The sequence below is a fragment of the Lissotriton vulgaris genome, chromosome 7 (assembly GCF_964263255.1).
Source record: "Lissotriton vulgaris chromosome 7, aLisVul1.2, whole genome shotgun sequence".
In the NCBI taxonomy this organism is placed as follows: Eukaryota; Metazoa; Chordata; class Amphibia; order Caudata; family Salamandridae; genus Lissotriton; species Lissotriton vulgaris.
In genome coordinates, this window is record NC_141695.1 from 144,320,141 (window position 1) to 144,392,229 (window position 72,089).

The following is a 72,089-nucleotide window of genomic DNA, read 5'->3' on the forward strand; positions in this document are numbered from 1 at the left end:
TGCCGTGGGACGTCAGGAATCCCCTCTCCCTCCACAGGAGTCCAAAATGGTGGACCACCCCGAAGGCATACTGGCTGTCTGTGTATATGTTCGCGGTGGTCCCCGTGGCTATGATGCATGCTCGTGTGAGGGCTATCAGCTCTGCTGCCTGGGCAGATCGTTGTGTGATGCGGGCTGTCTCAACTACTGTTCGGGCTGTCGTTACTGCATAGGCAGCTGAAGTGGTGCCATCTGGGAGTTTGATGCATGAGCCGTCTACCCATAGCTCTCCATCGGGGTCAGTAAAAGCAGTGTCTCGGAGGTCAACCCTACTCCTAGTTTGTTCGTCCGTGAGGGTCACACAGTCGTGGATGGGAGTAACGTCGGGGTCATTTTCAGGCAGGGGCAACAATGTGGCAGGATTCAAAGTCGTGCATCTCTTTAGTGTGATGTGGGGTGCAAGTAGCGTCAGTTCGTACCCCGTCAGTCATGCGCTAGTCAGGTGTTGAGTCTTGGTTTGGTTCAGGAGGGTGTCGACAGCATGGGGTACTAGCACGGTGAGGGAGTTGGAAAGTACGATTCCCTCGCTCTGACGGATAGAGACAGCAGCGGCAGCTACTGCTCGAAGGCAGGCAGGTAAAGCTCTGGCTACAGGATCAAGAGTGGCGGAGAAGTAGGCACAAGGGCGCTGCTTAGGACCAATTGATTGAGTTAGGACAGACAATGCACACCCCTCCCTTTCGTGGGTGAAGAGGGAGAAGGGTTTGGAGTAATCCGGGGTTCCGAGGACGGGTGCTGAGCAGAGTGCATCCCGTAATTCCTTAAAGGATGCTTGACACTCAGGGGTCCAAGGGAGCGGGAAGGAGGCATCTTTGGTTAATAGGGCAAGTAGGGGTTTTATAATGAGACTGAAGTTAGGTAACCACTGTCTACAGAAAGAGGTTAGGCCAACCAAAGAGAGGACTTGCTTTTGTGTTTTTGGGATGGGGGTGTCTAGGATGGTTTGGATTCGGTCGGGTGTAAGTTTCCTCCCTTCTTTGGACAGGAGATGGCCTAGGTAAGTCACTTGTGGCTGGCAGAATTGTAACTTCTTTTTGGAGACTTTATGGCCATTTTCCGCAAGAAAGTGTAGGAGTTGGACGGTGGCTGTCGTTGCAAGCGGGGTGGTGTCGGCCGCCAAAAGGATATCATCGACATATTGGATCAACACCACTCCATCTGGTAGCTGGAAGGCATCCAGCTGCCTTTTGAGGGCCTGGCTGTAAATGCTGGGACTTTCAGTGTACCCCTGGGGAGCTCTACAAAATCGGTACGAGCGGGATTTTAAAGTGAAGCCGAAGAGATAACGGCTGTCTGGATGGATGGGGATAGAGAAAAACGCGTTCTTAAGGTCGATAACAGTGAAGGTGGTGGCAGTGGACGGGATGAGGGTCAGAATGGTGGTGATATCGGAGACTACAGGATATTGGGGTACAACCACTTTGTTAATCTCTCGCAAGTCGATGATGAAGCGGTACGCTTTCTCATCTCCTTCACCTTGCTTCTTAACAATAGGTAGGATTGGGCTGTTGCAGACGTTGCTAACCACCTCTTCAACCACTCCTGCATCTACCAGAGACTGAATGATCGCTACCAGTGCCTTCTCACCCTCTGGCGATATCCGATATTGCGGGAGTTTCGGGAGCATAGCGTCCTGTCGTACAGTTATGTGAATAGGATCAATCATCATTCGCCCCACATCAGAGTCATTTTTGGCCCACAGGTACGGAGGCAGGGTGTCAAGCAGGGACAGGTCAGCGTCAGTTATGGAGCACATGTGTCGTGGGGGACGGGATCTGGGCATGTCTGGGTTGTCGTACAGGATGACTCGTATTCCATCTGGGGAACACCTAATGGTAGCTCGAAAATGTTTCAGTAAGTCAATGCCCATAATGGCGTCAGGGGAGTTGGAGGAAAGCAGAAATGTTGCGTCAGTGGTGTTGTTTTCCAGGTCAAAGGTGATAGGTACGGACAGGGGGTTAGTGGAGGGCGTTCCATCGAAACCTATCGACGTTATGTGTGAGCCAGACAAGGGTGCCCTTGGAATCAGTCGTTTTGATAACACACTACGTGTCGCCCCAGTGTCTACCAAGAATGGAGACTCTGTACCCAGGACCTTAGCGGTGACATAAGGACCTTGCTGGTCAACACAGAGCTCGACTGGATCCCTCCCTTGCCCCTGGCAGTCCTATGCAAAGTCGGGGGTATTTTCACCTTCGGACAGCTGATATTGGTTCTGTCGGGGACGGTCAAATGTGTTCAATCTCCCTGATCTGTCATTGTTGGTGTCGTTTGTGTGCCCTCGTCCTATTTCTCGGCCCTCCTGCCACATCCCTGGAGTCCCTATTTCTATTCATCTCTAGCAGAACCGGACACTGGGATTTCCAATGGCCGAACCCTTTGCAGAAGGCGCATTGGTCATTGCTAATGTCTCTACGTCCAGTGTGGGGTGTTGGGGTGTGATCTTTAGAAGGTAGATCTCTGGGGGTGGTTGATTGGTAGTTCCCCCTTTGGTGTTCTCGTCCTACCGTTATACTTTGTATCTGGGCTATCATTACCCTTTCCTTTAAATCTTTCTTCTTTTTCTCGGACGCCCTATCATTCTCATTCTTTTGGTGCTCGTAATACTGAGCCATCTGAAGGATAGCTGCGGGTTTGGAGGCCCCCCAACTACTCTCGCTCGTCTGCAGCTTTTGGGAGACTTCTTGTGTTAGGCCTTTTACGTAATTTTGTACAAACAGGTGCTGTCCAGTTGCGGTGGTCATGTCTTGGCCACTGTAGTCGGAGAACACTGTCTCGAATCGGGAGAAGTATTCTGACACATCTTCCTGCGGTTTCTGTCGACAGGCCGTGACTATCGACCAATCTACCTTTCTTTCTGGGATCAGTGTCTTTAATTTCTGGACTAGTTTGTCTGGGAGTTCCAGTATGTCTTTTACTGGTTTCCTTCCAGGCTCTCGTTGTCTATCTAGTTTACCGAGTTGGTCCCAGGTATGTCCAAACAGATCCGTGTGGTCAGCCTTCCGGATTTGCTTCCACACGTCAGCTGGCAGGCATAACCCAAAGAACAAGTCAATGTCCGCTAAAGTCATTATTGTCGAACCCAAGGCTGTGCCTAATTCGGTATAAAATGCTGTCGGGTTCTTTCTTAAATCGGGCAGGGTTTGTTTGAAGGTTAGGATATCTTGTCGGTCCCATGGTTGGTAAACCCAATTGTACACAACCCTCCCTTTTGCATCTGCATCATTAATATCATCGCTCGTTCCCTTGCCACGTGGCGGGATCCAGTAAGGGGCCGCTTCTCTGATAGGCATCATAGTATTGGCTACTTCTACCGAGGTCGTTTCAGGGACTGTAACCTTGGCTTCTGGTTTTTGTTCCGTGAGGTGGCGGAAGACCTCAAGCATCTGCATGAAGAGCTCCGTCGCCTCACGTTCAGTCCCATCTCCAACATCAATCTTCCTATACAGCGTTGTTAGTTTAGCGGGACCCTTACTTTGATACCTATCTTCATATGCGTTCAGGGTGTAGTAGCTGAATCGCAAGATGAAATGCCGTCTGTGGCTGTCGGCATGTGAATTATATACGCTCATTGTATAATCTTCGCTCTCCCTTCGTTCTACTAATGTCTTTGCTATTTTGTCGATCCCATCCCGCTCATCTTTGCTCAACCTATTTGGTCTGGCTGGTGGTTGTTTGCTAGCCTCGGGATCGTCTGACGAAGTTGTTAATGTGGTTGGTGCGGAGGCCGTGAGGGCCGGTGCACTAGCGCCAAGGTCGTTCTCGTTTGCACTTAGGGCCTGCGGGTGTGGTTGGCAGGGGGCATACGGCGGGGGCATGTAGATGATTGGGGGACCTAGTAGTAACTCATCATTCGCCCGCTGTTTGGAGGGCAATTCAGGGTAGAGCGCAGAGGGGGTCCTAACAGGACATTGGCCTGTCGACCCTGATTCTTGGTTTTGTGCAGCTTCCTTTCTTTCTTTTATTTTCTCTTCTAGTTGCTTTGCGGCCAGGTGGGCTGCCTTTCGTAATTCTTTCCCTATTTTTGCTTCTTCTCTTTTCTTTCGTTGTTCCGTTTCTTTGCGCCACATGCCGATACTGTCGAGCATAGTGGGCGTAGTCTTATTTTTCTGGAGCGCTATTTCTAATGCTTTTATTTTATGATCATCAAAGGAACCTATCAGTGGCCACTGACTTTCAGGGTTCTTCTTTGTATATTTATGCCATAGCTTGGTATAAGCTATAGCGACTAGTCCATGCTTAGTGAACATGTCCTTATTAGGGGTGCCCTCCAGTGGAGCTGGATGGTTCATCTCTAATAAGCGGTCCGGGCTAAACAGGCTATCAACCAGTGGGGAGAAGATAGGCATGACAGATTACAACGGGGACAAAAGTCTGCACTACCTATCTTATCACGGCGGGCAAAGACTAGACAGAATATTTCTATTCTCCGTTGTTTGCCGGCGGTGAATACCTCAAACGAACCAATACCGAACAATCGGTCAATCAAACAATCAGTGGGGAGAATAAGTGGGCACGAAAAGTTATCGTTACCCACTCTTTCTCTACCTGCAAAGAGAGACCTTGTTCTTCCCTGTTTGCAGACAAAGAATCTCCAGACAATAATCCACGAACGACAGTTCGGGAAACAGTGGGGGAGGAAGATAGGCACGACGGATTACAACGGGGACAAAAGTCTGCGTTACCTATCCTTCACTGTTTGCAAAGAGAGAGCCTGTTGTTTTCTCCGTTTGCAGACAGCGAATCTCCAGAGGTTTCAACAAAGCGTAATACTAGTATTATCCAAACAAAACAATCTTTTCTCAATTCGTCGTGTTTACACGACCTTACAATCGATTGTTGCTCTTTGAGATCTTCCCTGTCTACAAACAGAGACGAATAGAAATATTCTGTCTTCCTTTCTGGATAGTGAAGGGCAGGTAATGCAGACGTTTGTCCCCGTTGTAATCCGTCATGCCTGTTTTTCTCCCCACTGATTGATTGGTTGCCTGGACATTGTTGTTCCAGGAATTGTTTCGTTTGAGGTATTTTCTATTTGCAAACAACGTGGAATAGAAATATTCTGTCTAGTCTTTGCAGGTAGTAAAGGGTAGGTTATGCCCCTTTGTGAATTCGTCAGTCCTACCCACTCCCCACTGATTGGTTATTTGGGGGGTAGCTCGCATGGTCCGCCCAGGAGACTACCCTTATGGAGGACATATGCTCCCCGCTCATGGGCCATTTAGTGGAAGTAGACCATATGGTCCGTCCAGGAGGCTACCCTAGTAAGTGGAAGTACATCTGTAGGAGAGTAGGGTCTGCTATCCTATGGTCACCCCAAATTTTTGCTTTTTGCTTCACTGGTTTCTGACTTAATGTGGCTGTGGGCCTGCTAATCAGACCCACAGCCTGCTGTTCTCTCTCTAAATTACTGCCAATGCACTCTAGGTGCATTACGAATTGGAACTGGTTCACCTTATGAGCCCCTGTAATAGTGCACCCTAGGTGCCCAGGGCATAGGTGTATCCAAGGCCTACCAGGGGCTGCAGCACGTATTGTGCCACCCCTGGCCTGGCCTCCATATTTGACACAACTGGCTGATCACTCAGCTGGGGTAAGTCGGTGTAACCACCTCTTACTTAGGTGCAGTATGTCTGTGCCTAACCCTAAACTGGACACATATGTTCCTATCAGCCACTCCTATGGAAGGCCTCATCAATCCTGGAGGCAGAGTGCGTGGAAATATGTGAGATGGTGCTCTAGCATGAGCTGAGCCTGTCTGCAGCTGTCGGGAACAACTCCCTAAGCTGTTCCGGGATATTGCCATACCATATACTCTTAAGTGCATTATAATCCTCGCGGTTAAATGCTATCTTTGGTTTGGCTTTATCAAAACATGTCGAGTAAGGTGTCATACGAATTGGAATACTATCCCCTCGCCAATTCTGGCGACGGGGATAGCATTCCACCCTTCTAGAGGGACACGACATGTGTGTAGCCTTAACCCCGGTTAAAGTTAAACAGAGCCTCAGCTTCACAAAATGGACGCTGCCACCACAGACACAAGTCTGGCCTCCTGCTGCTGACCGAAACTCGGCAGATGGTGGCCTGGACAAAGGGTTTCCTGCCTTGGGAGGTGCGAGCACCACCCCAGACAGGATTTTGTGTATTGGGTAGGACAGGGCTGAATAGAATCAGACATGCCCGGGGCACACAAGGTGTCCCCGTGCATAGGCCAGTCCAAACCGGTTCTGGGGCCTTCCAGCCCCAGTCCTGGCGCGGAGCTGGACAAAGGAAAGGGGGTGTAACCGCCCCCCTTCCTGGTTCCTCCCAGAGGAGGGACCTAGTAGGTGATCCACCCCCAGTTTGGGAATAAGAGGGGGAGCAGTGCCATTGCACAGCAGATCATCCTGAAATCAACTTTAAACAAGAAGAAGACTGGACTTCGACATTCTGCTGCACAGAAGACTGAAGAGAATCTCCCTTGTGGCCTAGGAGTGGCCACCCTGTGAACACAGGTACCAACCAGCAACTCGACGTCTGCTTTGCCGCCGCCTCCCGCCGGAGACCGAGCCCAGAGCCCAACAAGAACCAGACTCCCAGACCTCTCAGAGCCCGATCCACAGTCCCTGCAAAGAAGGGACCCGTGGAGGCACCGAGTGACGTGGGACCGGACCTCTTGAAAGACACCCGAAAAGCTGACTGCGCAGCTTCTGAGGCATTCTCGACGTTGTGCTTTGGGGATTGAGAACCTCCACCACGGAGCAGCACTTGCACCGAAGATCAGCCCTCCAGCATCTCCACGATCTGCGTGGGGCCCTTTTGCATTGTGCCACTCGACGCGCCATCCCGGCCACTAGCCACGTGGTCAGCGGCCATCTTGGCGACGAACCCGAAGATTTAAACAGCAGGTCTGGTTGCTCCAGACCTACCCAAGCTCCTGTGAAAAGGAGCACCCGCTCTGACCTTGCTGGTCCGAGTGAACAGCATCTTTCAACTTCTGCGTGGCTTGCATTTGCCAAGGCCTGTTTGCTCCGATCAGGTCACCGACACCGCCAACAGCGAGAAGCCTACGTGGGACAGCTCGTGACCGACTCCTAGACGTCCTCGACCCCGGGTATCCACGTGGCTGCAGAAAGAAGCTACCCGACAACGCCTGTTTGCACCCGACATCGCCTGGTTCCGATCTGGTTCCACGGTAGTCACTGGCTAGTGACTTTGAACATTGTCCCCTCTGCTTTCAGGTCTTCAACTCTTCAGATCCACCCTTGGATCCACCGGAACTCTTCTCATCGAGCCGCTTGCAGCATCTTCAGCTCCAAGCACAATCGACCAGCGTGACGAAACCCGACACAACTTCGACCCTGTGCACCCGCTTCCTGTGGGTGAGGTAACTCAGCTCCGCCGGTGCTCCTGCACTGGTACACATCCCAAGGGCCTGTGTTTTAAGTTTCAGCTCCGTAGGTCACTCGGAAGGTTCCTAACTTTCTAACTTTGTGCTTTTTACGCACCATAGACTTTGTATTGAGAAGTGCGTGCACTTTGAACACTGCACCCGAGTCCCGTGGGCCTTTCCCGACTTAGTTAACTCCAGTCTCGAATAGCTCCAGCGATTCCCAAGGCCATAGGCCTCTTCACTTTCCTCCTGGTATCTCTTATACCACTTTCTTAGTATATGGTTTAGGTGGCCCCTAGGGCTCATCCATATTGTGCAACTTTTGTGTATTTTAAACTGTCTTGTGATTTAACGCTTGTGCTTCTGTGCTCATAAAGAGTCCAGGGGATTTTATAGTTAATAAATCAATATATATTTTCAATATATATCTGTGTGGTGTCCCTTTCATTTGGTATTCAAGGGGGTTGTGTATGGTATAACAGCTGGCTTCACATGCCTTTCAGAGTTTAGCCTAAGACTGCTTTGTCCACGTTACCACTAGGATAACTGGTCTACAAGGTTGAATTACAACCATCATCATAAGGGTTGCTTGGCATGATACAAAGTGATCACTAAGAATTAGTGAGCATTATATATCAGGCCAACTTCTCACATTGGTGAGCAGCGGATTGGGATCTGAGCTTGCTGTTGTTTTACCATTACAATCTTTGAGATTATCATTTGAAAGATCATACAGGTACCTGCTAGGTACATATAAAACAAGACTAGTATACTTAAGTTCTACTGAACTTAGTTGTTGTAGAGCAAAGGGAGTAGCACACCCTAGCTACAACTACTAGATAGGTTTAGTAGGTAAACACCAGTGTAGGTAGATTGCAACACATCCACCCACACTAGAGCAATGTCTGGAACAGAGGGGTCCAGTGGACTTACTCCTGTTGAGAGTGACCCTCCAAGGGCACCATCCCAGTTTGCTATTTTTCCCTTTAAGGAATTAAGACAGCTTTGTGTCTTAAGGGGTCTGAAGACAGGGCCTTCCCCTACTACAGACCACCTAAGAGAGCTCTTGGATCAGTCTGAGGCTCTAAAGACCTCTAAAGCAAACCCCACAGGGAATGCTGAAGGAGGCCATCCTTCAGAGGATGACACTGTAGACCCCCCTGCCCCTATCATCCTAGTAGATGAGGAAGCCTCCACCACTGGAGCTCCTCAAGTAGATGTAGAGGAAGAGGAAGAAGAAGAGGAGGAGGAGGTGGAAAGCAGTGAGTCAGATGATGACAGAAATAGTCAGGTGCTGGTCAGTAGGCTGAACCAGGCTAACTTAAGTCAACTTGGGAATGAATCAGGTAACAACCCATTCAGACCCCCAGGTGGACTTAACCAGGAGCCTAGGAGGAGAAGGATTCACTCAGGTGACTCTGACAACTCCTATGCTTCTAGAGGTTCTCATGGTCACTCCAGAAAAAGGATGACTAGCCCTCAGAGAAGGGAACATGAGGCCAAATTGAGAGAATCTCAAATTAGAGAGGCTGAATTGAGAGTCCAGAGACAAGAGTTAGAGATTGCCCTGGCCCAAGAGAAACTTGCTAGAGCAAGACAGCCTAGAGAGAGTGGGGTAATAGAACCCACTGGTGGCAGCAATATCCACAAGGATAAAGACAGGTCTTTTGATAATAGAAACCTGAGTAAGATTGTGCCCCCCTACAAAGCTGGGGATGATATCCATAAATGGATTACTGCAATGGAGAGAGCCTGCAGAGTACAGCAGATCCCTCAGGAGCAGTGGGCAGCAATCTTGTGGCTCTCCTTTGAAGGTAGAGGCCGAGACAGACTCCTCACAGTTAGTGATGGGGATTCTAGAAACTACCTGGTCCTGAAGAGTGCTCTGATTGATGGGTTAGGCTTAACCACTGAACAGTACAGGTTAATGTTCAGAGATACCCAGAAGACACAGACTCAGGACTGGTCTGAATTTGTTGAGTGTGCCACTAAGGCTCTGGAGGGATGGTTGCTGGGAAGCAAGGTTACAGACTATGAAGGATTGTATAATTTGCTGATGAGAGAACAAATTTTAAATAATTGTCAGAACCAGCAGTTGCATCAACATTTGGTTGACTCAGATTTGACCTCTCCCCAAGAATTGGGAAAGAGGGCAGATAAATGGGTAAGAACCAGAGTTAAGCAAAAGAACCAGAACCAGAACCAGGGTGGTGACCAGAAGAAAACAGACCAGAAGGGTGGGGAGCAGAAAGCTAAAGACCAGAAGTCTTCAACAGGGCCCCAAACTGAGACAGAGGGTGGGTCCCAAACTTCCAAGAAGAAGAAGAAAGAAGGTCAGAAGAAACCCTGGTGTAAAACTTGTAAGAACACCTCTCACTGGACAAGTGAGTGTAAAAAGGGTGGAGCCCCCAGCACTGTAGCCCCTAAGGCACCTGCACCCACTAGTACAGTTAGCAGTGCTGGTCCTCAAGCCAAGGGATTAGTGGGAATCACTTTGGGAACTGAAGGAGATTCTGACCTAGTCAGAACTCTTACACAGGCTGTTCTGGTTTGTGAAGGGGACATAGATTTGACCCCTGACATAAGTCCCAGTAACCTGGGCAAATACAGACAGACACCTTTGATCAACAATAAAGTGGCTCAAGCTTACAGGGACACATGTGCCAGTGTCACTATGGTGACACCTAACTTTGTGGACCCTGGACAATACATGCCAGGCGATGATTACCTGGTGACCAATGCCAGCAATGTCACTACTACACATAGTGTGGCACTTGTTAACTTTTCCTGGGGAGGGGTAACTGGCCTAAAGAAAGTTGTGGTTAGTGCTGATCTCCCAGTAGAATGTTTGTTGGGCAATGACCTGGAGAACTCTCTATGGTCAGAAGTTGAGTACAGGACTCATGCAGAGATGTTAGGGATATCATCACATGTCCTTGCTGTGACCAGGTCACAGGCCAAAAAGTGCCTCTCTACCCCTAGTGGGCATTATCAGTTTGTGGTGATGCCCTTTGGTTTGAAAAATGCACCTGCCACCTTCCAAAGGTTGGTGAACCAAGTCCTCACTGGGTTGGATGACTTTTGTGCAGCTTATCTGGACGATATTGCTGTCTTTAGCTCCACCTGGGAGGATCACCTGATCCACCTGAAGGAAGTGCTTGAGGCTCTGCAGAAGGCAGGCCTCACTATCAAGGCAACAAAGTGCCAGATAGGGCAGAGCAAGGTTGTGTACCTGGGCCACCTTGTAGGTGGAGGCCAAGTTCAACCACTGGAGAGTAAGATCCAGACCATCAAGGACTGGTCCCCTCCAACTACCCAGACTCAGGTCAGAGCTTTCTTGGGCCTGACTGGGTACTACAGGAAGTTTGTTAAGAACTATGGGTCCATTGTGACTCCTCTTAATGATCTGACATCCAAGAAGATGCCCAAAAAGGTTCAGTGGACAGAAATCTGTCAAAAGGCATTTGATGACCTGAAGAAGGCCATGTGCTCTGCACCTATCCTGAAGAGTCCTGACTACTCAAGAGAGTTCATTGTCCAAACAGATGCTTCTGAGTTGGGAGTGGGAGCAGTGCTTTCACAGCTTAATGTAGATGGCCAGGACCAGCCCATTGCTTTCATTAGCAGAAGGCTGACCCCCAGAGAGAAACGTTGGTCAGCTATAGAGAGGGAGGCCTTTGCTGTGGTGTGGGCCCTGAAGAAGTTGAGACCATACTTATTTGGCACTCACTTCAAGATTCAGACCGACCATAAGCCCCTCCTATGGCTTAATCAGATGAAGGGTGAAAACCCCAAACTACTCAGGTGGTCCATTTCCCTACAGGGGATGGACTTTACAGTGGAGCACCGCCCAGGGACTGACCATGGCAACGCAGATGGTCTCTCCAGGTACTTCCACTTAGAACATGAAGACACAACTGGTCAAGGTTAGTCTAATGTCCCTGCGTTTGGGGGGGGGTTATGTAGGAGAGTAGGGTCTGCTATCCTATGGTCACCCCAAATTTTTGCTTTTTGCTTCACTGGTTTCTGACTTAATGTGGCTGTGGGCCTGCTAATCAGACCCACAGCCTGCTGTTCTCTCTCTAAATTACTGCCAATGCACTCTAGGTGCATTACGAATTGGAACTGGTTCACCTTATGAGCCCCTGTAATAGTGCACCCTAGGTGCCCAGGGCATAGGTGTATCCAAGGCCTACCAGGGGCTGCAGCACGTATTGTGCCACCCCTGGCCTGGCCTCCATATTTGACACAACTGGCTGATCACTCAGCTGGGGTAAGTCGGTGTAACCACCTCTTACTTAGGTGCAGTATGTCTGTGCCTAACCCTAAACTGGACACATATGTTCCTATCAGCCACTCCTATGGAAGGCCTCATCAATCCTGGAGGCAGAGTGCGTGGAAATATGTGAGATGGTGCTCTAGCATGAGCTGAGCCTGTCTGCAGCTGTCGGGAACAACTCCCTAAGCTGTTCCGGGATATTGCCATACCATATACTCTTAAGTGCATTATAATCCTCGCGGTTAAATGCTATCTTTGGTTTGGCTTTATCAAAACATGTCGAGTAAGGTGTCATACGAATTGGAATACTATCCCCTCGCCAATTCTGGCGACGGGGATAGCATTCCACCCTTCTAGAGGGACACGACATGTGTGTAGCCTTAACCCCGGTTAAAGTTAAACAGAGCCTCAGCTTCACAAAATGGACGCTGCCACCACAGACACAAGTCTGGCCTCCTGCTGCTGACCGAAACTCGGCAGATGGTGGCCTGGACAAAGGGTTTCCTGCCTTGGGAGGTGCGAGCACCACCCCAGACAGGATTTTGTGTATTGGGTAGGACAGGGCTGAATAGAATCAGACATGCCCGGGGCACACAAGGTGTCCCCGTGCATAGGCCAGTCCAAACCGGTTCTGGGGCCTTCCAGCCCCAGTCCTGGCGCGGAGCTGGACAAAGGAAAGGGGGTGTAACCGCCCCCCTTCCTGGTTCCTCCCAGAGGAGGGACCTAGTAGGTGATCCACCCCCAGTTTGGGAATAAGAGGGGGAGCAGTGCCATTGCACAGCAGATCATCCTGAAATCAACTTTAAACAAGAAGAAGACTGGACTTCGACATTCTGCTGCACAGAAGACTGAAGAGAATCTCCCTTGTGGCCTAGGAGTGGCCACCCTGTGAACACAGGTACCAACCAGCAACTCGACGTCTGCTTTGCCGCCACCTCCCGCCGGAGACCGAGCCCAGAGCCCGACAAGAACCAGACTCCCAGACCTCTCAGAGTCCGATCCACAGTCCCTGCAAAGAAGGGACCCGTGGAGGCACCGAGTGACGTGGGACCGGACCTCTTGAAAGACACCCGAAAAGCTGACTGCGCAGCTTCTGAGGCATCCTCGACGTTGTGCTTTGGGGATTGAGAATCCCCACCACCGAGCAGCACTTGCACCGAAGATCAGCCCTCCAGCATCTCCACGATCTGCGTGGGGCCCTTTTGCATTGTGCCACTTGACGCGCCATCCCGGCCACTAGCCACGTGGTCAGCGGCCATCTTGGCGACGAACCCGAAGATTTAAACAGCAGGTCTGGTTGCTCCAGACCTACCCAAGCTCCTGTGAAAAGGAGCACCCGCTCTGACCTTGCTGGTCCGAGTGAACAGCATCTTTCAACTTCTGCGTGGCTTGCATTTGCCAAGGCCTGTTTGCTCCGATCAGGTCGCCGACACCGCCAACAGCGAGAAGCCTACGTGGGACAGCTCGTGACCGACTCCTGGACGTCCTCGACCCCGGGTATCCACGTGGCTGCAGAAAGAAGCTACCCGACAACGCCTGTTTGCACCCGACATCGCCTGGTTCCGATCTGGTTCCACGGTAGTCACTGGCTAGTGACTTTGAACATTGTCCCCTCTGCTTTCAGGTCTTCAACTCTTCAGATCCACCCTTGGATCCACCGGAACTCTTCTCATCGAGCCGCCTGCAGCATCTTCAGCTCCAAGCACCATCGACCAGCGTGACGAAACCCGACACAACTTCGACCCTGTGCACCCGCTTCCTGTGGGTGAGGTAACTCAGCTCCGCTGGTGCTCCTGCACTGGTACACATCCCAAGGGCCTGTGTTTTAAGTTTCAGCTCCGTAGGTCACTCGGAAGGTTCCTAACTTTCTAACTTTGTGCTTTTTACGCACCATAGACTTTGTATTGAGAAGTGCGTGCACTTTGAACACTGCACCCGAGTCCCGTGGGCCTTTCCCGACTTAGTTAACTCCAGTCTCGAATAGCTCCAGCGATTCCCAAGGCCCTAGGCCTCTTCACTTTCCTCCTGGTATCTCTTATACCACTTTCTTAGTATATGGTTTAGGTGGCCCCTAGGGCTCATCCATATTGTGCAACTTTTGTGTATTTTAAACTGTCTTGTGATTTAACGCTTGTGCTTCTGTGCTCATAAAGAGTCCAGGGGATTTTATAGTTAATAAATCAATATATATTTTCAATATATATCTGTGTGGTGTCCCTTTCATTTGGTATTCAAGGGGGTTGTGTATGGTATAACAGCTGGCTTCACATGCCTTTCAGAGTTTAGCCAAAGACTGCTTTGTCCACGTTACCACTAGGATAACTGGTCTACAAGGTTGAATTACAACCATCATCATAAGGGTTGCTTGGCATGATACAAAGTGATCACTAAGAATTAGTGAGCATTATATATCAGGCCAACTTCTCACAACATTGTTTGGTCCGTCCAGGATGATACCCTAATGAAGGAATATATGTTCCCCTTTGATCGATAATCTAGTTCCAACCCGGACCATTTATTGGAGGGAACCCGTCTGGTCCGCCCAGAAGTACCCCCTAGTGAAAAGGACACATAAAAATATGAAGTGATCACCGTTCCCTACTAACAGAAACTTTAGCTCGAAACACGCTAAGGAAAAGAAGGAAAAATAAAAAGAAATCAGGCTAAGTCAGTAACCCCCTGATGAGCTTTTGACTTCACTAAAAATAAGTAACATAAGAAACAGTTCGTAGTAAGAAATATAAAATGGCGAAAAATTTGACAGCAAGACAACCACGAGGTAGCTAGGTTCCATTGCCTACTCCTGCTCCAAACATGTCTGCCTCGTTGCCCACCACGCCCAAATAACGGTCACATGAAATAGATACAAATCAATAGGTACCTACCCCTATTCCGGAAACTCCCGAAGTGCCACAGGTCCGCGGTTACGCCCATCCGGAAGGCGAGGCCTCGAGGCATGCGGGGCTCGCCTGGCCGTAGTCGGAAGGGGAGGCTGTGGGGCGGACGGCCCAGAAAACCGTGATGGCCTCTCCTTCTCTCCTCTTCTGCTGCCCTGCAGGCAACGGGGTGGGGGGGGCTGTCTTGCCTCAGCCACCGACCACCCCCCCCCCTCTCTCTTTCTCTCGCCTGACACGCCCCGCAAAGAAGGCCGAAGCCGAAGCAAGGACAGCGGCGCTTACAGGTAGTCCCGCCACATTTCAAATGCCTGGACAATTACAGGTAGTCCCACCACATGTCGACGCCTGGACAATTGCAGGTAGTCCCGCCACATGTCAAAAAGGGGGGAGGGGGCTGTCTTGCCTCAGCCACCGACCACCCCCCCCATCTTCAATAGCCAGCACGGCCAATATCGAAGCGGCGGAGCCGAGGAACGGCGCGGGGTCGCTGGAAGGGGGAGGTGACGCGAACGAGCCTCCCCCACCTCCCTCCAGGTGGAGGCTTCCAGCGACACCCCAACGCTCTTGCTTAAAGAGGGTCCACATCGAAAAGCGGTCTTTTGCCCGGGACGAGCACACGCCCCATGCCTTCTCTCCTCAACTTTGAAGATTCTATGAGAGCCGGGGGGCGCCCCGACCCCTCCGCATGGGTGCCCCCGTCCCCCTCACTGGAACCGCGACATCAGCGCACTCCTGCCGGCGCCAGCCTCAGTTTGAAAATGGCTAAAACACCGCCAAGGTACAGACTTGTTCAGTTCCGGTGGAACACCAGAGTGACCCGGTGGGAAAATTGTTGCCGCCCTCCCCACTCTTTGACTGATGGTCCATATTGTTAGACTGTTACCACATTACGCAAAACTTTTTGAACTACCAATGGAAGGTTCTGGTCCAACCACGAGTCATTGGAGACATTCTGACTATGCTGGAACCTGCCTGACCTCGCCCAAAATGGCGCCGATACACGAAACAAAACTTTCAAACTCCCTGTTCACCCGGATTGCTCGAAATATTGATGCTCTGAGATATGTATGCATTTTTGGGACCATGAAAGTGGATAAGATGGACAGTGATTATGTGCTTGGAGAAGAAAGAAATATAGATATTGATCATATGTTTGGACAATGAACTGACTTAGGGTGGGTACTAATTGTGAAATGGAAAATGAATTTTTGTAATTTGAGAACTGAGTGAGCATTTGGATAATGAATTAATGAATTAATTGAAAAAATGAATTATTGACATGCATCATGCCTGCTCTGTAGGGAAGTTTGATACGATTTTATTACACTGCTGCACTTTTTGCAATGAACTGCCACCAACCTTGTTCTTCTTATGTACAGTTCCAATCTACTCCGTGGCCGGTCCACTGGGTTGTAGGCCTGTATTTATACATCAACACTTTTTATTAAAGGTATTTTGAAAAAGAAAGCATAGTTGTAGCGGTTGCATTCATGAATTTTGGATGTTTTGCTACTGTGAGCGAAGAATAAGTATGATGAAAGCTGAAGGTTAAAAAGGACCAGATATTTAGCAACTGCATTATGTGTCACAGGCAGCTGGAAAAATGTTTTAGACGCACTTAAATCGACACCACAGAAATGCCACCTGACCGCCACCCTTACACCCAGCAAAAGGGGTTGCGACCAAGTAACTCATGTAGATACACAGATCGTCAATGATTATCTATCTGACCTCACTGGTCCTTCTGGGCTTAAACGCCGAGGTGGTAAAGAAATGCAGTACGTGGAGGTAGGTCGAGTATGTGGTAGGTAAAAACATTTTCGGATTACTGCATGCTAATGTGGTTTGAATTCTGCCCCCCCCACCCCTTCTTTCTCCTCCCTTCTGTAGGTCACGTCAGAACGTCGGCTGAAGTATGGGAGAGCGATGATCGAACCACCGACGAAAAAGGAAGGAGGGAATATGCGCATAGTCCTTATGACGATAAGTTTTTCTAAAGACGTAGACTTAAACATGACTGTTCCTCCTTAGAACATAGAGACTGGGAGGATGGACTGACATCGAAATTTGACGGGTACTGTATGACGAAAATTGACTCGAAATGACACGTTAGATAATGTAACTAGACGTTTGACTAGGTAGGGAAAGGAGAAAGGAAAGTGCGTAGGTAAGGGTTACCACGGCACCACCCGTCTGGGAAGTTAGAAATGTTGCTGATGTTCAAAATGCACTGCCCCTTTTTCATACTGTTATAGATATAGCCAAGCTGTCCGACTGCTCTCCCGATCAATACTTGCCGTTGCCTCAGCCTGGAGAACTTCCCACCAAAGGAAGAAACTGAAAAATGGTTTAAGATCCAACCATGGGTAAATAGCGCGACCAGGTTAATTTCTGATCGACTAACTGAGGTGTAAGTATTGGCAATTGAGAACACTCGCAGAGATAACAAGCGAGAAGGAAAAGGAAGGAAGGGTAAAAAGAGCTAAGCACGTAGATAAATAGGAGAGTAAAGATGCGTAGGATATAAAATAGACCTTGTTGGCCAACTATTGTTTTCTGTTTTGTCGTGAATGTCTTATATATATGTAATACATGTACTGTCTTCCTCTGTCTGAGTTCGTGTGTGTGTGTGCTGTAGGGGTTTATGTTCTCCCTTTGTTTGCGTCTCTCCGTTACCTGACCCCCTGCTGTTCTGTGTTGTGAACGCACTAAATGACCTATTTTTGTACACATCTCTCTGTCTTTCTCTATCTCTATCCCACCATTTTCCTCTCTATATCTCTCTCCCTTTCTCTCACTCTCTCTATCTCTCTCACTCTCTCTATCTCCCTAACTCTCTCTATCTCTCTCTCTCTCTCTCTCTCTCTCTCTCTCTCTCTCTCTCTCTCTACATGTCATACGTGTACCAAATGGCTCGTTTAGATTGCGGACGACTCTCACTCTCTGAGAATCTCCCTATTTCCTCTTCCTTTTTATGGTAAAATCGTGCCTCACTGGCACCAGTCTGATTGGATACTTATTGAACACGAAGGTGTTCAGCGAAATTGACCGAAACCAAAATGATTGTATCTCGCCATATTACTACCTCTCCTTTCTGCAAAATGAATGAACTCGAATTGGCTGAGAAGGAAAGGACAGGTAAGACGACTAAGGTCCCCCAATTTGGCCTTTTAGGGGAACAGTATGTCAATGGCACCTTATTTTTCTGTTCACCAGAGACGAACACCAACGTCTAGATTGACCCCCAATGCCCAGATTGCCCCACCCTCTTTTGCACCCAAGCGCGAGCGCCCGAAGAATTCCCGCCCCATTTGATAGACCCCAGCTGCTGTCCCGGATATAAACATGATGACCATGAGTAACTGTCGTCCCTCGAGAAAAAACTGTTCTACCTGACTCTTGATGATAGCGCCCCTGCCCTGTTTGGAAAGGTTAGCCAGCCTTGAAGGGAAATGTTCCGAAATATTGAATTTGATGAAATGCACAGTTGATGGGAATCTTATTTTTCCACCATTTGAGTTATAAATGGGACGATGAATAAACTTGGCATGAACCCAATAAGAATGCCGACATATGCACTGCTTGGTAATAGACCTCTGACTGTGACCAATGAGCGTATCTCCCAAGTACGGGAGGAATTCACATGCATAGATGTCTTCATCTGCCAGTTCTCTAAAAACTTGTTTTATACCTATTCAAAGATTCACGATCACCGGAGGAGAAGGGTCGGACGTGACGTACAGCCTGGCTGCAGATCTTGAGACACGTGTGACCTCGACCAAAGGTGGAGCTGCAGAGCAACAAGATACGGGACGAGACAGCAATTTCAACGTGGAAAATGAGAAATGACGGGCCGCCCTGAAGCCCTCTGTCTGCTAACCCACGTGTGCCTGGAGTCTCCGTCCCCCTTCTTTGGGCCCGATTGATGGGCCTGCCTGCTTGTTATCCTTTGCTCCCTTGGTCCCTTTTGTGTGTCCCAGGAACTCTGACCCAACTCCGCCCTCCCTCCTATCGACTATTTGAACAACACACACCCTCTTTCCCATGTGACTTATTGCCAAAAGGAAGAACTGCATTCAGGTGGGAATAGGGTGTTGCCACGAAAATATAGGTGCCGAGCATAAGGCGCCGCTAAACGGATTGTTTGGGGAACAGGACTGTGGTCTAACAGCAGAGGACTGACCGCACCCTGCAACGCGTAAGGATAGACCCGAGCTGGACCTATAGCTCCACCGCCGGTGCTCAACAGCGCCAACGAAAGGACACGGACTAAAGCCTACCAGTGATGGCTCACTGCTAAAAGACACTGCGACGAAGAGATCTTGTGTATTGAACCGAATTCCGCCCTCAACTACTTGGTCAAAATGTTCATTGGTCACATTTTTAAGTCAGAAAAATTTATGCTATGTAGTGATTTGAAATGATAGGAACTCGACAAATGCAATCTCCTATGTGCTGCATTCTGCCAAACACATCAACTGTCCGTGATTATATGCCATATGTTAGTATTGACAAATGCAAATTCTTCGACCGCACCTGTTTATATGTACCCTCATCGATTACGAAAATGAACTTTGCTATGTAAAAAGGGGCGACTGTAGAAAATTAGAAATATTGATGTACATAAGCAACGTTCATTTCCCTTTTCCCACTCCTCTCCCTGCACGCACCATGAATACCGTAAAGCATTGACTGCATCCCTCTGCCAGCAAAGGCCTGCACCCATATGTACATGACAGCCATTTTAGGCACCCTGGCCTTTTTCCTGTTCATTTGAATCACCGGCTTCCCTTCTGCGCGTATCTGAACCCCCCTCCCTCTCTCACATGCATAGGCTATGAAACCCTCTCCCTCTGCGCGACCCTGCCCTGAAAAGGCAACCCTCCTGCTTGACCCACGCAAACCCTCCCCATTCCCTCTTGAAGAGGCATCCTTCGCCTTAGCTGACATAGCCCTCCCCAGCTGCACCTGACTGCCCCCGCTCTCTCATGTACGGGTCATAAGATCTCTCTCCCTCTATGCGACTCTGTCCTTGTGTCCACCCTGGCTCCCCCTCCCTTCTCCTCACACGGGCAAGTCATAAACCTTCTCCTTCTGCAAGACCCTGTCCTTGGGAGTCACGGCCGCGCCTGACCAGCACCCCCTCTCCTTTCCTGAATAACCCCTCTGTTAGTAAACCCTCCCTCCGCGATTGACTGTCCACACATGTCTGAGGTCATCGCCTAAGCCAGGAGATACTGTTTACTGCTTATTGTATGGAATCACTCCTCTTCAAAAGACCCACTATTGATCCTGGGCACCCCACCCCCTGGGCTATGATCAGGCGCACGCATCCTAAAAGTTGGCGGAACACTCAGCTGCGTGATTACCCTCCCCTCTTATCAGCAGGTCAAAGGGCCCCTATTGTGAACATATGTGGGGTAGGATTGACACGAGGATTATAGGGATGTCTTTTCTTTGTGTCACGATGTCCTGATTGTATTGCCAAGTGTTTTGTAAGGTATAAAAGACTGAGTCTCAGCTCACTTGTTACATTAAGTCAGAAACCAGTGAAGCAAAAAGCAAAAATTTGGGGAGACCATAGGATAGCAGACCCTACTCTCCTACAATCCACAAATGGATAACTGCAATAGAGAGAGCCTGCAGAGTACAGCAGATCCCTCAGGAGCAGTGGGCAGCAATCTTGTGGCTCTCCTTTGAAGGTAGAGGCCGAGACAGACTCCTCACAGTTAGTGATGGGGATTCTAGAAACTACCTGGTCCTGAAGAGTGCTCTGATTGATGGGTTAGGCTTAACCACTGAACAGTACAGGTTAATGTTCAGAGATACCCAGAAGACACAGACTCAGGACTGGTCTGAATTTGTTGAGTGTGCCACTAAGGCTCTGGAGGGATGGTTGCTGGGAAGCAAGGTTACAGACTATGAAGGATTGTATAATTTGCTGATTAGAAAACAAATTTTAAATAATTGTCAGAACCAGCAGTTGCATCAACATTTGGTTGACTCAGATTTGACCTCTCCCCAAGAATTGGGAAAGAGGGCAGATAAATGGGTAAGAACCAGAGTTAAGCAAAAGAACCAGAACCAGAACCAGGGTGGTGACCAGAAGAAAACAGACCAGAAGGGTGGGGAGCAGAAAGCTAAAGACCAGAAGTCTTCAACAGGGCACCAAACTGATACAGAGGGTGGGTCCCAAACTTCCAAGAAAAAGAAGAACGAAGGTCAGAAGAAACCCTGGTGTAAAACTTGTAAAAATACCTCTAACTGGACAAGTGAGTGTAAAAAGGGTGGAGCCCCCAGCACTGCAGCCCCTAAGACAACTGCACCCACTAGTACTGCTAGCAGTGCTGGTCCACAAACCAAGGGGGTAGTGGGTATCACCTTGGGAACTGAAGGAGATTCTGACCTAGTCAGAACCCTTACACAGGCTGTTCTGATTTGTGAAGGGGACATAGATTTGACCCCTGACATCAGTCCCAGTAACCTGGGCAAATACAGACAGACGCCTTTGATTAATAACAAAGTAGCTCAAGCTTACAGGGACACATGTGCCAGTGTCACAATGGTGACACCTAACTTTGTGGACCCTGGACAATACATGCCAGGTGATAATTACCTGGTGACCAATGCCAGCAATGTCACTACTACACATAGTGTGGCACTTGTTAACTTTTCCTGGGGAGGGGTAACTGGCCTAAAAAGAGTTGTGGTTAGTGCTGATCTCCAAGTTGAATGTTTGTTGGGCAATGACCTGGAGAACTCTCTATGGTCAGAAGTTGAGTACAGGACTCATGCAGAGATGTTAGGGATATCATCACATGTCCTTGCTGTGACCAGGTCAAAGGCCAAAAAGTGCCTCTTTGAACCTCAGGTCTTGGATCCTGGAACAATGGACCAAGCACCTTCCAAGAAGAAGAACAGTAGGGTTAAGGCTGTGCCTTCCCAACTGCCTGCAAGTGAGGATCAAGCTTCACAGGAAGTTGGTCTTGAGACCCCTGAAAGAACTGTCTCTGAAGAACTTGAGCCTGATCAGGTTGAGTTTCTGGGGACAGGGGGAACTTCTAGGTCAGACTTGGGGCAGGCTCAGTTAACCTGTCCTTCTCTTGACCCCTCAGACAGCAGGCTGCTGCTGAGGCTGCTGGGAATGCTCAAGGTGCCCATAAAGTTTATTGGGATGAAGGACTCCTTTACACAGAGGGTAGAGACCCCAAGCCTGGTGCAACCAGGAGGTTGGTTATACCTCTGGGGCCTTATTTATGAAGGCCTTGCGCCGCCGGTGCGTCACTTTTAACATGGGAAAAAGTGACGCACCAGTGGCGCAAGGCTTTCATAACTGAGGCCCCTGCAATTTAGGGGTTTCCTTCTCACCTTAGCCCATGATATTCCTTTAGCAGGACACTTAGGCCAGAATAAGACCTGGGACAGGCTTGTCCCTCACTTTCACTGGCCCCACATGTCTGAAGACACCAAGGAGTTTTGTCGCTCCTGTGAAACCTGCCAAGCCAGTGGTAAAGCAGCTGAAACCACACAGGCCTCCCTAATACCACTACCTGTGGTGGGGGTTCCCTTTGAAAGAGTGGGGATTGATATTGTAGGTCCAATGGATCCCCCTACAGCATCTGGGCACAGATTCATACTGGTGGTGGTGGATCATGCCACCAGGTACCCAGAGGCAATTCCACTTAGGACCACAACAGCTCCTGTTGTGGCCAGGGCCTTACTTGGAGTTTTCTCCAGAGTGGGGTTTCCTAAGGAGGTAATATCTGACAGAGGTGCCAACTTCATGTCAGGATATTTGACAGCTATGTGGAAGGAATGTGGTGTCAACTACAAGTTCACCACTCCTTATCATCCACAATGTAATGGGCTTGTTAAGAGATTCAACAAGACCCTAAAGGGCATGATCAAAGGATTACCTGAAAAGCTCAGGCGAAGATGGGACATCCTACTGCCCTGCCTTTTGTTTGCTTACAGAGAGGTCCCTCAAAAGGGGGTTGGCTTCAGCCCCTTTGAATTGTTGTTTGGGCACCCTGTAAGAGGACTCCTGTGTCTGGTAAAGGAAGGATGGGAGTTACCTCTCAAAAAGCCTAAGCAAGACATAGTGGACTATGTACTTGGTCTCCGCTCCAGGATGGCAGAGTACATGGAAAAGGCATCCAAAAACCTTGAGGCTAGCCAAGAATTACAGAAAGCTCGGCATGACCAAAAGGCTGTCCTGGTTGAGTTTCAGCCTGGACAGAAGGTATGGGTGTTGGAGCCAGTGGCCCCAGCAGCACTCCAAGACAAATGGTCTGGACCCCATACAATTCTGGAGAAGAAGGGAGAGGTTACCTACTTGGTGGACCTAGGAACTCCCAGGAGCCCCCACAGGGTGCTCCATGTCAACAGACTAAAGGCATATGTCAGCAGGGAAGACATGGGCTTGCTCATGGCTACAGATGAGGGACAGGAGGAAGAGAGTGACCCTCTCCCAGACCTGCTCACTCAGAACCCTGAGGATGTCTCAGTTAATGGTGTGGCCTTAGATGGCAGCCTCACTGAACATCAGCAAAATGACTGTAGACAAGTTCTACAGGCATACAGGCATATGTTCTCATTGACACCCAGTCAGACTAACTGGTGTACCCATGTGGTGGACACTGGTGACAGTCTTCCCGTAAAGAGCAAGATTTACAGGCAACCTGACCACGTCAGGGACTGTATAAAGACTGAGGTGCAAAAGATGCTGGAATTAGGTGTCATTGAGCCTTCAGAGAGCCCCTGGGCTAGCCCAGTGGTTCTGGTCCCCAAACCTCACACCAAGGATGGCAAGAGAGAGATGAGGTTCTGTGTGGATTACAGAGGACTCAATGCTGTCACCAGGACAGATGCACACCCTATTCCAAGGGCAGATGAGCTCATTGACAAGTTGGCTTCTGCCAAATATTTGAGCATATTTGACTTGACAGCTGGCTACTGGCAAATCAGGTTAGCTGAGAAGTCTAAAGCCAAGACAGCATTTTCTACCCCTCGTGGGCATTATCAATTTGTGGTAATGCCCTTTGGTTTGAAAAATGCACCTGCCACCTTCCAAAGGTTGGTGAATCAAGTCCTTACTGGGTTGGATGACGTTTGCGCAGCATATCTGGATGATATTGCTGTCTTTAGCTCCACCTGGGAGGATCACCTGGTCCACCTGAAGGAAGTGCTTGAGGCTCTGCAAAAGGCAGGCCTCACTATCAAGGCAACAAAGTGCCAGATAGGGCAGAGAAAGGTTGTATACCTGGGCCACCTTGTAGGTGGAGGCCAAGTTCAACCACTGGAGAGTAAGATCCAGACCATAAAAGACTGGTCCCCTCCAACTACCCAGACTCAGGTCAGAGCTTTCTTGGGCCTGACTGGGTACTACAGGAAGTTTGTTAAGAACTATGGGTCCATTGTGACTACTCTTAATGATCTGACATCTAAGAAGATGCCCAAAAAGGTTCAGTGGACAGAAATCTGTCAAAAGGCATTTGATGACCTGAAGAAGGCCATGTGCTCTGCACCTATCCTGAAGAGTCCTGACTACTCAAGAGAGTTCATTGTCCAAACAGATGCTTCTGAGTTGGGAGTGGGAGCAGTGCTTTCACAGCTTAATGTAGATGGCCAGGACCAGCCCATTGCTTTTATTAGCAGAAGGCTGACCCCCAGAGAGAAACGTTGGTCAGCTATTTAGAGGGAGGCCTTTGCTGTGGTGTGGGCCCTGAAGAAGTTGAGACCATACTTATTTGGCACTCACTTCAAGATTCAGACCGACCATAAGCCCCTCTTATGGCTTAATCAGATGAAGGGTGAAAACCCCAAACTACTCAGGTGGTCCATTTCCCTACAGGAGATGGACTTTACAGTGGAGCACCGCCCAGGGACTGACCATGGCAACGCAGATGGTCTCTCCAGGTACTTCCACTTAGAACATGAAGACACAACTGGTCAAGGTTAGTCTAATGTCCCTGTGTTTGGGGGGGGGGTTGTGTAGGAGAGTAGGGTCTGCTATCCTATGGTCACCCAACATTTTTGCTTTTTGCTTCACTGGTTTCTGACTTAATGTGGCTGTGGGCCTGCTAATCAGACCCACAGCCTGCTGTTCTCTCTCTAAATTACTGCCAATGCACTTTAGGTGCATTACGAATTGGAACTGGTTCACCTTATTGGCCCCTGTAACAGTGTACCCTAGGTACCCAGGGCATAGGTGTTTCCAAGGCCTACCAGGGGCTGCAGCATGTATTGTGCCACCCCTGGCCTGGCCTCCATATTTGACACAACTGGCTGATCACTCAGTTGGGGTAAGTTGGTGTAATCACCTCTTGCTTAGATATAGTATCCCTATATCTAACCCTAAACTGGACACATATGTTCCTATCAGTCACTCCTATGGAAGGCCTCATCAATCCTGGGGGCAGAGTGCTTGGAAATATGTGAGATGGTGATCTAGCATGAGCTGAGCCCGTCTGCAGCTGTCGGGAACCACTCCCTAAGCTGTTCCGGGATATTGCCATACCATATACTCTTAAGTGCATTATAATCCTCGCGGTTAAATGCTATCTTTGGTTTGGCTTTATCAAAACATGTCGAGTAAGGTGTCATACGAATTGGAACGCACTCACTCACCAATGTAAAGTCTATGGTGCGTAAAAAGTACAAATTTAGTTAGTTCGGAACCTTCCGAGTGACCTAGAACGCTGAAACCTAAGACACAGGCCCTTGAGATGTGTACCAGTGTAGGAACACCGGCGGAGCTGAGTTACCTCACCCACAGGAAGCGGGTGCACAGGGTCGAAGTAGTGTCGGGTTTCGTCACGCTGGATGATGGTGCTTGGAGTTGAAGATGCTGCAGGCGGCTCGAGGTGAAGAGTTCCAGTGGATCCAAGGTTGGATCTGAAGTTGTGAAGACCTGAAAGCAGAGGGGACAATGTTCAAAGTCACAAGCCAGTGACTACCGTGGAACCAGATTGGAACCAGGCGATGTCGGGTGCAAACAGGCGTTGAGGTGTAGCTTCTCTCTGCAGCCACGTGGACACCGGGGGTCGAGGACGTCCAGGAGTCAGTCACGAGCTGTCCCACGTAGGCTTCTCACTGTTGGCGGTCTCGGCAACTTGATTGGAGCAAACAGACATTGGCTAATGCAAGCCACGCAGGAGTCAAAAAAGGCATATCACTTGGACCAGCAAGGTCAGAGCGGGTGCTCCTTTTTACAGGAGCTAGGGCAAGTCTGGAGCAACCAGACCCGCAGTGTAGTTCTCCACTTTCGTCGCCAAGATGGCCGCTGACCACGTGGCTAGTGGCCGGGATGGCGCGTCGAGTGGCACAATGCAAAAGGGCCCCACGCAGATCGTGGAGATGCTGGGGGGCTGATCTTCGGTGCAAGGGCTGCTCGGTGGTGGGGGTTCTCAGTCCCCAAAGCATAACATTGAGGAAGCCTCTGATGCTGCGCAGTCAGCTCTTCAGGTGTATTCCAAGATGTCCGGTCCCACGTCTCTCGGTGCCTCCACGGGTCCCTTCAATGCAGGGCCTGTGGATTGGGCTGTGAGAAGTCTGGGAGTCTGGGTCTTGTCAGGCTCTGGGCTCGGGCTCCGGCGGGATGCGGCGGCAAAGCAGACGTCGATTCGCTGGTTGGTACCTGTGTTCACAGGGTGGCCACTCCTAGACCACAAGGGAGATTCTCTTCAGTCTTCTGTGCAGCAGAATGTCGAAGTCCAGTCTTCTTCTTTGTTTAAAGTTGATTTCAGGATGATCTGCTGTGCAATAGCACTGCTCCCACTCTTATTCCCAATCTGAGGGGTGGATCACCTACTAAGTCCCTCCTCTGGGTGGGACCAGGAAGGGGGGCGGTTACACCCTGTAGGAGAGTAGGGTCTGCTATCCTATGGTCACCCCAAATTTTTGCTTTTTGCTTCACTGGTTTATGACTTAATGTGGCTGTGGGCCTGCTAATCAGACCCACAGCCTGCTGTTCTCTCTATAAATTACTGCCAATACACTCTAGGTGCATTACGAATTGGATACTGGTTCACCTTATAGGCCCCTGTAACAATGTACCATAGGTACCCAGGGCATAGGTGCATCCAAGGCCTACCAGGGGCTGCAGCATGTATTGTGCCACCCCTGGCCTGGCCTCCATATTTGATACAACTGGCTGATCACTCAGCTGGGGTAAGTTGGTGTAATCACTTCTTACTTAGGTATAGTATCCCTATATCTAACCTTAAACTGGACACATATGTTCCTATCAGCCACTCCTATGAAAGGCCTCATCAATCCTGGAGGCAGAGTGCTTGGAAATATGTGAGATGGTGCTCTAGCATGAGCTGAGCCCGTCTGCAGCTGTCCAGAACCACTCCCTAAGCTGTTCCGGGATATTGCCATACCATATACTCTTAAGTGCATTATAATCCTCGCGGTTATATGCTATCTTTGGTTTGGCTTTATCAAAACATGCCGAGTAAGGTGTCATACGAATTGGAATACTATCCCCTCGACAGTTCTGTCGACGGGGATAGCATTCCACCCTTCTAGAGGGACACGACATGTGTGTAGCCTTAACCCCGGTTAAAAATAACCAGAGCCTCAGCATCACAAAATGGATGCTGCCACCACAGACACGAGTCTGACCTCCTGCTGCTGGGAGTCCTTCCAGCGAGGGAGGCTTGGACAAAGAGTTTCCTGCCTTGGGAGGTGCGAGCACCACCCCAGACAGGGTTTGTGTATTGGGTAGGACAGGGCTGAATAGAAACAGACATGCCCAGGGCACACAAGGTGTCCCCGTGCATAAGCCAGTCCAAACCGGTCCTGGGACTTTCCAGACCCAGGCCTGGCAAGGAGCTGGACAAAGGAAAGGGGGTGTAACCGCCCCCCTTCCTGGTTCCTCCCAGAGGAGGCACCTAGTAGGTGATCCACCCCTCAGATTGGGAATAAGAGTGGGAGCAGTGCCATTGCAATGCAGATCATCCTGAATCAACTTTAAACAAAGAAGAAGACTGGACTTCGACATTCTGCTGCTCAGAAGACTGAAGAGAATCTCCCTTGTGGCCTAGGAGTGGCCACCCTGTGAACACAGGCACCAACCAGCAACTCGACGTCTGCTTTGCCGCCGCCTCCCGCCGGAGCCCGAGCCCAGAGCCTGACAAGACCCAGACTCCCAGACTTCTCAGAGCCCGATCCACAGTCCCTGCAAAGAAGGGACCCGTGGAGGCACCGAGAGACGTGGGACCGGACTCCTTGGAAGACACTCAAAAAGCTGACTGCGCAGCAACCGAGGCATCCTCGACGTTGTGCTTTGGGGACTGAGAACCCCCACCACCGAGCAGCCCTTGCACCGAAGATCAGCCCCCCAGCATCTCCACGATCTGCGTGGGGCCCTTTTGCACTGTGCCACTTGACGCGCCATCCCGGCCACTAGCCACGTGGTCAGCGGCCATCTTGGCAAGGAAACCGAAGAACTACACAGTGGGTCTGGTTGCTCTAGACTTGCCCTAGCTCCTGTAAAAAGGAGCACCCGCTCTGATCTTGCTGGTCCGAGTGTTAAGTCTTTTTTGACTCCTGCGTGGCTTGCATTAGCCAAGGCCTGTTTGCTCTGATCAAGTTGACGACACCGCCAACAGCGAGAAGCCTGCATGGGACAGCTTGTGATCGACTCCTGGACGTGAAGTATTTCGGGGTTCCCAAGGCCTACACGCTCCGGAGATAACCCACTTACACTCAAGAACTGTTGGCACGGAAACTGTAAAAGGCAAAGAACAAGTTTATTAAGACCCCATGGGGTGGTGGTACACTCAAACAGCACCCTTCGGTAATGCAAGAGGTATCACACCGAACACCGGTGTGACCCCGTTTTATATACAGTTTTAGGGCAATAAAAGATAGGCGGCACAGGTTAAGACACATTTAAAGACATATATGGTCATGTTTTGGAATACTGCCAGCTCATTGGAGGTGGCACAACTCCACTGGTCAGTTTGGTGCACATTCCTGAAGGTTTACGGGTCAGTGGGAACTGCGCATGTGCGGCTTGACCAGTACTAAAAATAGCCTGTTGCTGGGCAGATAGGAGTGGTCAGTGGAACGGACAACGGACTAAAGGGCACGCCGGCCACAAGGCCGCTCATGATCTAAGATGGCCGCCGCAACATTCAAAATGGCGTTATCGTATATAGCCAATTTAAGGAAGACAACGTGTAGGTTCAGCTAATCGCTAATGCGGCCGGGCCAATTACGACAGACGACCCTTTTAGCGTTTAGCTGAATCTACCTCATAATGAACATAATCAGGATGTTCGTCCTCGATGTCTATTAACATAATTTGTGTTACCTCTTTGTGCAGCATCATTTTGTCATGGGCAAGAGCTCGCCTTGATGGTATGCAAGCTGATAAACACATTGAACATAAAGCTGGGCCACACTGAATACATAAGCATATGAAGAACATGGCCCCCACAAGTATACAGAGAATCGTCAACAGTTTCCAGCCCCAAGTTGCAAGCATAGACCAGAACCATCCCGAAAGTGTCCAAGTTCCATTGTCCGGGTGTATTTCAGCTGCTATTTTATGAAGCTTGGAAATAGCATCATACACAGATGGAGAATTGTCCGGGATGTATATGCAACAGCTGCTTCCGATAATTCTACATGCCCCCCCACGATCAGCCAAAACAACGTCCAATACCATTCGATTTTGGAGGGTGACAATCCTGGAAATCTGTAGTTCCTCGGTAATATTCCCCAGGGCAATGGCAGTGTCATTCGCAACAGCCTCGACAACACGTGTCAGTCGTCTTATTTTCCGGCTGTTCAGTGCAGCCCCCACAAAGGAGAATAGTCCCAGATTAAAATCCACATACTGTTGTAATGCAGTGTCCGTTTGGTCAATGTCCTCCAGGGCAACAGTTCGTTTAACCCTATTCAAAACGAAGTCATGGTACAAAGTATAATCATTGTGATACATCGGAGGGGCAATGAATACAGGAGGTAACACAAACGATACGTAGCACGTGCCCAACCACCCCAATGGAAGCTGATGGTAGCCCTTCGTTCCACAGATAAAATATGTATTTCGTGATGCAACAAACGAGATGCCATTCGGACTATCAAATGTGAGAGTAGTATTACATTCGCTTTTCCCCACTGCAATCGAGCCCTTATTCCTGATACATAAATCGGCTTTTGTAGCAATGACGTTTATAACATGGGCACTAGATACATTAACGTTCCGCTGATTGCTGTATACACGTGGGGCAGACACATTATCAGGCCTATACTCCTCCCATTCAAAACGAGTGCCCTCAGCCCGGGGAAACCCATCCTTGTCATGGGAACATACTTTATTCAAGCGGAAAAGCACCCCCCCTTTAGTTGGCCATCTCAGAGTAAAAAGGAGGGTGTACCAAGCGCTGCATGACCCATTATGCGAAAACGGGAGTGGAATAAGTGGGGTGCCCCCTCTCTTCTGGTGCCCCGGCAACATCCCACACACCCAGCAATTTGAGGTATTGGTCATGTTATGTGTGTGGTGAAGAATCTGAATGAAGCTGTTATTTAGGTACGTTTGGCGGTGGCGCTCTTCATGAAAAGGCAGTGTAAAATGAAAATGTTCAGACGGTGCCGGGGTAGTCGGCAGCAAATGTTCACGCACAGGCACCACAAGTTCGACTACCCAGGCTATAACAGCTATCACCACAATAGTCAAAACAAAGAGAAAGGCACCCAATATTTTCTTATCACGGGATGCCGTTGATACCATAGTTCAAGAATGTTCGTGCAAAGTCTCAAATGGCACAAATTGTTCACAAATTGTTCACAAAGTCTCAGATACACCTACATGTATACCTAAAAAAGGAAAAAAAAATGCGGTGCTGAACTCCGAGGTAGCCGTTGTTTTCTTCTCCGGGCCAAGACGGGTGTCGCTACTCTGGCAGAACTGATCCCCCCCCCTTGGAATTCCCAGTTTCCGTTTCACAAACCTGGAGCGGTAACCAACCAGTCATTAAAAGGGCAAAAAAAATCTTCTTATCGCGGACGCAGGTTGTAGCGCTCTCTTCCGGCAGCAGATTGGTCCGGGAAGGCTCCCTCAACTTCGGCCGACGTCACAGCTGGGCTCTTTTCTTTCTCCAAGATCTCCTTATAATCAGTCAACACAGCAGGAGTCACCAGATCAGGAGAAACACGGCGACAATGTGTCGAATGCACCCACCGCTTCCTGTTTGTCACTCGTACTGCGGTGCGGGTCGCAAGGAGGACCTGCTCGGGGCCCTTCCACCTGGGCTCCAAACTGCTTGCTCTCTCAAACGAACGTATCATGACATGGTCCCCAGGACGAAGATCATGGCCCTCTCCAGTAGAGTTGTCAGGGAGCGCTTCTCGAACCTGTTGATGAATAGAGAGCAAATCATTTGTTAATCGTGCCAAATAATCATTCATCATAACACAAGGCACATCATGTATTAATCGCGGCTTGGGCACCCCCCAGATATTCATAGGGCGGCCAAACACCACCTCATAAGGCGTAAGGCCGGTTCGTGAGTGGGGTACTGATCTAAGGGAGAGCAGCGCTAGCGGCAAAGTGTCTGGCCACTTCAACGATGTAGACGCCACAATTTTGGCCAGCTTAAGCTTCAACGTAGCATTGTACCGCTCGACCAAACCTGCTGACTGAGGGTGGAATACAGCGTGGAACTTCTGCTGAATCCCTAACCCCTTCAGCACATATTCCACAAGCTTTCCAACAAAATGGGGCCCATTATCGCTCCACAAAAATTTGCAAACTCCAAAGCGAGGAAAGAATTCCTTAAGCAACACCTTAGCTGTTGTCAAAGCCGTATTGTCTTTCGTGGGGTAGGCCTCAACCCATTTACTAAAAGCACACACCACCACTAGGACGTACTTCAGGTTATTGCAGCGCTCGAGTTGGATGTAATCCATTTGAAGCACTTCAAACGGTGCAGAAGGTGGAACGAACCCTCCTTTCGGAGTATGGGTCCCCTTTCCAGGATTGTGTTGCAAACATACCAGGCAGGTCTGCACTACTCTATTTGCAGTATTAGCAATCTCGGGGTGTTCCCAAACTCGTGTTAAAAGCCGAGTGATTGCAAGAGCTCCGACATGAGCCAGTCCATGTGTCATCTGGACCATCGCCTGTAAGTAAGCCGCAGGCAATTTCCACTTCTCCATGTTTTTGCTTCTCCAACAACCCTCGTCATCTAGTACCCCATCTACTGCCCAAGCCGCGAGTTCAGATTCAGTGGCTGATTTTTGAATATCCCGTATTTCTTCTCTAGCATCACTCCATCGCTCAGCCTGTGATTGTACCACGTACATGGGGGAGCTAGTTCGGGACATAGCCGTTTGTCTTGCTATGCTGTCTGCAAAGGCATTTCCTTGGCCCACTTTGTCCGTGATCTTTTTATGGGCACTGCACTTCACTATCGCTACTTTCTTAGGGCCAAGCAACGCATTTAGGAGTTCACGCACTAACTCTCCGTGCATAATGTGCTCTCCGTGTGATGTCAGAAACCCACGTTCCCTCCAAAGTAGCCCGAAGTCATGGGCCACTCCAAAGGCATACCGGCTGTCCGTGTATATGTTCACACATAATCCGGCACTTAATTCGCAGGCTCTTGTTAAAGCTATCAGCTCTGCTGCCTGAGCCGACTTTTGGGGTATCCTAGCTGTTTCTACCACTGTTTTAAGCGTTGTGATCGCAGATGCTGCGGAAGTCGTACCATCTGGCAGCCTTAGACACGATCCATCAACCCACAGTTCCCCATCCACATCTGGAAGTGGCACATCCTGTAAGTCGACACGACCCTTTGTCTGTTCCTCGGTCAGGAAAACACAGTCATGATGTTTTTCTTCCTGACCCTCCTCGACCGGATAGGGCAATAAAGTGGCAGGGTTCAGGGTAGCGCATCTTTTCAATGTAATATGTGGCGCCAAGAGTGTCAGCTCATATCCTGTTAGCCGTGCACTTGTGAGGTATTGGGTCTTTGTTTGGTTTAACAGAGCATCTACTGCGTGAGGAACTAACACCAGCAGTTTGTGTGATAACACTATGCCCTCACTCTGTCGTATGGCTACTGCTGTTGCTGCTACCGCTCGAAAACACCCAGGCAACCCTCGTGCTACAGGATCCAGAATGGCAGAGAAGTATGCACATGGTCTCTGCTTATCCCCGTGTAATTGTACTAACACTGACAACGCGCACCCATCATTCTCGTGTACGTATAATGTAAAAAGTTTCGTGTAGTCTGGTGTACCTAACACAGGTGCGGAGCAAAGGGCCTGCCTCAACTGCTCAAAAGCTTTCTGACATTCATCTGTCCACTCAAGAGGCATTGGTGTAGCTTTGGACAGTAATGCTAGCAAAGGTTTTATGATATGTGAAAAACCCATGATCCATTGCCTACAAAAGGACGTCAACCCTATGAAGGCACGTACATCTCTCTGCGTGCGGGGGACTGGTGTGTCTAAAATTGCTTGAATTCGATCAGATGTTAATGCACGCCCCTCCTTAGACAACAGATGACCGAGGTAGGTCACCTGAGGTCTACAGTATTGAATCTTTTTCTTCGAAACCTTGTGATTGTGTTGTGCCAAAAAGGAAAGCAACGCAAGCGTACTCTGTTCACATTGCGCATAGGAGTCAGCGGCAAGCAGAAGGTCATCCACGTACTGGATGAGCGCAACGCCAGACTGCAATTTAAAGGAATCTAGCTGCCTTTTCAAAGCCTGGCTGTAGATGCTTGGGCTTTCAGTATATCCTTGGGGAACACGACAAAATCTATACGATTTATTATTGAGTGTAAAGCCGAACAGATATCTGCTATCAGGATGAACAGGGATGGAAAAGAACGCATTCTTTAAGTCAATAACGCTAAAGGTGGTGGCTGTCGGTGGAACCAAGGTAAGCAGAGTCGTAATATCAGACACCACCGGATATTGGGGGATGACAATTTTGTTGATCTCACGCAAATCAGTAATAAATCGATAGATCTTGCCGTCGGTGTCTCTCTTAAGAATCGGGAGAATAGGGCTGTTACAAACATTATAAGGGACCTCCTCCACAACCCCTGCAGAAATCAAATCTTGAACAATATGTGTCAATGCAGTTTCACCTTCTCTCGAGATCTTATACTGTGGCACTCGTGGTAGAGGGGCCCCCTCCTTAACAGTAATGTGTATTGGTGGAATACGCATCTCTCCCACATCCGTATCTGAGGTCGCCCACAACGTGTGCGGCAGAGAGGCCAAAGCAGGGATGTCTAAAATAGCATAAAATCTGTCAGGGTCAGGGTAATTGTCATTCAGAATAACCCGCACTCCCTCTGGAGCACAACGTATTGTCGCTCGAAAATATTTAAGCAAATCAATGCCCAGGATATTGTCTGGGGTATGGGGTGATAACAAAAATTGGCCAAAACTAAAGTATTTGTCTATGCATAGTGCAAGGGGCTTGGACAATGGGCTGGGGGAGGGTGTGCCATCGAACCCTACACACGTAATCATTTCGCCAGACAGGGGAGCCCTCGGAACCAAGTTTTTCGACAAAGCGCTACGAGTAGCTCCTGTGTCGACTAGAAATTGATCAGTAGAACCCAAAATGCCCGCTGTTACATATGGACCTTGCTGATCTACCGGCACTTCAACTGATTCCTTACCCCATCCTACGCAATCCTATGCATGCACATAATCCTGGTATTCCACATTCTCTCCTTCCGAAATCTGATATTGATTCCGTCTATCAAACGTATTTCGTTCGTCCTGGCCACGACCCCTCTCCTCAACCTGTCTACGATCACCTCCGCCACCTCTCGTTCCAGTATAACCTCCTCTTGACCTTCCACTTCCTCGACCACGCTGACTACGCTGTTCACGAAGTACCGGACAATCTTCGGCCCAATGCCCAAACTCCTTACAATAAGCACACTGATCCTCCGCAATGTTCGTACGACCATACGATGCGTTTCCTCCACCTCGTCTACCTCTATCATTCCCTCTACCCTGTGTTCCCCGAACCTGCGCCAACATCACCTTCGTTTTCAATTCCTTCGCCTTTTTCTCTACACTTTCTTTAGCCTCCACTTCCTGCCGCTCATAATACTGAGCCATAGTTAACAAGGACGCAGGGGTCGCCGTGGCCCAGGAACTTTCACTCGACTTCAATCGCTTTGCAATCTCTGGTAGGAGATTAGCCACATACTTATCTACAAACAAATGCCGCCCCGTATCGTCAGTTAAAGATTGACCACTGTAATCATGAAACGCCTCCTCGAAGCGTGTAAAGAAATCTGAGACCGTTTCATCGGGTTTCTGCTTGCACGACGTTAACATGGTCCAATCAATCTTTTTGGGGGGGACAAGCGTTTTTAATTTATTCAAGATAGCTGCCGGAAGGTCTAGAATTAGCTGACAAGGCTTACATGCTGGTTCTCTATCCAAATCTGCAGCATTTATTTCTTTCCATGTTCCCCCCAATATCGTTTCATCATTATTTTTACGAATTTGCCTCCACATATCAGGTGGCAAAATTAGCCCAAAAAACAAATCTATATCCACGAGAGTCATCACACAAGACGATATAGCCCCCTCCACCCCCTCATAAAATGCCGCCGGATTCTTCCGAAGATCAGGTAAAGAATTTTTCAATGCCATGACATCTGCTCTATTCCATGGCGTGTATACCCAATTATACACAAAATACCCTTTCGCATCCTTCGACAATTTATCATCATCCGTACCTTCCCCTTTTGGTGGAACATACAAAGGCGCGGCTTCACGCATAGGCATAACATGCAACGCAGAACTCTTATCTGAACCACGGAGAGAACACTCTTTGGCCTGCCCGTTATTCTCCAATTCGGACTCCTTTTGCCTCCTTTTCCGTTCCTCCCTCAATCGGGTTGTCTCATCCCGCAGCTTGATCAATTGCGCAAACAGGTCATCAACATCTGAAAGATCAAAATCACCTTTAGTCAAATTTTCACGATACACTGACAACGCTTTGGGTTCAAACATATCAGAAAGGTCACGATATGCGCCTACAACTTCATCCGCCAGACTAGACAAAAAATACATCAATTCAAGATCCGACCACCCTTTCTTTTCTGTTAACAATTGCTCCTGAGTAACACTACGCTTATTCACTTTACGAGCCCAACTGCGTAGATGAGCGGACCTCTCCGTAGTGAACCTGAGAGCAGATATACCCTTCTTGTCCGACTTATCCCGTCCATCGTCCTCTGAATCCGCAGCCGGAGCCGTCGGTGAAACATACGGAGGCGGCGACCGTTCTAACAAAGAAAAATCATCAATTTCATTATTAAGGACAGGATAAAGTGGTCGGCGGATAGGAAATTGACCAGTCATTTGCAATTTACGTTCCCGTTCCTCCCTTTCTTTCTTCTCCTGAGCCTCCTTTTCCTCAAGCTGTAAAGCCTTATCCCGAGCAGCCTTGCGCTGCTCTTTGTCCGCCAAGGCAACCTCACGCTTCATTCGCTCACGCGCCGCTTTCTCCCACATTCGCACGCAATCAAACATATTTTGTCTAGACCTGCGTTGAAACAAACATTGCTCTACAAATTGTATTTTGCTTAAATCAAAGGACCCGTGTAGAGGCCATTGCAATTCAGGATCGGCCTTGGTGTACTTATGCCATAATTTACTGTACATAATAGGGGGAAGGCCAAGTTTGATATACATTTCCCTATTTGGTGTTCCCTCTGGGGGAGCCGGCTGTGCTTCTGCTAACCTAATTGAGGTACCTTCTCCAAGACAACACATTCCTCGGAGTGTGCTGAAAACAGGCATGTTCGAAAAGTATCACGAAAGCGTGACACCGGACAAAATGGCACTTACAGTTCTTCACACGGTTGTGCCGCTCAGAGGAAAAAAACAAAGTTAGAGAAACATCTCTACATGCCTGCCTATGTGAAGTGCACTACACATATAAGTTCAAAGATCACAAATTCACAATGTTAGCTAACTCGAATCAAAGACGTAGATCATAGGACTTCGGCAAGTGTCCGAGGACTACCTTACCGATCACAAATCACAGAATTTCAGTAAGCGTCCGAAGACTACCTTACCGAACACAAATCATAGAACCTCAGTAAGCGTCCGAAGACTACCTTACCGATCACAAAGCTTACCCAAATTCCCAAATGTCCAGATTCCAACTGCCAAGGTCTTGTAAGCCAAATCAGCCAAACGGCACTTTCTCAGCGATGCAGACACTTCGAAGACTCAGTCGGAGACCGGCGCCACCTGGAAGGTCAGATCGGAAGGGAAGGAAAAGACACCGTGGCAGCCAAGACTCGGGTCACTCGTGGCAGCGCGCGCCCATGGCGAGTTTCCAAGCCTTCGTCACGACCTCTCCTTCGGGCATCCGAGTCGCCGATGAGTCCCTTCGTGGTCGCCAATTGAAGTATTTCGGGGTTCCCAAGGCCTACACGCTCCGGAGATAACCCACTTACACAAGAACTGTTGGCACGGAAACTGTAAAAGGCAAAGAACAAGTTTATTAAGACCCCATGGGGTGGTGGTACACTCAAACAGCACCCTTCGGTAATGCAAGAGGTATCACACCGAACACCGGTGTGACCCCGTTTTATATACAGTTTTAGGGCAATAAAAGATAGGCGGCACGGGTTAAGACACATTTAAAGACATATATGGTCATGTTTTGGAATACTGCCAGCTCATTGGAGGGGGCACAACTCCACTGGTCAGTTTGGTGCACATTCCTGAAGGTTTACGGGTCAGTGGGAACTGCGCATGTGCGGCTTGACCAGTACTAAAAATAGCCTGTTGCTGGGCAGATAGGAGTGGTCAGTGGAACGGACAACGGACTAAAGGGCACGCCGGCCACGAGGCCGCTCATGATCTAAGATGGCCGCCGCAACATTCAAAATGGCGTTATCGTATATAGCCAATTTAAGGAAGACAACGTGTAGGTTCAGCTAATCGCTAATGCGGCCGGGCCAATTACGACAGACGTCCTCGACCCCCGGTGTTTACGTGGCTGCAGAGAGAAGCTACACGTCAATGCCTGTTTGCACCTGACATTGCCTGGTTCCAATCTGGTTCCACGGTAGTCACTGGCTAGTGACTTTGAACATTGTCCCCTCTGCTTTCAGGTCTTCACAACTTCAGATCCACCCTTGCATCCACTGGAACTCTTCACCTCGAGCCGCCTGCAGCATCTTCAGCTCCAAGCACCATCGACCAGCATGACGAAACCCGACACTACTTCGACCCTATGCACCCGCTTCCTGTGGGTGAGGTAACTCAGCTCCGCTGGTGTTCCTACACTGGTACACATCTCTAGGGCCCTGTGTCTCAAGTTTCAGCTTTCTAGGTCACTCGGAAGGTTCCGAACTAACTAACTTTGTACTTTTTACGCACCATAGACTTTGCATTGGTGAGTGCGTGCACTTTATACACTGCACTCGAGTCCCGCGGGCCTTTCCCGACTTAGTCACTGCTAGTCCCGAACAGCTCCAGCGATTCCCAAGGCCCTAGGCCTGTTTCCTTTCAGATTGGTATCTCTTATACTACTTTCTTAGTATATGGTTTAGGTGGTCCCTAGGGCTCATCCATATTGTGCAACTTTTGTGTATTTTAAACTGTCTTGTGTTTAACGCTTGTGCTTCTGTGCTCATAAAGAGTCCAGGGGATACTTTTAGTTAATAAATCAATATATATTTTCAATATATATCTGTGTGGTGTCCTTTCATTTGGTATTCAAGGGGGTTGTGTATGGTAATACAGCTGGCTTCACATGCCTTTCAGAGTTTAGCCTAAGACTGTTTTGTCCACGTTACCACTAGGATAACTGGTCTATAAGGTTGACTTACAACCAATTATCATAAGGGTTGCATGGCATTGTACAAAGTGATCACTAGAATTAGTGAGCATTATATACCAGGCCAACTTCACACATTGGTGAGCAGCGGATTGGGATCTGAGCTTGCTGTTGTTTTACCATTACAATCTTTGAGATTATCATTTGAGAGATCATACAGGTACCTGCTAGGTACATATAAAACAAGACTAGTATACTTAAGTTCTACTGAACTTAGTTGTTGTAGAGGAAAGGGAGTAGCACACCCTGACTTCAACTACTAGATAGGTTTAGTAGGTAAACACCAGTGTAGGTAGATTGCAACACATCCACCCACACTAGAGCAATGTCTGGAGCAGAGGGTTCCACTGGGAATGTCTCTGTTGAGAGTGACCCCCCAAGGGCACCATCCACATTTGCTATTTTTTCCTTTAAGGAATTAAGACAGCTTTGTGTCTTAAGGGGTCTGAAGACAGGGCCTTCCCCTACTACAGACCACCTCAGAGAGATCTTAGACCAGTCTGAGACTCTAAATTCCTCTAAGGCAGACCCCACAGGGAATGCCGAAGGAGGCTCTTCTTCAGAGGGTGACACTGCAGAAGCCCCTGTCCCTATAGTCCTGATAGATGAGGAAGCCCCCATCACTGGAGCTCCTCAGGTAGATGAGGAGGAGGAAGAGGAAGAAGAGACAGAAGGGGGAGCAGTGAGTCTGATGATGACAGAGATAGTCAGGTGCTGGTCAGTAGACTGAACCAGGCTAACTTAAGCCTATTTGGGACTGAATCTGGGAACAACCCATTCAGACCCCCAGGTGGACTTAACCAGAAGCCTAGGAGGAGAAGGACGCACTCAGGTAACTCTAACAACTCCCTTGCTTCTAGAGGTTCTCATGGTCACTCTAGAAGGGAGATGACTAGCCCTCAGAGATGGGAACATGAGGCCAAAATGAGAGAGGCTGAATTGAGGATCCAGAGACAAGAGTTAGAGGTTGCCCTGGCCCAAGGGAAACTTGCTAGAGCAAGACAGCCTAGAGAGAGTGGGTTAATAGAACCCACTGGTGGCAGCAATATCCACAAGGATAAAGACAGGTCTTTTGATAACAGAAACCTGAGTAAGATTGTGCCCCCCTACAAAGCTGGGGATGATATCCACAAATGGATAACTGCAATGGAGAGAGCCTGCAGAGTACAGCAGATCCCTCAGGAGCAGTGGGCAGCAATCTTGTGGCTCTCCTTTGAAGGTAGAGGCCGAGACAGACACCTCACAGTTAGTGATGGGGATTCTAGAAACTACCTGGTCCTGAAGAGTGCTCTGATTGATGGGTTAGGCTTAACCACTGAACAGTACAGGTTAATGTTCAGAGATACCCAGAAGACAAAGACTCAGGACTGGTCTGAATTTGTTGAGTGCCACTAAGGCTCTGGAGGGATGGTTGCTGGGAAGCAAGGTTACAGACTATGAAGGATTGTATAATTTGCTGATGAGAGAACACATTTTAAATAATTGTCAGAACCAGCAGTTGCATCAACATTTTGTTGACTCAGATTTGACCTATCCCCAAGAATTGGGAAAGAGGGCAGATAAATGGGTAAGAACCAGAGTTAAGCAAAAGAACCAGAACCAGAACCAGGGTGGTGACCAGAAGAAAATAGATCAGAAGGGTGGGGAGCAGAAAGCTAGAGTCTTCAACAGGGCCCCAAACTGATACAGAGTGGAGTTCTGTACTTTTTGGTTCCGTCCAGAGGTGTCAGGGAACAACACCCAAAGACCCCGGAGTTCCACCTGCCTTGGTGCACAAATGAACAGAAACACGGGCTTCTCGATGGTGGCGTCAAAGACCAAAGGTTTATTACTGCAGGGACACAGAAGTCACAGAAACTACGCATGGGCAGTAACTAGGAGCCTGTTCGATTTGTACAAAGAGGGTTGCTCCTTATATACCAAATTTTGGCCTTTAGGCGAATTCTTCACATGTTAGTACATTCCCAAACCTTTGTGTCATAAACAATAAATATTTGGCGTACATAGGAATCGTCGACAATATCTGATGTCAAAACATTACGAAATGAGGGGTTCCCACTTTTCCATCATAATCCCATGTCAACTTTTCATTCAAGACCCGGACCGCCTCATCGTAAATTTCGTTACCTCCCCCTAATAAAGGCCCAGAAGGAGAGGAGCAGAGCCAGGTGCAGAAGATAGAAAGGCAGGATAAGGGATGTTTGTGGGTTGTAAATGGGCAAGGCTACCGGCTTCGGCCACCTAATCGTGATCAGGACAATGGACATGAAGACCAGTTTAGCAGGACTAGCCTCGGGCAGAGGAGGCAGTCTTTGCCCAGTCATGCAGCTACAGCGTGATCTGGTTTAAGGTGCACGTGTCATGTAAGAGGTGAATCTCCGGCTAAGGCTACGTGTCCTTAATCGAAATGCAGTGATCAGAGGCTATTGCGTATGTGAGGGCAAGAAACACAAAATGGCGGCCATGATCTAAGATGGATGCCGTGGGTAGATCAGAAATGTGTTTATAAAAGGAGTGCTCTTGCTCGTAGCGTAGCGAAAACACCAGGGGATGCTAAATGGATCATTTGCGGTTCGCTGATACCAATATTATGTATTTCCGACAATATTGAAAACACGGGTTCAAATCGTCACGGAACCTCAGACCCTCCTTTTGCCCTTACATAGGCAATTACTCAGTCTACATCAAAGTCTAATTCTATGCTCATCAGGTCAGTGACATGCTGTTGTATCATCATCCTTTCTCGTGCCTTTTCTCCAAACGCAGGTGGTTTCCTAAAACAAGTTGTAGCACAAAGACTACACAGAGCAGGACCACACTGGATAATCAGGCAACATGAGAACAGGAATACTAAGATGACACCAATGACTATTAGAACCTTCCATCCCCACACTGAGATCAGAGTCCAAAACCACTCCATGAAGGACCAGTTTCCCTTGTCTACGTGAATAGAGTCGGAAATCTTGTGTAGCTTCGAGATCGCCTGGTAGACTGTTGGAGCATTATTAGGAATAAAGACACAGCAGCTCGATTGGATCATTCTACATACCCCACCTCGATCTGCAAGGATAACGTCTAGAACCATACGGTTCTGCAACGTCATGAGTCTATCCGCCTGAAGCTCAGCTGTCAAATTGTTAAGGGCACCAGCAGTTTCGGTAATAGTAGATTCAACTACCCGTGTTAGCTGACGTATGTTTCTACTATTGGCCATAGGCCCCCAGAACGGAAGGAAGCCTTTGAAGAAGTCTCCAGCTTCCTGACCAGCAGTATCTTCCTTGCTGAAGACACCTCTCGCTACTCTGGTTCTGTGGTAATCAGATGAAGCAGTGTATGTCGGAGGCAACAATCGAGCAATATAGCATGATCCTGAAAAGTCGGCAGGCAACCATGTATAAGCTCTATCTCGACAGATGAAGTAGGTACCCCTAGCAGTAAGAAAAGCAGGGGAAGAGTTAGCCGGAAACACATAAGTCTCTACGCACTCACTCCTCCCTAGCTGAGCTCTCGGATTTCTCCCATTCCCTTGCAAACAGACCTGACCTCGGTGAGGCACGACCCAGATTGGAGTTGAGCTTTTACGCTTGCTTTCTCCTAAACTAAGGCGATACTCTGAAGTATTCCAACTTAAATACACTCGTAATTCGTCTCTAGGGTAAGATGGAGTATTATTGACGTCCTTGACCATGTCAATAATTCCCTGGACTAAAGCTTTGTTGGCAGAGTTATATTTAGTGGAACGTGGTGGACGTGGAGGATAGGTCTCAAGGGCATAAGCAAAGATGGTTTGAAGGGCCTGAAATGATCCATTGTAGCTGAAAGGCAAAACCAGATAAGGAATACCTTTATCCATAGTGTGGGGTATCAAGCCACACACCCAGCAGTCTGTAGTGTTAACTACCAGTTGGTGTTGGTGCAAGAGCTGTACAAAAGTGTTGTTGATAAATTCTGAGCGTCGGGCTTGCTCATGTTCGGGAAACGAATGAAAAGAGTGTATAGACGGAACAGTAGAAGTAGCAGGATCAAGGGGAGGTACTGTAGTAACTGGCACAAAAATCAAATTTATACTGAAGATGATTCCACCCACCAACGTTATCAAGACAATCAAGAATGTAATGGCACATTGCATCAAAAAGCATTTGCTGTGAAGAATTCTATAAAGTCTGTTTCTGCGAACATAAATCACATTTTCTCGTTGCAGCGCAGGAAGCTCCATCTTCTACAATCCGCTCGCGACCACTGATGATGTGTACGTAGATGAAAATGCCTCTATCGGCCCTGGGAGTTCCCAAAACCAACAGAAAGATCGACCTTGTGTCAGACCCCTGCAAATTCAACTAGGCACACAGCCACGACCCTACGGCTACCCAGACGGCAAGGCAATTTTTAAAAACAATAAACAATAGCAAACTTCCTGGCTGAGGGCAAAAATTCAAAATTTCATAATATCACAATAGGCAGTTGCCTGCTTTATTTGTCCATTTTACGGTTTCGTAAGTTATATCTTTGCTTCGCAGGTACTGTCTGATCAGCAAATAGCGTTTCACTGGTAGCTGTTGCAGTGTTCAGGTTCGCAGATGACAGAGTTCTTTCTAATACAGGAGACAAATGTTCAGTGTTCAAAAGAGTCTTTTCTGGTGGAGAGTCAAAGCTTGGAGTGTTAGTGATCAATTCGGCATCGCTGAAAGGGATGAATTTTGGCGTGTTTTCAAATTCGGAGGAACCAATTCCCTTCTTCACCCAGTCGTCGTAAGGAAGTGGCAAGGGTACACGCTTTACATGTGACGCGTGCACCCAATGCTTGCGTCCAGCCACACGAACCGCTGTCCTCGTTGAAAGTAGGACTTGGAAGGGTCCGACAAATCTCGGCTGAAGGTTCTTCGTCCTTGCGAAGTTTTTGATCACGACTTGATCGCCGGGTTTCAGCTGATGCCCTGGACTCTCCGGAGGCTTTGGCAAAGCATCGAAAACCTGTTGGTGAATAAGACTCAATTTAGCAGTCAAGTCGTAAAGGTAGTCTATCAACATAGGATATTCTAGAGAACAAAATTCCTTAGGCCTTGGCACACCCCAGATATTTGCTGGGCGGCCAAAGACTATTTCGTAAGGGCTAAGCCCCACTCTAGAATGTACAGTTGCTCTCGTTGATAACAAGGCCAAAGGAAGTGCGTCTGGCCAGGCCAAACCTGTGGATGCTTGTATTTTAGCTATCTTCAGCTTGAGGGTACCATTGTAACCCTCCACTAAACCAGCAGACTGGGGATGGTTCGCACTGTGGAATTTTTGTTTCAGCCCTAGGCCGGCACACACACTCTGCATAACTTTCCCTATAAACTCACTTCCGTTATCTGACCATACAATCCGTGGCATACCATACCTAGGGAAATATTCTTTGAGAAGAATCTTGGCAGTTGATAGGGCAGTATTGTCCTTTAGTGGATATGCTTCGATCCACCTGGAAAAAGCACAAACTACCACCAGGACATATTTTAAATTATTACAGCGATCCATGTGAATGAAGTCTAACTGAATCACTTCAAAAGGGCAGGAAGGAGGAGCGAAATGACCAGCTGGAGTTGGAGTTCCCTTGCCAGGATTATGCATCAGGCATACCATACAGTTTTTCACCACTCTTTCTGCACACTTACTGATCCCATCATTCTTCCAGACTGGAGCCAACATCTTACAAATTCCTTTAGAACTTATATGCGCCACCCCATGCGCCATTGTCACCACTGCAAGCACATACGCATCAGGCAACATCCATCGCTGCTGTTCTGTCAAATCAATCCAACATCCATTCGAATCCAACTTGCCCGTACTTTCTCTCCATACACGTTTTTCTTCCTCAGTTGCTTCTTTCTGAATCTCTTTCACGCTTTCCATAGTATCCTCACACATTCCAGACTCAGCAATCCATCTTGCAGACGTAGCAACATACATTCTGCTCATCGTGTCTCTAGCTGTCTGTTTAGCAGTTTCATCAGAAAAGGCATTCCCACGACCAACATCATCCGTGATTGCTTTATGAGCACTGCACTTAACAATCGCAACTTCAGTCGGTAAGGTTAGAGATTCCAACAAGTCGTTAACTAGCTGACCATGTTGGATCTTAGTCCCATGGGACGTAATGAAACCTCTTTCTCTCCACAAGCGGCCAAAACTATGGGCCACGCCAAATGCATACTGACTATCTGTAAAGACATTCACTCCAGTCCCTTAGCTAAAACACACGCTCTTGTTAGGGCTATTAATTCTGCGGCTTGGGCAGAATTCTGACTCACTCGTGCAGTCTCCACAATCGTCTTCAAAGTCGTTACTGCGTAAGCAGCAGTCACATCACCATTCTCCAATTTAAAACATGACCCGTCCACATACAGCGTACCATCTGGATCGGATAACGGAGTATCCTTTAAGTCGATGCGTCCTTTTGTCTCTTCCTCCGTTTTAAAACAACAATCATGTGGCTCGGAATCACTCGACTCTTGATCAGTCGGCAACAGCGTTGCTGGATTCAATACATTACATCTTTTGATCTGAATATGACTCGCTAGTAATGTCAGCTCGTAACCAGATAGTCTCGCACTGGTAAGGTGTTGTGCCTTTGTTCGATTCATGAGTGTATCCACTGCATGAGGAACCATGACCACTAGCATGTTGTTCATCACCAAACCAGCAGATTGTCGAATGGAAGCCGCAGCTGCCGCCGTAGCTCTCAAACAACTAGGCAACGCTCTAGCTACCGGATCTAATGTTGATGAAAAATATGCGCAAGGGCGTTGTTTATCACCAAATTTCTGTGTCAGAACACTCAACGCGCAACCTTCTCTCTCATGAACATAGAGCGTGAATGGCTTACTGTAATCAGGTGTACCCAATACAGGAGCTGAACACAAGGCTTTTCGTAATTCAGTAAAACTCTCTTGACATTCATCAGACCATGGCACCGGACTCGGAACATTTTTCCCAGTCAAAGCTACCAACGGTTTTGCTAAAAGAGAAAAATTTGGGATCCACTGCCTACAGTAAGAGGTAATGCCTAAAAAGGCACGCACTTCTCTCTGTGTGCGTGGAACACTCATCTGTGTAATTGCTTTTATTCTCTCTGGGGTCAACTTCCTTCCCTCCTTTGACAAGAGATGACCTAGGTAGGTCACTTCTTGGCAGCAATATTGCATTTTCGAAGGTGACACCTTGTGATTCAAATTAGACAAATGATGTAATAACGAAATTGTAGCTGCTTTGCAAGTTTCCTTGTCATCGGCAGCCACTAAAAGATCGTCTACATACTGTACTAGAGCAGAACCTGGAGGAAGGACAAAGGAATCTAACTGGCTTTTTAATGCTTGACTGTAAATAGATGGGCTCTCACAATAGCCTTGTGGAGCGCGTTTAAATCTGAAACTGCGACCTCCTAGACAGAAGCCGAAAATATCTCTGCTCTCTTCAGCTATCGGAATGCTGAAAAACGCATTCTTCAAGTCGATGACTGAGAACCAAGTAGCTGTAGCGGGAATCAATGTTAACAAAGCAGTAATGTCTGGGACTACAGGAAACTGCGGGACTACAATCTTATTAACTTCTCTTAGGTCGATGACAAACCTATAAACTGGAGGCTTTGTAGGATCAGTTCGTTTCAAAATCGGTAGTACAGGACTGTTACAGACATTTCCTCTCGTTTCTTCAACCACCCCTTTCTTAATCAAATCTTGCACAATCAGTAAAAGTGCACGCTCACCTTCACTAGATATTTTATATTGAGGAATTTTTGGAAATTTTACATTCGCTTTTAAAGTTACTACATATGGTGGTATTTCCAAAAGGCCTACATCGTTAGGACCAGTCGCCCAAAGAGAATCAGGGAGTGAGCGTAGCTCTGGCGGGAGTGCATCCATTGACAAGTACATTGGGGAAGTGATGTTTTTACCCAACGTAAGCTGTACTCCTTCCGGAGAACAGTACAATGTCGCATATAGTCGTTTTAACAAATCTAAACCAAGCAGATTTTCATTACAACCTGTCGTCAATATCAGAGGTGCTTTCAAGTGACACGGTCCAACAGAAATAGACAAAGGACCAGATATTGGATTGTAAACAGGGGCGCCTGAAAAACCTACAGAAATATTTGTTGAGCCGGACAAAGGTGCGCCAGGGAGTTTCGCATGAATGATAGAACTTTTTGCGGCACCAGTATCCAACAGAAACGGTTCGACTACACCTGATGTTGCTACTGCGACATAAGGCCCACTCTGATCCACTGGAACTGATACTACTCCCTCTCTCTGTCCATGGCTGTCCTAGTACCCATTTTGCTGAAATCCCTCATCCACTTCACAATAATCTTCAACAAGGTATTGTTGAGATCTATTTTGCTGAGTAGACTGCCCATTTCGTTGATCAAAGTGATTGGAAGGACGATCATTCGTTTGTGGAGGCATAGTACCTCGCCCTCGACCTCTAGAATTTTGCACAAAACCACCTCGACCTCTCTGAGCTGCTGCTGCATTATTTTGCGCTAAGATTGGACATTCATTTTTGTAATGACCCTCTTTCTTACAGTACGCACACTGGTTCCACTGATATTGAGGTCTCGATGTATTATAATCTGTTCTTTGATACGGACCCTGTTGCATATTAGTCTGATTCGTGCGAGGCGGATACGCCTGCTGCAAAAGAACTTTAGTCTTTAAATCCTTCGTTTTCTTCTCTGATTTCTCTTTTTCCTCTTTATCCCTGTTTTCGTAGTACTGTGCAGTCGCAAGTATTTGCGCAGTTGTGGATACAGCCCACGCACTCTCTGAATCCTATAATTTATTGCATAATTCAGGTAACAAATTATGCACAAATTTATCGACAAACAGTCTTTGCCCTCCTTCTGTGCTCATGTCCTGACCACTATGATCTACAAAAGTCTCTTCGAACCTCGTGAAGAAGTCGGAGACACTTTCGTCTTTCTTCTGCCTGCATGCTGATAGCTTGTCCCAATTAACACGCAATGCGGGCATCAGAGTCTTCATTAGATCAATTATTCTACCTGGAAGGTTAGCAATTAAGGGTTCGGGTTTTGCACCACCTACTTGCTGACCATCTGCTGCAGTGATAGCTGCCCAGTCACCACCTAAGGCAGCTTGATGATCCTCTCTACGAATTTTAGCCCACACTGGTTGCGGAACCACGTTGCCAAATAACATATCGATGTCTGCTAAGTTCATTATACAAGCCTCAACTGTCTGTGTTAATTCCTTATAGTATCCAGCAGGATTCTTACGCGGATCTGGCAAGGCCTGCTTTACTGCTAACACTTCAGCTCGCTTCCATGGAATGTGTATCCACACTCTCTGGAACTGTGCTGGAGCGGCCACAATACCAGCAACCGCATCAGCTTGAATAGCTTCGCGCCAAATCGGAGGAACTTCCCTCATTGGATATTGGCGACTCAGCTTCGTTTTTCCTTTCTCTAAATCTCTCGGTGAACGAAGTGATGGATCATTCCTAAAACTTAAAATCAGTTCCATCGCTTCTTCTACGTTATCACCCACTATCATTCCTGCAGCAAACTCTTTCTGAACCTTAATTAAGTCTTCTAAATTTGATTCAACATCGTCTTCTTCCATCTCTTCACGTAACAACGAGCACATCTCGTCAAAGACATACCGTTGCGTTGGCTCTTTCCACTGCATAAACGTATCTAGCACATCTCTCGTACTGTATCTCCTACTCTTCGAGATCCATCTGAGAGCCGTGGAATCTAAAATTCCCCGTTCCTCAGTACTTGGAAGCTGACTACGTCTTTGAACAGAGTCGGAAGTAGGAGTCTTAATTAAGGTTTTATATAAAGGAGACAGCATATTAGTAACAGAATCAGTGATTCTTCGACGAACAGAAAGTGGAGTCAACACACTCGCAGACGTAGAGAACACCGTAGAGGTAGGAATCGATAGTGGAACAGTAGGAGTATCGAGAAAAATAGTTTGTGGAACAGTAGGTGCAAGTGACACAGATACAGGTATAGAAGTCAGCAACCCAGGAAGAGGAGGAGCTGTAGGAACATTCACATTAATCACAGGAGGTACAGGAACCTGATTCTGAGGGACAGGAGCAGGAACACCAGGTTGTCCAGCAACCGGCAATTGAACATTTGGTACAAGTGGAGCCGTAGCACCTTGTGCATACGGTGGTGGTGACCGTAACAAATAAGATAGTAGAGGATCGTTTTCGGAATCTTCCAGTATCTTAGCTGTTTTCGATGGCAAGGCAGGATAGCACTTGTCAATCGCTAAATTGTGCTCTCTAATAGCCACCTCTATGGCTTTCTCACACTCGTTAGCCTGCAACTGCTTAGTTGCTTGTTCTAGGGTCAACTCTTCTTGCTCTTTTTGTTCTTTCTTTAACCTTTTCATTTCTCTCTGTTTGGATTCTTTTCGCCAGTAGCGGAAAGAATCAAACATTGCCGGCCGGGCTTTCTTCCTAAACAATTTCGCTTCTAAATTGTCGAGAATTTCGGGTTCAAAACTACCATGCAGTGGCCAACTAAGGACACCATCCTTCTCAGTGTATCGGACCCACACCTCATTATAAGATATAGGACCCACACCATATTTACAATACAAGTCATATAGGGGAGTCCCAATTGGAGGAACCAGACATGAGTCCTCCAATCGTGAGTCACTGTTGCAACCAAAACAAGACAGCATACGGTTTTTCCGACTTACCATTTTCAGTTCGGAACACAAAACAAACTAAACACGAAACAGATATGTGCACTCGAACCAAGAACTTAGGCCTACCAAAACGAACTGATGTATCGATACCCAAACTAAACCAAATAGATTATCGTAACTAGAACAACCAGTGATAATCTTACGAGACCAAACCAAACCAAGAACCAATCAAGGATTTTAACAACCCTCACAAAATAACCAGCTAGCTATCACTAAATACTTAACTGAGGCACTGAAGACGTCACCACGGAGAAACCCGTCACGTTTCGCTGTACTAAGGACTGCACCTCGGGTCCAAGACAGGGCGACGGTCAAGGCAACGGCCCACTGCAGCCGTCCTGAACGGGAACCCTCGTGGAAGAGAACGTCGGGCCACTTTTGCGATATGCCGGGATTGATGAAGTGGGGCGCCTCCCTCAGGAATCTTCACACGAAGCTTCTCGAACTCTTCAGGCTTTTGGACCGGTACCGAATGACGTCGCCCCATGTTGGGCGCCAATTGGAGTTCTGGACTTTTTGGTTCCGTCCAGAGGTGTCAGGGAACAACACCCAAAGACCCCGGAGTTCCACCTGCCTTGGTGCACAAATGAACAGAAACACGGGCTTCTCGATGGTGGCGTCAAAGACCAAAGGTTTATTACTGCAGGGACACAGAAGTCACAGAAACTACGCATGGGCAGTAACTAGGAGCCTGTTCGATTTGTACAAAGAGGGTTGCTCCTTATATACCAAATTTTGGCCTTTAGGCGAATTCTTCACATGTTAGTACATTCCCAAACCTTTGTGTCATAAACAATAAATATTTGGCGTACATAGGAATCGTCGACAATATCTGATGTCAAAACATTACGAAATGAGGGGTTCCCACTTTACCATCATAATCCCATGTCAACTTTTCATTCAAGACCCGGACCGCCTCATCGTAAATTTCGTTACCTCCCCCTAATAAAGGCCCAGAAGGAGAGGAGCAGAGCCAGGTGCAGAAGATAGAAAGGCAGGATAAGGGATGTTTGTGGGTTGTAAATGGGCAAGGCTACCGGCTTCGGCCACCTAATCGTGATCAGGACAATGGACATGAAGACCAGTTTAGCAGGACTAGCCTCGGGCAGAGGAGGCAGTCTTTGCCCAGTCATGCAGCTACAGCGTGATCTGGTTTAAGGTGCACGTGTCATGTAAGAGGTGAATCTCCGGCTAAGGCTACGTGTCCTTAATCGAAATGCAGTGATCAGAGGCTATTGCGTATGTGAGGGCAAGAAACACAAAATGGCGGCCATGATCTAAGATGGATGCCGTGGGTAGATCAGAAATGTGTTTATAAAAGGAGTGCTCTTGCTCGTAGCGTAGCGAAAACACCAGGGGATGCTAAATGGATCATTTGCGGTTCGCTGATACCAATATTATGTATTTCCGACAATATTGAAAACACGGGTTCAAATCGTCACGGAACCTCAAGAGGGTGGGTCCCAAACTTCCAAGAAAATGAAGAAAGAAGGTCAGACGGAACCCTGGTGTAAAACTTGTAAAAACACCTCTCACTGGACAAGTGAGTGTAAAAAGGGTGGAGCCCCCAGCACTGCAGCCCCTAAGGCAACTGCACCCACTAGTACAGCTAGCAGTGCTAGTCCACAAACCAAGGGGGTTGTGGGTATCACCTTGGGAACTGAAGGAGATTCGGACCTAGTCAGAACCCTTACACAGGCTGTTCTGATTTGTGAAGGGGACATAGGTTTGACCCCTGACATCAGTCCCAGTAACCTGGGCAAATACAGACAGACACCTTTGATTAATAACAAAGTGGCTCAAGCTTATAGGGACACATGTGCCAGTGTCACAATGGTGACACCTAACTTTGTGGACCCTGGACAGTACATGCCAGGTGATAATTACCTGGTGACCAATGCCAGCAATGTCACTACTACCCATAGTGTGGCACTTGTTAACTTTTCCCGGGGAAGGATAACTGGCCTAAAAAGAGTTGTAGTTAGTGCTGATCTCCCAGTTGAATGTTTGTTGGGAAATGACCTGGAGAACTCTCTATGGTCAGAAGTTGAGTACAGGACTCATGCAGAGATGTTAGGGATATCATCACATGTCCTTGCTGTGACTAGGTCACAGGCCAAAAAGTGCCTCTCTGAACCTCAGGTCTTGGATCCTGGAACAATGGACCAAGCACCTTCCAAGAAGAAGAACAGGAGGGTTAAGGCTGTGCCTTCCCAACTGCCTGCAAGTGGGGATCAAGCTTCACAGGAAGCTGGTCTTGAGACCCCTGAAGGAACTGTCTCTGAAGAACTTGAACCTGATCAGGTTGAGTTTCTGGGGACAGGGGGACCTTCTAGGGCAGACTTGGGGCAGGCTCAGTTAACCTGTCCTTCTCTTGAACCCCTCAGACAGCAGGCTGCTGCTGAGGCTGCTGGGAATGCTCAAGGTGCCCATAAAGATTATTGGGATGAAGGACTCCTTTACACGGAGGGTAGAGACCCCAAGCCTGGTGCAACCAGGAGGTTGGTTATACCTCTGCAATTTAGGGGTTTCCTTTTCACCTTGGCCCATGATATTCCTTTAGCAGGACACTTAGGCCAGAAAAAGACCTAGGACAGGCTTGTCCCTCACTTTCACTGGCCTCACATGTCTGAAGACACCAAGGAGTTTTGTCGCTCCTGTGAAACCTGTCAAGCCAGTGGTAAAGCAGGTGGCACCACAAAGGCCCCCCTGATACCACTACCTGTGGTGGGGGTTCCCTTTGAAAGAGTGGGGATTGATATTGTAGGTCCAATGGATCCCCCTACAGCATCTGGGCACAGATTCATACTGGTGGTGGTGGACCATGCCACCAGGTACCCAGAGGCAATTCCACTTAGGACCACAACAGCTCCTGTTGTGGCCAGGGCCTTACTTGGAGTTTTCTCCAGAGTGGGGTTTCCTAAGGAGGTAATATCTGACAGAGATGCCAACTTCATGTCAGGATATTTGACAGCTATGTGGAAGGAATGTGGTGTCAACTACAAGTTCACCACTCCTTATCATCCACAATGTAATGGGCTTGTTGAAAGGTTTAACAAGACCCTAAAGGGTATGATCAAAGGATTACCAGAAAAGCTCAGGCGGAGATGGTACATCCCTCTACCCTGCCTTTTGTTTGCTTACAGAGAGGTCCCTCAAAAGGGGGTTGGCTTCAGCCCCTTTGAATTGTTGTTTGGGCACCCTTAAGAGGACCCCTGTGTCTGGTGAAGGAAGGATGGGAGTTACCTCTCAAAAAGCCTAAGCAAGACATAGTGGACTATGTACTTGGTCTCCGCTCCAGGATGGCAGAGTACATGGAAAAGGCATCCAAAAACCTTGAGGCTAGCCAAGAATTACAAAAAGCTTGGCATGACCAAAAGGCTGTCTTGGTTGAGTTTCAGCCTGGACAGAAGGTATGGGTGTTGGAGCCAGTGGCCCCAGCAGCACTCCAAGACAAATGGTCTGGACCCCATACAGTTCTGGAAAAGAAGGGAGAGGTTACCTACTTAGTGGACCTAGGAACTCCCAGGAGCCCCCACAGGGTGCTCCGTGTCAACAGACTAAAGGCATATGTCAGCAGGGCAGACATGGGCTTGCTCATGGCTGAAGATGAGGGACAGGAGGAAGAGAGTGACCCTCTCCCAGACCTGCTCAATCAGAACCCTGAGGATGGCTCAGTTGATGGTGTGGCCTTAGATGGCAGCCTCACTGAACATCAGCAAGATGACTGTAGACAAGTTCTGCAGGCATACAGGCATATGTTCTCATTGACACCCAGTCAGACTAACTGGTGTACCTATGTGGTGGACACTGGTGACAGTCTTCCTGGAAAGAGCAAGATTTACAGGCAACCTGATCATGTCAGGGACTGTATAAAGACTGAGGTGCAAAAGATGCTGGAATTAGGTGTCATTGAGCCTTCAGAGAGCCCCTGGGCTAGCCCAGTGGTTCTGGTCCCCAAACCTCACACCAAAGATGGCAAGAGAGAGATGAGGTTCTGTGTGGATTACAGAGGACTCAATGCTGTCACCAGGACAGATGCACACCCTATTCCAAGGGCAGATGAGCTCATTGACAAGTTGGCTTCTGCCAAATATTTGAGCACATTTGACTTGACAGCTGGATACTGGCAAATCAGGTTAGCTGAGGAGTCTAAAGCCAAGACAGCATTTTCTACCCCTAGTGGGAATTATCAATGTGTTGTGATGCCCTTTGGTTTGAAAAATGCACCAGCCACCTTCCAAAGGTTGGTGAATCAAGTCCTTACTGGGTTTGATGTCTTTTGCGCAGCATATCTGGATGATATTGCTGTCTTTAGCTCCACCTGGGAGGATCACCTGGTCCACCTGAAGGAAGTGCTTGAGGCTCTGCAGAAGGCAGGCCTCACTATCAAGGCAACAAAGTGTCAGATAGGGCAGAGCAAGGTTGTATACCTGGGCCACCTTTTAGGTGGAGGCCAAGTTCAACCACTGGAGAGTAAGATCCAGACCATAAAGGACTGGTCTCCTCCAACCACCCAGACTCAGGTTAGAGCTTGACTGGGTACTACAGGAAGTTTGTTAAGAACTATGGGTCCATTGTGACTCCTCTTAATGATCTGACATCCAAGAAGATGCCCAAAAAGATTCAGTGGACAGAAATCTGCCAAAAGTCATTTGATGACCTGAAGAAGGCCATGTGCTCTGCACCTATCCTGAAGAGTCATGACTACTCAAGAGAGTTAATTGTCCAAACAGATGCTTCTGAGTTGGGAGTGGGAGCAGTGCTTTCACAGCTTAATGTAGATGGCCAGGACCAGCCCATTGCTTTTATTAGCAGAAGGCTGACCCCCAGAGAGACGTTGGTCAGCTTTTGAGAGGGAGGCCTTTGCTGTGGTGTGGGCCCTGAAGAAGTTGAGACCATACTTATTTGGCACTCACTTCAAGATTCAGACCGACCATAAGCCCCTCTTATGGCTTAATCAGATGAAGGGTGAAAACCCCAAACTACTCAGGTGGTCCATTTCCCTACAGGGGATGGACTTTACAGTGGAGCACCGCCCAGGGACTGACCATGGCAACGCAGATGGTCTCTCCAGGTACTTCCACTTAGAACATGAAGACACAACTGGTCAAGGTTAGTCTAATGTCCCTGCGTTTGGGGGGGGGGGGTTGTGTAGGAGAGTAGAGTCTGCTATCCTATGGTCACCCCAAATTTTTGCTTTTTGCTTCACTGGTTTATGACTTAATGTGGCTGTGGGCCTGCTAATCAGACCCACAGCCTGCTGTTCTCTCTCTAAATTACTGCCAATGCACTATAGGTGCATTACGAATTACAACGGCCCCTCGCGGCGGGATGCCTGGCTTTCACCTTGTGGATACCCTGCCGGGGTTATCTCACAGGGGAATACCAGGACGGGTTCCCTAAGCAAGCGCCGGGAAACCCACTGCGGGAAGCTGTGCGCTATATAAGCTCAAATACATACATACATTGGATACTGGTTCACCTTATAGGCCCCTGTAACAATGTACCATAGGTACCCAGGGCATAGGTGCATCCAAGGCCTACCAGGGGATAGTATTCCAATTCGTATGACACCTTACTCGACATGTTTTGATAAAGCCAAACCAAAGATAGCATATAACCGCGAGGATTATAATGCACTTGAGAGTAGATGGTATGGCAATATCCCGGAACAGCTTAGGGAGTGGTTCCCGACAGCTGCAGACAGGCTCAGCTCATGCTAGAGCACCATCACACATATTTCCAAGCACTCTGCCTCCAGGAATGATGAGACCTTCCACAGGAGTGGCTGATAGGAACAGATGTGTCCAGTTTAAGGTTAGATATAGGGATACTATATCTAAGTAAGAGGTGATTACACCTACTTACCCCAGCTGAGTGATCAGCCAGTTGTGTCAAATATGGAGGCCAGGCCAGGGGTGGCACAATACATGCTGCAGCCCCTGGTAGGCCTTAGATGCACCTATGCCCTGGGTACCTATGGTACACTGTTACAGGGGCCTATAAGGTGAACCAGTATCCAATTCGTAATGCACCTAGAGTGCATTGGCAGTAATTTAGAGAGAGAACAGCAGGCTGTGGGTCTGATTAGCAGGTCCACAGCCACATTAAGTCATAAACCAGTGAAGCAAAAAGCAAAAATTTGGGGTGACCATAGGATAGCAGACCCTACTCTCCTACAAACAGTCCAGCCTGAACTGCCAAGCCATGCCTTCCCTCTACCGGAAACAAGCTTCAGAGGACCGGTTTCTGGCATTAAAGCCGTCTTCAGCCCAGCTTGCTTGAATCCAGTGGTGTGGAGAGCATGGGACTCACGTCTGAGCATACCCATCACACTCGGGGTGACAAACGCAAAAACCACAGTTTATGGACAGAATGTAGAACAATGTCATACAATCACCCCAGTACAGAGATCTGGGCCTAAATCCATTGTTTTTTTGCACTCCACACCACCCCATTTCAGACATGGCCATATGCAAATCAGTCTGACCCTGTGCCTCATGGGAACAGTCCCGCTCGAAATTCCAAGCGATGCCTTCCCCGGACCGAAAACAAGCTTCCGAGGACCGGTTTCTGGCATTCCAGCCGTCTTCTATTCAGCTTGCTTGAATCCAGTGGTGTGGAGAGCATGGGACTCACGTCTGAGTATACCCATCCTTCTCGGGGTGACAAATGCAAAAACTACAGTTGATGGACAGAATGCAGAACAATGTCATACATTCACCCCAGTACAGAGATCTGGGCCTAAATTCATCGTTTTTTTGCACTCCACACCACCCCAGTTCAGGCATGGCCATATGCAAATCAGTCTGACCCTGTGCCTCATCGGAACAGTCCAGCCCGAACTGCCAAGCCATGCCTTCCCTGGACTGGAAACAAGCTTCCGAGGACCAGTTTCTGGCATTCCAGTCGTCTTCAGCCCAGCTTGCTTGAATCCAGTGGTGTGGAGAGCATGGGACTCACGTCTGAGCATACCCATCCCACTCGGGGTGACAAACGCAAAAACCACAGTTTATGGACAGAATGTAGAACAATGTCATACAATCACCCCAGTACAGAGATCTGGGCCTAAATCTATTGTTTTTTTGCACTCCACACCACCCCAGTTCAGACATGGCCATATGCAAATCAGTCTGACCCTGTGCCTCATGGGAACAGTCCAGCTCGAAATGCCAAGCGATGCCTTCCCCGGACCGAAAACAAGCTTCCGAGGACCGGTTTCTAGCATTCCAGCCGTCTTCTATTCAGCTTGCTTGAATCCAGTGGTGTGGAGAGCATGGGACTCACGTCTGAGTATACCCATCCTTCTCGGGGTGACAAATGCAAAAACTACAGTTGATGGACAGAATGCAGAACAATGTCATACATTCACCCCAGTACAGAGATCTGGGCCTAAATTCATCGTTTTTTTGCACTCCACACCACCCCAGTTCAGACATGGCCATAAGCAAATCAGTCTGACCCTGTTCCTCATGAGAACAGTCCAGCCCGAACTGCCAAGCCATGCCTTCCCTGGACCAGAAACAAGCTTCCGAGGACCGGTTTCTGGAATTCCATTCGTCTTCAGCCCGGCTTGCTTGAATCCAGTGGTGTGTAGAGCATGGGACTCACGTCTGAGCATACCCATACCACTCGGGGTGACAAATGCAAAAACCACAGTTGATGGACAGAATGCAGAACAATGTCAAACATTCACCCCAGCACAGAGATCTGGGCCTAAATCCATCGTTTTTTTGCACTCCACACCACCACAGTTCCGACATGTCCATATGCAAATCAGTCTGACCCTGTGCCTCATCGGAACAGTCCAGCCCGAACTGCCAAGCCATGCCTTCCCTGGACTGGAAACAAGCTTCCGAGGACCGGTTTCTGGTATTCCAGCCATCTGCAGCCCGGCTTGCTTGAATCCAGTGGTGTGAAGAGCATGGGACTCACGTCTGAGCATACCCATCCCACTCGGGGTGACAAATGCAAAAACCACAGTTGATGGACAGAATGGAGAACAATGTCAAACATTCACCCCAGCACAGAGATCTGGGCCTAAATCCATCGTTTTTTTGCACTCCACACCACAACAGTTCCGACATGTCCATATGCAAATCAGTCTGACCCTGTGCCTCATCGGGACAGTCCAGCCCGAACTGCCAAGACATGCCTTCCCTGGACTGGAAACAAGCTTCCGAGGACCGGTTTCTGGTATTCCAGCCGTCTGCAGCCCGGCTTGCTTGACTCCAGTGGTGTGGAGAGAATGAGACTCACGTCTGAGCATACCCATCCTACTCGGGGTGACAAATGCAAAAACCACAGTTGATGGACAGAATGCAGAACAATTTCATACATTCACCCCAGTACAGAGATCTGGGCCTAAATCCATCGTTTTTTTGCACTCCACACCACCCCAGTTCAGACATGGCCATATGCAAATCAGTCTGACCCTGTGCTTCGGGGGAACAGTCCAGCCCGAACTGCCAAGCCATGCCTTCCCTGGACCAGAAACAAGCTTCGGAGGACCGGTTTCTGGTATTCCAGCCATCTTCTGCCCGGCTTGCTTGAATCCATTGGTGTGGAGAGCATGGGACTCTCGTCTGAGCATACCCATCCCACTCGGGTGGCAAATGCAAAAACCACAGTTGATGGACAGAATGTAGAACAATGTCATACATTCACCCCAGTACAGAGGTCTGGGCCTAAATCTATCGTTTTTTTGTACTCCACTCCACCCCAGTTCAGACATGGCCATATGCAATTCAGTCTGACCCTGTGACTCATGGGAACAGTGCGGCCCGAACTGCCAAGACATGCCTTCCCTGGACCGGAAACAAACTTCAGAGGACCGGTTTCTGGCATTCCTGCCGTCTTCAGCCCGGCTTGCTTGAATCCAGTGGTGTGGAAAGCATGGGACTCACGTCTGAGCATACCCATCCCTCTCGGGGTAACAAATGCAAAAACCACAGTTTATGGACAGAATGTAGAACAATGTCATACATTCACCCCAGTAAGGAGATCTGGGCCTAAATCCATCGTTTTTTTGCACTCCACACCACCCTAGTTCAGACATGGCCATATAAAAATCAGTCTGACCCTGTGTCTCATGGGAACAGCCCAGCCAGAACTGCCAAGTCATCATGCCTTCCCTGGACTGGAAACAAGCTTCCAAGGACCAGTTTCTTGCATTCCAGCCGTCTTCAGCCCGGCTTGCTTGAATCCAGTGGTGTGGAGAGCATGGGACTCAAGTCTGAGCATACCCATCCCACTCAGGGTGACAAATGCAGAAACCAGAGTTGATGGACAGAATGCAGAACAATGTCATACATTCACCCCAGTGCACAGATCTGGGCCTAAATCCATTGTTTTTTTGCACTCCACACCACCCCAGTTCAAACATGGCCATATGCAAATCAGTCTGACCCTGTGCCTCATGCAAACAGTCCAGCCCGAACTGCCAAGCCATGCCTTCCCTGGACCGGAAACAAGCTTCCGAGGACCGGTTTCTGGCTTTCCAGCCGTCTTCAACTCAGCTTGCTTGAATCCAGTGGTGTGGAGAGCATGGGACTCACGTCTGAGCATACCCATCCTACTCGGGGTAACAAATGCAAAAACCACAGTTGATGGACAGAATGCAGAACAATGTCATACATTCACCCCAGTACAGAGGTCTGGGCCTAAATCCATTGTTTTTTTGGACTCCACACCACCCCAGTTCAGACATGGCCATCAGCAAATCAGTCTGACCCTCTTCCTCATGAGAACAGTCCATCCCGAACTGCCAAGCCATGCCTTCCCTCGAATGGAAACAAGCTTCAGAGGACCGGTTTCTGGCATTCCAGCCGTCTTCAGCCCGGCTTGCTTGAATCCAGTGGTGTGGAGAGCATGGGACTCAAGTCTGAGAAAACCCATCCCACTTTGGGTGACAAATGCAAAAACCACAGTTTATGGACAGAATGTAGAACAATGTGATACATTCACCCCAGTACAGAGATCTAGCCCTAAATCAATAGTTTTTTTGCACTCCACACCACCCCAGTTTAGAGATGGCCATATGTAAATCAGTCTGACCCTGTGCCTCATTGGAACAGTCCAGCTCGAAATTCCAAGCAATGCCTTTCCTGGATGGAAACAAGCTTCCGAGGACCGGTTTCTGGCATTCCAGCCGTCTTCTACTCAGCTTGCTTGAATCCAGTGGTGTGGAGAGCATGGGACTCACGTCTGAGCATACCCATCCTACTCGGGGTGACAAATGCAAAAACTAAAGTTGATGGACAGAATGCAGAACAATGTCATACATTCACCCCAGTACAGAGATCTGGGCCTAAATTCATCGTTTTTTTGCACTCCACACCACCCCAGTTCAGACATGGCCATAAGCAAATCAGTCTGACCCTGTTCCTCATGAGAACAGTCCAGCCCGAACTGCCAAGCCATGCCTTCCCAGGACCGGAAACAAGCTTCCGAGGACCGGTTTCTGGAATTCCAGCCGTCTTCAGCCCGGCTTGCTTGAATCCAGTGGTGTGGAGAGCATGGGACTCACGTCTGAGCATACCCATCCCACTCGGGGTGACAAATGCAAAATCCACATTTGATGGACAGAATGCAGAACAATGTCATACACTCACCCCAGTACAGAGATCTGGGCCTAAATCCATTGTTTATTTGCACTCCACACCACCCCAGTTCAGATATGGCCATATGCAAATCAGTCTGACCCTGTGCCTCATGAGAACAGTCCAGCCCGAACTTCCAAGCCATGGCTTCCCTGGACCGGAAACAAGCTTCCGAGGACCCGTTTCTGGCATTCCAGCCGTCTTCAGCCCAGCTTGCTTGAATCCAGTGGTGTGGAGAGCATGGGACTCACGTCTGAGCATACCCATCCCACTCGGGGTGACAAATGCAGAAACCACTGTTGATGGACTGAATGCAGAACAATGTCATACATTCACCCCAGTACTGAGATCTGGGCCTAAATCCATCGTTTTTTTGCACTCCACACCACCCCAGTTCAGACATGGCCATATGCAAATCAATCTGACTCTGTGCTTCATGAGAACAGTCCAGCCCGAAGTGCTAAGCCATGCCTTTCCTGGACTAGAAACAAGCTTCCAAGGACCGGTTTCTGGCATTCCAGCCGTCTTCTGCCCGGCTTGCTTGAATCCAGTTGTGTGGAGAGCATGGGACTCACGTCTGAGCATACCCATCCCACTCGGGGTGGCAAATCAAAAACCATAGTTGATGGACAGAATGCAGAACAATGACATACATTCACCCCAGTACAGAGATCTGGGCATAAATCCATCATTTTTTTGCACTCCACACCACCCCAGTTCAGACATGGCCATATGCAAATCAGTCTGATCCTGTGCTTCATGGGAACAGTCCAGCCCGAACTGCCAAGCCAAGCCTTCCCTGGACTGGAAACAAGCTTCCGAGGACCGGTTTCTGGTATTCCAGCCATCTTCTGCCCGGCTTGCTTGAATCTAGTGGTGTGGAGAGCATGGGACTCTCGTCTGAGCATACCCATCCCGCTCGGGGTGGCAAATGCAAAAACCACAGTTGATGGACAGAATGCAGAACAATGACATACATTCACCCCAGTACAGAGGTCTGGGCCTAAATCTATCTTTTTTTGCACTCCACTCCACCCCAGTTCAGACATGGCCATATGCAAATCAGGCTGACCCTGTGACTCATGGGAACAGTCCAGCCCGAACTGCCACGACATGCCTTCCCTGGACCAGAAACAAGCTTCTGAAGACCGGTTTCTGGCATTCCAGCCGTCTTCAGCCCGGCTTGCTTGAATCCGGTGGTGTGGAGAGCATGGTACTCACGTCTGAGCATACCCATCCCACTCGGGGTGACAAATGCAAAATCCAAATTTAATGGACAGAATGCAGAACAATGTCATACATTCACCCCAGTAAAGAGATCTGGGCCTAAATCCATTGTTTTTTTGCACTCCACACCACCCCAGTTCAGACATGGCCATATAAAAATCAGCCTGACCCTGTGTCTCATGGGAACAGTCCAGGCAGAACTGCCAAGTCATCATGCCTTCGCTGGACTGGAAACAAGCTTCCGAGGACCAGTTTCTGGTATTCCAGCCATCTTCAGCCCGGCTTGCTTGAATCCAGTGGTGTGGAGAGCATGGGACTCAAGTCTGAGCATACCCATCCCACTCGGGGTGACAAATGCAGAAACCAAAGTTGATGGACAGAATGCAGAACAATGTCATACATTCACCCCAGCACAGAGATCTGGGCCTAAATCCATTGTTTTTTTGCACTCCACACCACCCCAGTTCAGACATGGCCATATGCAAATCAGTCTGACCCTGTGCCTCATGGGAACAGTCCCGCTCGAAATTCCAAGCGATGCCTTCCCCGGACCGAAAACAAGCTTCCGAGGACCGGTTTCTGGCATTCCAGCCGTCTTCTATTCAGCTTGCTTGAATCCAGTGGTGTGGAGAGCATGGGACTCACGTCTGAGTATACCCATCCTTCTCGGGTTGACAAATGCAAAAACTACAGTTGATGGACAGAATGCAGAACAATGTCATACATTCACCTGGAGTTCTGGACTTTTTTGGTTCCGTCCAGAGGTGTCAGGGAACAACACCCAAAGACCCCGGAGTTCCACCTGCCTTGGTGCACAAATAAACAGAAACACGGGCTTCTCGATGGTGGCGTCAAAGACCAAAGGTTTATTACTGCAGGGACACAGAAGTCACAGAAACTACGCATGGGCAGTAACTAGGAGCCTGTTCGATTTGTACAAAGAGGGTTGCTCCTTATATACTAATTTGTGGCCTTTAGGCGAATTCTTCACATGTTAGTACATTCCTAAACCTTTGTGTCATGAACAATAAATATTTGGCGTACACAGGAATCATCGACAATATCTGATGACAAAACATTACGAACGAGGGGTTCCCACTTTTCCATCATAATCCCATGTCAACTTTTCATTCAAGAGCCGGACCGCCTCATCGTAAATTTCGTTACCTCCCCCTAATAAAGGCCCAGAAGGAAAGGAGCAGAGCCAGGTGCAGAAGATAGAGAAGCAGGATAAGGGATGTTTGTGGGTTGTAAATGGGCAAGGCTACCGGCTTCGGCCTCCTAATCGTGATCAGGACAATGGATACGAAGACCAGTTTGGCAGGACTGGCCTCGGGCAGAGGAGGCAGCCTTTGTCGAGTCATGCAGCTACAGCGTGATCTGGTTTAAGGTGCACGTGTCATGTAAGAGGTGAATCTCCGGCTAAGGCTACGTGTCCTTAATCGAAATGAAATGATCAGAGGCTATTGCGTATGTGAGGGCAAGAAACACAAAATGGCGGCCATGATCTAAGATGGATGCCGTGGGTAGATCAGAAATGTGTTTATAAAAGGAGTGCTCTTGCTCGTAGCGTAGCGAAAACACCAGGATATACTAAATGGATCATTTGCGGTTCGCTGATACCAATATTATGTATTTCCGACAATATTGAAAACACGGGTTCAAATAGTCACGGAACCTCCGACCCTCCTTTTGCCCTTACATAGGCAATTACTCAGTCTACGTCAGAGTCTAATTCTATGCTCATCAGGTCAGTGACATGCTGTTGTATCATCATCCTTTCTCGTGCCTTTTCTCCAAACGCAGGTGGTTTCCTAAAACAAGTTGCAGCACAAAGACTACACAGAGCAGGACCACACTGGATAATCAGGCAACATGAGAATAGGAATACTAAGATGACACCAATGACCATTAGAACCTTCCATCCCCACGCTGAGATCAGAGTCCAAAACCACTCCATGAAGGACCAGTTTCCCTTGTCTACGTGAACAGAGTCGGAAATCTTGTGTAGCTTAGAGATCGCCTCATAGACTGTTGGAGCATTATTAGGAATAAAGACACAGCAGCTCGATTGGATCATTCTGCATACCCCACCTCGATCTGCAAGTATAACGTCTAGAACCATACGATTCTGCAACGTCATGAGTCTATCCGCCTGAAGCTCAGCTGTCAAATTGCTAAGGGCACCAGCAGTTTCGGTAATAGTAGATTCAACTACCCGTGTTAGCTGACGTATGTTTCTACTATTGGCCATAGGCCCCCAGAACGGAAGGAAGCCTTTGAAAAAGTCTCCAGCTTCCTGACCAGCAGTATCTTCCTTGCTGAAGACACCTCTCGCTACTCTGGTTCTGTGGTAATCAGATGAAGCAGTGTATGTCGGAGGCAACAATCGAGCAATATAGCATGATCCTGAAAAGTCGGCAGGCAACCATGTATAAGCTCTATCTCGACAGATGAAGTAGGTACCCCTAGCAGTAAGAAAGGCAGGGGAAGGGTTAGCCGGAAACACATAAGTCTCTACGCACTCACTCCTCCCTAGCTGAGCTCTCGGATTCCTCCCATTCCCTTGCAAACAGACCTGACCTCGGTGAGGTACGACCCAGATTGGAGTTGAGCTTTTACGCTTGCTCTCTTCTAAACTAAGGCGATACTCTGAAGTATTCCAACTTAAATATACTCGTAATTCGTCTCTAGGGTAAGATGGAGTATTATTGACGTCCTTGATCATGTCAATAATTCCCTGGACTAAAGCTTTGTTGGCAGAGTTATATTTAGTGGAACGTGGTGGACGTGGAGGATAGGTCTCAAGGGCATAAGCAAAGATGGTTTGAAGGGCCTGAAATGATCCATTGTAGCTGAAAGGCAAAACCAGATAGGGAATACCTTTATCCATAGTGTGGGGTATCAAGCCACACACCCAGCAGTCTGTAGTGTTAACTACCAGTTGGTGTTGGTGCAAGAGCTGTACAAAAGTGTTGTTAATGAACTCTGAGCGTCGGGCTTGCTCATGTTCGGGAAACGAATGGAAAGAGTGTATAGAAGAAACAGTAGAAGTAGCAGGATCAAGGGGAGGTACTGTAGTAACTGGCACAAAAATCAAATTTATACTGAAGACGATTCCACCCACCAACGTTACTAAAATAATTCAGAATGTAATGGCACATTGCATCAAAAAGCATTTGCTATGAAGAATTCTATAAAGTCTGTTTCTGCGAACATAAATCACATTTTCTCGTTGCAGCGCAGGAAGCTCCATCTTCTACAATCCGCTCGCGACCACTGATGATGTGTACGTAGATGAAAATGCCTCTATCAGCCCTGGGAGTTCCCAGAACCAACAGAAAGATCGACCTTGTGTCAGACCCCTGCAAATTCAACTAGGCACACAGCCACGACCCTACGGCTACCCAGACGGCAAGGCAATTTAAAAATAATAAAACGAATAGCAAACTTCCTGGCTGAAGGCAAAAGTTAAAAATTTAAAATATCACAATAGGCAGTTGCCTGCTTTATTTGTCCATTTTACGGTTTCGTAAGTTATATCTCTGCTTCGCAGGTACTGTCTGATCAGCAAATAGCGTTTCACTGGTAGCTGTTGCAGTGTTCAAGTTCGCAGATGACAGAGTTCTTTCTGATGCAGGGGACAAATGTTCAGTGTTCGAAAGAGTCTTTTCTGGAGGAGAGTCAGAGCTTGGAGTGTCAGTGATCAATTCGGCATCGCTGAAAGGAATGAATTTTGGAGTGCTTTGAAATTCGGAGGAACCAATTCCCTTCTTCACCCAGTCGTCGTAAGGAAGTGGCAAAGGCACACGCTTTACATGGGATGCATGCACCCAGTGCTTGCGTCCAGCCACACGAACCGCTGTCCTCGTTGCCAGTAGGATTTGGAAGGGGTCGACAAATCTCGGCTGAAGGTTCTTCGTCCTCGCAAAGTTCCTGATGACTACGAACTCGCCTGGTTTCAGCTGATGCCCTGGACTCTCCGGAGGCTTTGGCAAAGCATCGAAAACCTGTTGATGAATAAGACTCAATTTAGCAGTCAAGTCGTAAAGGTAGTCTATCAACATAGGATATTCTAGGGAACAAAACTTTTTAGGCCTCGGCACACCCCAAATATTCGCCGGGCGGCCAAAAACGATCTCTTAAGGGCTAAGCCCCACTCTAGAATGTACAGTTGCTCTCGTGGATAACAAAGCCAAAGGAAGTGCGTCTGGCCAGGCTAAACCTGTGGATGCTTGTATTTTGGCTAATTTTAGCTTAAGGGTGCCATTATAACCCTCCACTAAACCAGCAGACTGGGGATGGTTCGCACTGTGGAATTTTTGTTTCAGCCCTAGACCAGCACACACACTCTGCATAACTTTCCCTATAAACTCACTTCCGTTATCTGACCATACAATCCGTGGCATTCCGTACCTAGGGAAATATTCTTTGAGAAGAATCTTGGCTGTTGATAGGGCAGTATTGTCCTTTAGTGGATATGCTTCGATCCACCTGGAAAAAGCACAAACTACCACCAGGACATACTTCAAATTATTACAGCACTCCATGTGAATGAAGTCTAACTGAATCACTTCAAAGGGGCAGGAAGGAGGAGCGAAATGACCAGCTGGAGTTGGAGTTCCCTTGCCAGGATTATGCATCAAGCATACCATACAATTTTTCACCACTCTCTCTGCACACTTACTGATCCCATCATTCTTCCAGACTGGAGCCAACATCTTACAAATTCCTTTAGAACTTATGTGCGCTACTCCATGCGCCATTGTCACCACTGCAAGCACATACGCGTCAGGCAACATCCAACGCTGCTGTTCTGTCAAATCAATCCAACATCCATTCGAATCCAACCTGCCCATACTTTCTCTCCATACACGTTTTTCTTCCTCAGTTGCTTCTTTCTGAATCTCTTTCACACTTTCCATAGTATCCTCACACATTCCAGAGTCAGCAATCCATCTTGCAGACGTAGCAACATACATTCTGCTCATCGTGTCTCTAGCTGTCTGTTTAGCAATTTCATCAGCAAAAGCATTCCCACGACCAACATCATCCGTGATTGCTTTATGAGCACTGCACTTTACAATCGCAACTTCAGTCGGCAAGGTTAGAGATTCCAACAAGTCGTTAACTAGCTGACCATGTTGGATCTTAGTCCCATGGGACGTAATGAAACCTCTTTCTCTCCACAAGCGGCCAAAACTATGGGCCACGCCAAATGCGTACTGACTATCTGTAAAGACATTAACTCTCTTTCCCTTAGCTAAAACACACGCTCTTGTTAGAGCTATTAATTCTGCAGCTTGGGCAGAATTCTGACTCACTCTTGCAGTCTCCACAATCGTCTTCAAAGTCGTTACTGCGTAAGCAGCAGTCACATCACCATTCTCCAACTTAAAACATGACCCGTCCACATACAGCGTACCATCTGGATCGGATAGCGGAGTATCCTTTAGGTCGATGCGTCCTTTTGTCTCTTCCTCCGTTTTAAAACAACAATCATGTGGCTCAGAATCACTCGACTCTTGATCAGTCGGCAACAGCGTTGCTGGATTCAATACATTACATCTTTTGATCTGAATATGACTTGCTAGTAATGTCAGCTCGTAACCAGATAGTCTCGCACTGGTAAGGTGTTGTGTCTTCGTTCGATTCATGAGTGTATCCACTGCATGAGGAACCATGACCACTAGCATGTTGTTCATCACCAAACCAGCAGATTGTCGAATGGAAGCCGCAGCTGCCGCTGTAGCTCTCAAACAACTAGGCAACGCTCTAGCTACCGGATCTAATGTTGATGAAAAATACGCACAAGGGCGTTGTTTATCACCAAACTTCTGTGTCAGAACACTCAACGCGCAACCTTCCCTCTCATGAACATAGAGCGTGAATGGCTTACTATAATCAGGTGTACCCAATACAGGAGCTGAACACAAGGCTTTCCGTAATTCAGTAAAACTTTCTTGACATTCATCAGACCATGGCACCGGACTCGGAACATTTTTCCCAGTCAAAGCTACCAACGGTTTTGCTAAAAGAGAAAAATTAGGGATCCACTGCCTACAGTAAGAGGTAATACCTAAAAAGGCACGTACTTCTCTCTGCGTGCGAGGAACACTCATCTGCATAATTGCTTTTATTCTCTCTGGGGTCAACTTCCTTCCCTCCTTTGACAAGAGATGACCTAGGTAGGTCACTTCTTGGCAGCAGTATTGCATTTTCGAAGGTGACACCTTGTGATTCAAATTGGACAAATGATGCAATAACGAAATCGTAGCTGCTTTGCAAGTTTCCTTGTCATCAGCAGCCACTAAAAGATCGTCTACATACTGTACTAGAGCAGAACCTGGAGGAAGGACAAAGGAATCTAACTGGCTTTTTAATGCTTGACTGTAAATAGATGGGCTCTCACAATAGCCTTGTGGAGCGCGTTTAAATCTGAAACTGCGACCTCCTAGACAGAAGCCGAAAATATCTCTGCTTTCTTCGGCTATCGGAATGCTGAAAAAGGCATTCTTCAAGTCGATGACTGAAAACCAAGTAGCTGTAGCAGGAATCAGTGTTAACAAGGCAGTAATGTCTGGCACTACAGGAAACTGCGGGACCACAATTTTATTAACCTCTCTAAGGTCGATAACAAACCTATAAACTGGAGGCTTTGTAGGATCAGTTTGTTTCAAAATCGGTAGTACAGGACTGTTACAGACATTTCCTCTCGTTTCTTCAATCACATCTTTTTTAATCAAATCTTGCACGATCAATAAAAGTGCACGCTCACCTTCACTAGATATTTTGTATTGAGGAATTCTTGGAAATTTTACATTCGCTTTTAACGTTACTACATATGGTGGTATTTCTAAATGGCCTACATCATTAGGACCAGTCGCCCAAAGAGAATCAGGGAGTGAGCGTAGCTCTGGCGGGAGTGCATCCATTGACAAGTACATCGGAGAAGTGATATTTTTACCCAACGTAAGCTGTACTCCCTCCGGAGAACAGTACAATGCCGCATATAGTCGTTTGAACAAATCTAAACCAAGCAGATTTTCATTACAACCTGTCGTCAAAATCAGAGGTGCTTTCAAGTGACATGGTCCAACAGAAATAGACAAAGGACCAGATATCGGGTTGTAAACAGGGGCGCCTGAAAAACCTACAGAAACATTTGTTGAGCCAGACAAAGGTGCGCCAGGGAGTTTCGCATGAATGATAGAACTTTTTGCGGCACCAGTATCCAACAGAAACGGTTCGACTACACCTGATGTTGCTACTGCGACATAAGGCCCACTCTGATCCACTGGAACTGATACTACTCCCTCTCTCTGTCCATGGCTGTCCTAGTACCCATTTTGCTGAAATCCCTCATCCACTTCACAATAATCTTCAACAAGATACTGTTGAGATCTATTTTGCTGAGTAGACTGTCCATTTCGTTGATCAAAGTGATTTGAAGGACGATCATTTGTTTGTGGAGGCATAACACCTCGCCCTCGACCTCTAGAATTTTGCACAAAACCACCACGACCTCTCTGAGCTGCTGCTGCATTATTTTGCGCTAAGATCGGACATTCATTTTTATAGTGACCTTCTTTCTTGCAGTAAGCACATTGGTTCCACTGATATTGAGGCCTCGATGTACTATAATCTGTTCTTTGATATGAATTCTGTTGCATATTAGTCTGATTCGTGCGAGGCGGATACGCCTGCTGTAAAAGAACTTTAGTTTTTAAGTCTTTCGTTTTCTTTTCTGATTTCTCCTTTTCCTCTTTATCCCTGTTTTCGTAGTACTGTGCAGTCGCAAGTATTTGCGCAGTTGTGGACACAGCCCACGCACTCTCTGAATCTTTTAATTTATTGCATAATTCAGGTAACAAATTATGCACAAATTTATCGACAAACAGTCTTTGCCCTCCTTCTGTGCTCATGTCCTGACCACTATGATCTACAAAAGTCTCTTCAAACCTTGTGAAGAAGTCGGAGACACTTTCGTCTTTCTTCTGCCTGCATGCTGATAACTTGTCCCAATTAACACGCAATGCGGGCATCAGAGTCTTCATTAGATCAATTATTCTACCTGGAAGATTAGCAATTAGGGGTTCGGGTTTTGCACCACCCACTTGCTGACCATCCGCTGCAGTGATAGCTGCCCAGTCACCACCTAAGGCAACTTGATGATCCTCTCTACGAATCTTAGCCCACACTGGTTGCGGAACTACATTGCCAAACAACATATCGATGTCTGCTAAGTTCATTATACAAGCCTCAACTGTCTGTGTTAATTCCTTATAGTATCCAGCAGGATTCTTACGTGGATCTGGCAAGGCCTGCTTCACTGCTAGCACTTCTGCTCTTTTCCACGGAATGTGTATCCACACTCTCTGGAATTGCGCCGGAGCGGCTGCAATACCAAGAGCCGCATTAGCTTGCACAGCTTCGCGCCAAATTGGAGGAACCTCCCTCATTGGATATTGGCGACTTAGCTTCGCCTTGCTTTTCTCTAAATCTCTTGGTGAACGAAGTGATGGATCATTCCTATAACTTAAAATCAGTTCCATCGCCTCTTCTATATTATCACCCACTATCATTCCTGCAGCAAACTCTTTCTGAACCTTGATTAAGTCTTCTAAATTTGATTCAACATCGTCTTCTTCTATCTCCTCACGTAACAACGAGCACATCTCGTCAAAGACATACCGTTGCGTTGGCTCTTTCCACTGCATAAACGTATCTAGCACATCTCTCGTACTATATCTCCTACTCTTCGAAATCCATCTGAGAGCCGTGGAATCTAAAATTCCCCGTTCCTCAGTACTCGGAAGCTGACTACGTCTCTGAACAGAGTCGGAAGTAGGAGTCTTGATTAAAGTTTTATAGAAAGGAGACAGCATATTAGACACAGAATCAGTGATTCTCCGACGAACAGAAAGTGGAGTCAACACACTCGCAGATGCAGAAAACACAGTAGAGGTAGGAACAGATAACGGATTAGTAGAAGTATCAAGGAAGATAGTTTGCGGAACAGTAGGTGCAAGCGAGACAGATACAGGTATAGAAGTCGGCAATCCAGGAGGAGGAGGAGGAGCCGTAGGAACATTTACATTGACCACAGGAGGTACAGGAGCTTGATTCTGAGGGACAGGAGCAGGAACACCAGGTTGTCCAGCAACCGGCAATTGTACATTCGGTAAAGGTGGAGCCGTAGCACCTTGTGCATACGGTGGAGGTGACCGTAACAAATAAGATAGCAGAGGATCGTTTTCGGAATCCTCCAGTATCTTAGCTGTTTTCGATGGCAAGACAGGATAGCACTTGTCAATCGCTAAATTGTGCTCTCTAATGGCCACCTCTATGGCTTTCTCACACTCGTTAGCCTGCAACTGCTTAGTTGCTTGTTCTAGGGTCAACTCTTCTTGCTCTTTTTGTTCTTTCTTTAACCTTTTCATTTCTCTCTGTTTGGATTCTTTTCGCCAGTAACGGAAAGAATCAAACATTGCCGGCCGGGCTTTCTTCCTAAACAATTTCGCTTCTAAATTGTCGAGAATTTCGGGTTCAAAACTACCATGCAGTGGCCAACTAAGGACACCATCCTTCTTACAGTAACGGACCCACACCTCATTATAAGATATAGGACCCACACCAAATTTACAATACAAGTCATATAGGGGAGTCCCAATCGGAGGAACCAGACATGAGTCCTCCAATCGTGAGTCACTGTTGCAACTAAAACAGGACAACATACAGTTTTTCCGACTTACCATTTTCAGTCCGGAACACAAAACAAACAAAACACGGAACAGATATGTGCACTCGAACCAAGAACTTAGGCCTACCAAAACGAACTGATGTATCGATACCCAAACTAAACCAAATAGATTATCGTAACTAGAACAACCAGTGATAATCTTACAAAACCAAACCAAACCAAGAACCGATCAAGGATTTTAGCAACCCTCACAAAGTAACCAGCTAGCTATCACTAAATACTTAACTGAGGCACTGAAGACGTCACCAAGGAGAAACCCGTCACGTTTCGCTGTACTAAGGACTGCACCTCGGGTCCAAGACAGGGCGACGGTCAAGGCAACGGCCCACTGCAGCTGTCCTGAACGGGAACCCTCGTGGAAGAGAACGTCGGGCCACTTTTGCGATATGCCGGGATCAATGAAGTGGGGCGCCTCCCTCAGGAATCTTCACACGAAGCTTCTCGAACTCTTCAGGCTTTTGGACCGGTACCGAATGACGTCGCCCCACGTTGGGCGCCAATTGGAGTTCTGGACTTTTTTGGTTCCGTCCAGAGGTGTCAGGGAACAACACCCAAAGACCCCGGAGTTCCACCTGCCTTGGTGCACAAATAAACAGAAACACGGGCTTCTCGATGGTGGCGTCAAAGACCAAAGGTTTATTACTGCAGGGACACAGAAGTCACAGAAACTACGCATGGGCAGTAACTAGGAGCCTGTTCGATTTGTACAAAGAGGGTTGCTCCTTATATACTAATTTTTGGCCTTTAGGCGAATTCTTCACATGTTAGTACATTCCTAAACCTTTGTGTCATGAACAATAAATATTTGGCGTACACAGGAATCATCGACAATATCTGATGACAAAACATTACGAACGAGGGGTTCCCACTTTTCCATCATAATCCCATGTCAACTTTTCATTCAAGAGCCGGACCGCCTCATCGTAAATTTCGTTACCTCCCCCTAATAAAGGCCCAGAAGGAAAGGAGCAGAGCCAGGTGCAGAAGATAGAGAAGCAGGATAAGGGATGTTTGTGGGTTGTAAATGGGCAAGGCTACCGGCTTCGGCCTCCTAATCGTGATCAGGACAATGGATACGAAGACCAGTTTGGCAGGACTGGCCTCGGGCAGAGGAGGCAGCCTTTGTCGAGTCATGCAGCTACAGCGTGATCTGGTTTAAGGTGCACGTGTCATGTAAGAGGTGAATCTCCGGCTAAGGCTACGTGTCCTTAATCGAAATGAAATGATCAGAGGCTATTGCGTATGTGAGGGCAAGAAACACAAAATGGCGGCCATGATCTAAGATGGATGCCGTGGGTAGATCAGAAATGTG